General features: G+C 49.1%; 1 protein-coding gene across 3 annotated transcripts; it reads right to left on the reverse strand.

The window, feature by feature from the left end:
- Nucleotides 1-2,150: 2,150 nt before the first annotated feature.
- On the reverse strand, nucleotides 2,151-55,705 carry RAB40C (RAB40C, member RAS oncogene family). Of its 3 annotated transcripts, none has more exons than XM_075010920.1 (8): nucleotides 55,622-55,705; nucleotides 54,802-55,066; nucleotides 54,086-54,514; nucleotides 22,957-23,017; nucleotides 20,684-20,744; nucleotides 8,190-8,267; nucleotides 6,892-7,114; nucleotides 2,151-5,350 (listed from the first exon to the last, which is right to left on the reverse strand). In XM_075010920.1, exons 3-8 carry the CDS (start codon nucleotides 54,237-54,239, stop codon nucleotides 5,070-5,072), a joined length of 858 nt encoding a protein of 285 aa, XP_074867021.1. In that variant the 5' UTR covers nucleotides 54,240-54,514; nucleotides 54,802-55,066; nucleotides 55,622-55,705; the 3' UTR covers nucleotides 2,151-5,069. The 3 variants fall into 3 exon arrangements, with proteins under 3 accessions (XP_074867021.1, XP_074867022.1, XP_074867024.1); XM_075010921.1 differs by having other exon boundaries at nucleotides 54,802-55,083; nucleotides 55,622-55,646; XM_075010923.1 differs by lacking the exon at nucleotides 54,802-55,066 and having other exon boundaries at nucleotides 55,622-55,652.
- Between the last annotated feature and the right edge of the window lie 3,747 nt (nucleotides 55,706-59,452).

A 59,452-nucleotide genomic window follows, 5' to 3' on the forward strand; every position in this document is an offset into this window, starting at 1 on the left:
ACAGAATACCAAACCAAAACCAAAAATCACGCTGGGCTTCTCCGACAGTCCTTCTGCAAAATATCGCTTAAACAGGGCCACCCTCTGTCCCCGACAGAGCCACAGGGAATCATTTGCAGGCCTCATAAACCACAGTGAGGATGTTGCTGTTTTGTTGTTTAAAAGCACACCCTTTCCAAGCCCCCAGTAAAGTGCTCTCTCTTCACCACTGCCTCAGGTGTTCTAAGACTGCATGAGGCATCAAAGCCTCTGGCTCGCTAAAGTTACCTGTACCTGCTTGGAAGTCACAGCTGACTTACAGCTGGAGTCTGGACTCTCAGGGCATCATTTTCACATGACTGGCTTCCTCGGTGGGGTCAGTTTTTTCAGGGCAGGCATGCTGGGCACCTTTAAAGAGCTGCTTTCGCAGGTCCTGGGAAGCTGTTCTGCAGTTTCACGCCAGAACCGCATCATCTCAGGGATGCTTAAAGTCATAGCACTGACCACAGCATTCAAACCCCACAAGGAGCCAGGCTCCCCGACCTTTTTTTTTTTAGCCCAACTAATTTATTTGGGATTTTTTTTAACTTGGTTTTGAGCCTTTCAGGTGTACTCAAATGACACGAGCCAGCACCTCTCTGCAATTCAGAGGGTGAGTTTGTTTGTTAAAATGAACTCCAAGTGTTATCTAGTGACATGACTCCAGGAGATGGGGCTTTCCAAAGACCACCAGCTCTCAGTAACGGGATCCCAGTGCAACGTGCTCCCTGCCTACTTCTCTGAGAGGGAGACTCAAGGACCTCTGAGAGCTCGGGCAGAAAGTGGCTACAGGGGCACAGCCTTAATCAATTTGCTCCGGGCGTTTTCGCCTGCCTTGCTCTTTCCGAACAAGAAAACAGGCAAGTCACTGGCTCCTGCAGCTCCTTCCCCACCTGAAATCACACAAGTCCTTTGTTCAGGCTCCTGTGGGGAAGATGGCCCAGGGCACTTCCAGAACCTGCCTGGAAAACAAGAGGCGTGTTTGCTCACTCTTCCCTGACCAGGCTTTTACCCCAGGATGGGCTTTCTCCATGCTCCAGCAACGATCGCTCTCCCTCCCCCATCCCCAGCAAGCTGCTCCAAGCTGCTAAAACAAGCCCAGCCAGCTGGTTCAGAGAGGAAATATGATCCTAGAGAAGTGGGGGGCAGAGGGAGAGAAAAGAGGAAGGTCACAGGGAGGGCCAGGGTCCCTGCTCCCTTGGGGGTGACTGAGGAGAGAAGCTGCCCCCCTCCCCCTGCGTGACTGCTTCTCCAGGTGCCCTGTCCCAGGATGACCAGACAAGGGACCCTGGGCCACCTCGGCAACTCCATATTGGATCACCCTATTCGCTCTGCAGTGTAGCGAGTCCAATATTTGCAGCTCTCAGAAACTGCAGAAAGTGGAGCAAGCTATCAGGCCACTGACCAGCACCTCCCCTTCCTCTACAGCTTCCTATGGAAATTCACTTGGACTCCACATTGAGACATGGTTTTGCTACCAGCTTACTCCAATTTGGATAGGACGGGGCCAAACCCCGCTCTCCTGCACAGCTGTAATAAAGCCACAGTTATCAGAGGAGTTATCCCAGAGCCAGTCAGATGTAACAAAGCGGAAGTAGCTCCTACTGTGATTCAAACACTGGTGGCCTACAACTGATGGAGCTGCAGCGCTGCTGGCTGTGGGTGCTCTGCCATTCAGCTGGGTGGCTGCCCCAGTGCTCAGCTTAGAGGGAACGTGAGCCAGAGTTTACGCGGGCTTGAGAGGTTTACAGAGGTACGATGTTGCCCATTGCTGGGGTTCTCTCTCAAATCTAAGGAGTGTCAATGTCTTTCTTTAAGCACCAGCCCTTGGAATCATGTGATTCTGGGAGAATTTCAGCTGCCACTAGAAGCCAGCAGTTCTGGAGACAAGACAAATTTGAACATGACCCCTACAGGGTCAACGCACAAAAGAACAAAGAACAGAACCAAATGAGAATTGAAATCCCCTTCGTAAGCCAAATCTTGGGATGTCTGAATGGCTGGTAAGGGCTCCCCAGCGGCAGGTTCCCGAACACCACGAGCCCTGCCGCACGTTCCCCTGCTCTTGAGCAACCCCAGAACAACCCCCTAAAACCCCACTTGACACCAATTGTCCACATCCAGCCTTGTAGTTTAAAACAACAGAAGACTTTAATTTATATAAAACAAACCATGAATATCAGTTGAACAACATCGACTGTACAAAGGAGTAAGAGTCCAAAGTAACGTTGGAATGGTCCGAGTGTCAGACAGCAGCTAAGGACTAGTGTTGAGATCAGATGCCAGAACGGCTTTCGTTTCAGATGAAGAAACCAAGAGGAGTTCAGTTTTTATCAGCAGACATTCCAGAGCCATGAGGTGTTCCTTTCGGACAGGGTTTGCTAAAATCAGTGAGGGAAAATGTCCGGCGGGAGAAGAGATGGGAGAGGGTTTATTCATAGGGGACAACCATCCACAGGTACACCAAGTGTTTCTAGACATGCAGCATTTTCTCTTCCCCAGAAGGAAGTCCTCCATCTAGTCGCCCTCCCTCCCCAAAGGTGCGTACCAGACATTACATACTGAAGAGGGAACGGAGGCGCATTACAGGCATGAGAGGGGCTTCCTCAATTAAATGTCTAAGGGCACCACACTCGCTTGAGGGCTGCTCACCAAGAAGGCTGGTTTACAGTGGCAGACGGTGGTGCGGCCTGCCTCTGTCACCTGTTTGCCATATGGCCCAGGCTGCCTGTGCTCACTGGGCAGACGCACAGAGCAGAGCCTGGAGCACTACTGACAGGCCCCGGCTGCCCTGCCATGGCACCGAAACCGACTACAAGTTCGGTTCTTAGCCTGAATCTCGGCTACAAAGGAACCCTCCTGCCCTGGGTTTAGGTTTTGCTTCCCCTCATTGGCGCTCCGGCAGCAGCACAGTTTAATGCGCAGCAGCTGGCCTAGCTGTGAAATCTGTTCTCAGGGGCCTGAGTGAGAGCACAGACTCCTGCATCTCCCAGCCCAGGAAGGAAGGAAGGGGAAAGCAAAGCAGGGAGGGCGGCTGGGGGAGAAGGTTGTGCCAGTTCCCTGCCACCCACCCAGTCGTTGCTGCTGGAACTGAGTGGGTGGTCAGCTATGCAGCAGCTTCATCCTGCCCACATCAACAGTTGCTTCGGGGTGACAGCCTAGGCCTGGCTGCGAAGAGCTGCCGTTAAGGGGAGACAGTCCAGAAGAGCATCGGCGCTGCGGAGTGGACGTGCCAGCTCTTTCCCAATAAAGGCGGCTGTACAACGGAGGCAGCCCAGACCAACCCAAAGCAGTTCCTATAGGCAGATGAGCCTGAAAGCCACTGAAAAACTGCACACGCTGGTGGCCTACGAGAACCTGCCACCTAGGGCTGAGCTCTCCCCAGACCGCCACCAGCTGCTCTAGCTCAACGAGGACTGGGCACTACTTCTGCTGGGAGCCCTAGCAGGAGGTTAGAAGTCCTGGGGCTGTGGGCCCAAGTCAGGGAAGCTGGTGCTAGATGGGATAGCTCTGCCCTGCATGCCGAGCCCAAGAATGTTGCCAGCCAGAGGGACTGCTTGCTCTAGAAGACGTGAACAGCTCAGGGACAATAAAAACCAGCCAATGCCTTCGCCTGGCCAGGAGCCGCCATGGCTGTCCGAGGGCTTTGCTTGGTAATCAGTGCAGGCCAGCTCCAGACTACCGAGCTGTGTGTGGAATGGCAACCAGTGCTCCAGGCCTGTCGGTTCTAACCTGCCCCCGCAGCGCAGAAAGCGTGCTCCCTTCTCCTGCCCATGCCTAGAAGGGGCCGGGGCATGACTAGACGAGTCAGTGTTTCCGCGTGTTTATAGGTGGAGGACTGCCGCCCCTGGATTCAGGGCCTGCCTTTTGGAGGGTTGGCCACGGCCCAGAAGAGCCAGGGGGCAGGTGGAGGGAATAAGTAGCCGTGCTGGGGAAGGAAGTGACCGTAGGAGGGTAGCACTGACCACGTCGAGCCCAGCAGAAGTGTTTCACTCCGAGGCCTGCAGACCCTCAAGGCCAGCACCGAAGTCGCCTGCCATGGGAAAACCAGCCTGGCACCAGCGGACTTTGGGGTCTCTAATATTTGGCGTCACTGAACCTTTGTCTTGAGGCTCCTCCAGGGCAGGGCAGCCTCACAGCCACCACTAGCTGGGTTTTGGTTTCAGAGTTCAATCAGCCTCTGCTCCCCTCTTTACGTCTCCATCCCCAGCCCCTCCGAGGCCCACCCCTGCTACCGGCAGTGGGTGGAAAAGGAAGGGTCTGGTGTGCCACGCCTCCTGTCGCACACCCCGTACTGAAACCGACCCAAACCCCGGAGCAATCCCGTGCAGCCCTTTGCATCACCCCACAAAGCGCCTGTAGACGTGTACCTCGACTCCCCACTCCCCTGCTCCCACTCGGCTGGTGCCTGCAAGCAGAGCTCCGTGCTTCTAGTCACACGGCCGCATAACGTCTTCCCTGGCTGCCTCTTAAAAAACCCCCAGCTCTAAACAAGAGCAGCGAGCTCCTGGTCTCTAATGCTGACACACGTAAGCGAAAAGGGCAAGCCGGGCTGCTTCCTTCAGACTCCCCATCAGCAGCTCGCGCCTCTTTTCTGGCACCGGCAGGTTGAAGCCCAGATGGATTTGCCCTCATCTCATGCCCCCTTCGTTCTTGAAAGGCCCCTGTTCGCTCTAGCACTAGCAACCCCTCGGGGAGCGCAAGAGTTACTGCTGCGGCACAGCCTCTCCCTCGCTCGCCCACCCCCCAAGCCTCTGATCTGCTGCTAAATCCCTTCGTCGGCCAAGGCTGGATGAGCTGTGCCCTCCCCCAAGCCAGCGGCAGCTGCTGAGCTTTCCAGCCAGGCTGAGGAAAATCCCAAAGCATTCCTGAAGGCTGGCTCGGCCCTGCCCCCTTTGCCAGCCATGTGGGATCCAGGTGGTGGGATGGTCTCACCGGGAAGCTGTGCACACCCTCCAAAAAGTGACCCCGGTGCATTGGAACGGGCGGCGTGTGCAAACATCTGTACATCGGCGGGCGGGCGGGCGGGCGCTCCTGGCAGCACAGTCTTGCTAAGAGATCTTGCAGTTGCTGCGCGAGCAGTTCTGGGGAGGGCTCTGGGGTGGGCGGATCGACTTGGATCTCTTCAAGCTGTTCCCTTTGCTGCTGCTCCCCCCGCCGCTGCTTGCCAAGGAGTACGACCGGCCGTGCATCATCACCGCATTCATGCCGTTGGCCATGGAGAAGGACTTCAGGTGGCTCTTGATGGTGACGGGCAGCGGCAGCTTGTCGATGAGGTGCACCGGGGTGCAGGAGACGATCGCGCGGCAGCAGAGGTCCTGCAAGCTGAACACTGCGGGGAGAGAAAGCAGCAAGCAGTGTCGGGGCGAGCGTCTCCGAGGTGCAGGCACCCCTGCTGCACAGCTCACTGGCCTGCCGGGGCACAGCGCACCCCTGCCTTGCAGGGCTTCCCGCTAGATACCGAGCACACAGCCTGGGTCAGTGTCCCCGCTGTACCAACTGCTCCAGCCCGTCCCGGGGAGAGACGAGCAGTGACAACCCGGCACCTTCAGGAGACGGGAGTCCCCGTTCTCCTCAGAGCTCTGCCACCCAGCCTCAGCTTAACCCTGGGGACAGGAATTAACCCGCCTCCTTCTAGCCCGTATTTGCAAAGGGTCGCACAGCCCCGGCTGCGAGCTAAGAGCAGGCCTGGTCTGGTGCACAGCAGAGCACGCTCCAGCTGGCGACATGTTCAAGCTGTCCCAGCCCGGGGCAGGCTTGTCTGATCTCGGAGCCCTCACCCGGCAGGGCTGCCAGACCCAGGCAGCCAAGGTGAGACGCAGCCTGTCCTGGAGAGGGTCTTCCCGTCCTCCTGTGAGGAAGCCCAGCTGGGCCGGGATTTCCTTGCAGCTGGCCACACGGGGGAACACTCCCATCTGCGGTCTGCTCCCGGCAGAGCCAGCACAGCCCTGCAGCAGCGCTGGGCAGGGGCACATGCGGGCCAGGACTGCCGACCCTGCCCCGGAAGGGAGGCGTTCAGGAGACCTGCAGCACGCAGAAGAATCCAGCTTTGAACGCTCCCCACTGGCCTGCAGGCAAAAGCACCAGGCAGGCTCCATCTTTAAATCCTGCCAGCTGGGAATGCTGGTGCTCGACACAGGGCAAGCTTTCAGCGCAGGGTGAGGTGTCCCGCTGCAGAGATGGCATCACTGCTGTCTGCCTCCAGCGAGACCGGGCTTGGATCCCTTCCAGTATGTCACTGACCTGCCATCTGCACCAAAGGGCAGTGCGCCAGCAGGGCCTGGGTCGCTGTCTGGCAGAGAAGGCCTCTGCCATCACTTCTGGCTGATGCAGCAGTGCCCAGGAGCGGGGGACTGGGGGTGGGGGTGTCTGTGATAACGGGACCCGGCCCACGTGTGGCTACCTAGGGTCATTGACCCCCAGCCTCCCGCCTGCAGGAGGAAACGGGTCACCGTAAACCGGGAAGACGGCCTGACATATTTCTTCCTCCCCAGGACCGGTGTCCCAACAACCCCGGCCACCTCTAGCACAGGGAGAGGCTCGAACAAGTCCCCCCCGGGGTCTGGCCAGCAGCCACATGGCCCTCCTCCTCCCAGCCTGATAACCACGGACTGAGCTCAGGGACGCACAACCCTGCCCCACAGGCAGCGGAGGAGCCTCCTCCCTGGAGCAGAGCGCCTCCCGTCCCGGGCATTCAGGGGTGGTCCTAGCGGCTGCCACAGCCCTCGAAGCGACAGAGATGGCTGAGCTCCTGGAGGTGGGCGGGGACTGAGGCACTGGTGTCTGGGAAGAGGGTGGAGTGCCCCAGACAGGGAAGCAAACCCCACCTGCCCACAGAGCACAGCCCAGCGCAGCGAGAGCAGGCCCCACTACCTCGGTTAGGCCGCCAGATCTTCTCCATGCCGTGCCTCATGAGCACGATGCGCGACAGCTCGGTGAAGGACTCGGTCACGTTGAAGTTGCACAGCGGGCTGACCTCGAAGAACGTCATGCAGTTCTTCTCTGCATAGGAGCGGGCCTGCTCCGTGGGCACCTGCCGTTTGAAGGCCAGGTGAAGCCTGTTGCCAACCAAAATCCGGGGGACACCTGGAGCGTGCTGCAAAAGAACACAGGCCAGCTTCAGAGCAGAGTCGCAGACCACGGGCCCACCAGGGAACACAGACTGCACTCAGTGCGCTGCTCAGCTGGCGGTAGCAAGGGACGGCCACGGAAGGGCCACTGCCCCTGCTGAGTGAGTGCTCTGAGCTGAACAGTGGTGTCTGGGCAGGGACCCCCCCACAACCAATTAGTCCCCGTCAGACCCTTCCACTCTTCATTTTACAGGGCAGCACCCCAGACTGCTGGGCCAACAGGCCCACATCTCTGCTGCACTGACCCCGTCCCCTCGCCTGCACAGTTACAGCCCAGCAAGACCAAGGCATTTCATTCCTTCCTGACTAGGGAATTCCAAGTACAGGTTGACCCTCCCTGCTCCAGCACTCCAGGAGCTGACTGGTTCCAAACCAGGGAAGCTGCTAGGCCAATGGAGGTGAATGCCAGCCCTCTGCTGCCACCCCCGTCCTCCCAGCCACAGGGCACTGCAGCCACCCCTCCTCTTCCCCTGGGCAGGCCCTATCCCCGCTCCTCCCCAGCCTTCCCTGAGCTCGAATGCTGCCAATCAGCTATCGGTGGCGCTCGCTCTGGAAGCTCTGGCAGGGCCAGGAAGGCGTTAAATGGAGAATTCTCACTCTGTGCCACAACCCCTTGTGCGTTGGCTTACCTAGGCCAAGGCGAGAACCCCTCCCAGCCGCGTGCGCCCCCTCCTTCCTCAAGCCCTGGAGCTGTACCGCCGCAGTGCGTCAGTACAGACCAGCCCACAGACACTGTCTGACGTTCCCAGACCTGAACAGGGGCTTTGTGAATCTCTACTGTGTCCCTTACCCCAGCAGACACAGGTCCCGTAAAGCTCTTAAGTCGCCTGACTCCTCTCTCTGCTTTCCAGCAAGTGCCTTGCCTTGCGCTGGGTCCAGTAAGATCACAGAAACCAGTATCAACAGGCTAATCAGCCTCCCAGGAGATGTGCCATTTTTACAGCATGAGGCGACCAGAAGCTGCAGTATTTACATTACTGTAATCCCACCACGGCCTGTTGTGATAGGCACTGGACAAGCAAGCTGAAGTGTAACGCTTACCTCGTCTATTTCCTTTATCCAGCGGTCTATCCCATCGAAGGACCAGCGGTTAGTGATGTCATACACCAAGAGAATTCCCTGCATGGAAACAAATGTGAGCCTGGTGAACTTTGTGCCATGCAAACAGAAAGGGAGCTGCAGCTGGAAAATCCCTCTTCCTGAAGTTTTGCAACTGAAATAAATGGACACTCAGCACACAGGGCTAACGACCGTTTACCTTGTTCCCCTGAGTCTAACCAAGAGAATCAGTTCTATTCTGGCTTGTACATCAGAAATGCTAACGACAGCAGTCTTTGTTAAGCCTGAGGATGGATGAGCACAGAAGAACACCGCTGGTTGGACACTTGGGTGACCAGATGTCCTGATTTTACAGGAAGAGTCCTGATATTCAGGGCTTTTGTTATCTGTTACCCCTTCACTGGCATCCCACCTTCTCACTGCCTAACCAGTCACCCTGTCACATCAACCCTGTAGCGCATTTAAAGGGAATATATGAGGCACAAACCAAGTCATTTTCTCATAGAATAACTGCACTTGAAGGTACGCTGGCAAGGCAGCTGAGAGGGTTAAACCAGCACCGCCCTCCAGCCTGCTGTCTGCACTATTCTGCCAAGAATGAGGTCTGCTTCCACTCGGGGCAGGGGCGGGGGGAAGTGTGCAAATCAGGCACCTGGCCACTGCCCCAGTTGCTATTTAGGGTTCTATGAACAAGCTCTCCCCCCTTGATCTTTCGGTTGCTGATGGCACTTGGAACCAGTCAGGCCCGCCAACGGGAGAGCAGGGGGGCAGCTGTCCCCAAGCCCGGCGTTTCAAAGGGGCCCAGAGCTCCAGCTGCTGTTGCTGCCAAAGAACAGCTGCAGCAGCTGGCGCCCCGGGCCCCTTTGAAATGCCATGGAGCACCGTCCCAGCACTCCACGCACGGCTCAGAGGCAGCGTGTGGTGGGGGAGCAGAAGGGCTGACTGCCCTAAGCCTCGTCCTTGGCCAAGCTGGGCCCCACTCCCACCTTGCCCCTGCCAGCCCCGCTGGCTATGACAGCTCTCGGGCGACTAGACATGCTCAGGACAGGCAGACATTGCTTTGCCAGACTGCTGTCCGAGAGCACGTACAAGCAGTCACCCGACGGTGAGCCACCAGGAGTCAGAGAATGCTCTTCCCACACAGCGCTAGCTCTTAGCTTTGAGCATGGGGCTGATGCGTAATCTGCTTCCTCTAGACAAGTTTCACAGCTCGGTTTCATTTCGGATAGTTCACCAGAAAGCTTCCTCGGTCCTGCAGTCACAGCAGAGCAGCCTTCAGTAAACGGACCGTTGGTTTCTAACAGGAAGACAATTATTAAGCCCCCTTTCCTGCAGCTACCTAGGTCATGCGATAGGCGATATAAACGTGACTGCATGGGACAGGGAGAAGGCGAGTTTGTTGACAATCCTCCTGAGTGTTTACCCTGAGTAATCTCTAACTATTTCTGAAGATTCAAAGGACCATGCCACATGCCCGGGCCACTGAGTACGCTGTGCAAGCCATCCTGTTTATGTTGCAGTAGCGATAACGCCGTCCTGGGGGTGGGAGACAGCAGATGTGCAAAGCCAGCAGCCGTGGAAGAGGCCTCCTCAAAAGGAAAAAAGCACTAGAGCCAAACCAGAGACTGTAACTCTCCTGAGGAAGCCCAGAGGGAAGACATGCAGGTTAACCGCAGGCAAGGCACCGCAGTCAAGAGCCATTTCCTGTCCTGTACTTTCAGCTGGAAGCAGGAATGGCCGTGGTGTGGTAACTGTTGGGCAAACGCTGCCTTTTTAATGGCAACTACTATACAAGGAACCCACAGGAACCTTGGCAGCCAAAGGTATTAAAGGAACCGTCGATTCGTGTTTCTTACCGAATCCCTCCAGTTCCAGATGGCACATCTGCCCCAAGCAACACGCGTTTGACTACCTCTGCTCTCCAAGCATTTAGCAGAAAGGGAGAAGCCCTGGAAATGAGGCATGGCTTCTTCTTAAAGTGCAGCTCCTGCCCACTGCTAAAGCCTCCTAACACTCCTACCTCATTTGCCCTCTCTCGTCCCTTTCTCACCATGGGCACTGGGCTCAACGCAGAAAGTGACAACGGTAACATCTCCTACAGCCCCACTGCTACTGTTATGGCAACTAGGTTGCATAGGAAGGCTCACCATGGAAGTACGGATTGGAACAAAAGCAGGAACAGATGAACCAACATTGTTCAGACACAGAGGCTCAGCTGGAAATAACTACGTCACACGGAGAAACCCAGCCCTGAAACAAGTGGTTGGAGGCCAACCCAGTAAGTGCAGAACAAGCCGTCCCAGTCTACCTAACTCAGACGGGTGGAAATCTCGGGGGGGGGGGGGGGGCCAGGCTGACGCCCCGGAAGGAAAGGCCGCTCTGGGGTTAGCACTGAAGAGCAAATTAAAGCGACTTGGCCGTTAGTGAGAAAAAAGTCCTGCTCAGCCTCCACACTGGATTGGTCAGCTACGGGGTGAGGTCTGGAACACTGCACTGACCTTTCAGCAACATACAATACCAAACCTACCAGGTACTGCAACAGCTCAGGGGCTTACTGGTGTTGCAGCACAAAGTGAGCGCGTCGTTCAGGCAGAAGCAATGGATTTATTGCAGCAGATGAGATCGCTCCTCCACCTAATCTCCCTTGTGCTCTGTCCAATACTTGAAACAAAATCCCATAAAGCACCAGGTCAACTGCACAACGATGTATTGGGTGGGGGGGAATTTTCCTTCTGGTTCTCCCAAGGCAGGAGCAGAGTATGTGGTTTGAATTACACTGGAGTTGAGTTATTGGTTGTTCACAGTCCTGCTGGAAAGGCACAGCAAGCGGGGGGTTCTGCCAGGGTCAGTTCTGTTCAATACCTTCATAAACGATTTGGATAATGGCAGAGAGTCCCCTGCTAAAGTTTGCAGATGACATCAAGCTGGAAGGGCTTCCAAGTGCTTTTTAGGACCGCGCATAATTCAAAATGATCGAGACAAAGTGGAGAAATAGTCCGATGTAAACAGGATGACGTTCAATAAGAACAAATGCGAAGTCCGGCACTTAGGAAGGAACAAATCAGTTTCAGGCATACAAAATGGGAAGTGTCTAGGAAGGAGCACCGCAGAAAGAGATCCAGGAGTCAGAATGGACCACAAGCTAAATGTGAATCAACAGGGTGACAGTGTTGCAAAAAGAGTAAACATAAGTCTACGATGCATTAACAGAAATGTTGTGAGCAAGACACAAGTAGTAATTCTTCCACTCTGCTCTGAGCTGGGTAGGCCTCAGCTGGGATATAGTGTCCAGTTCTGGGCACCAATTTCAAGAAAGATGTGGCAAAGTTGGAGAAAGTCCAAAGAAGAGCAACAAAAATGATTAAAGTTCTAAAAAACATGGCCCCTGAGAGACAACTGAAAGAATTAGGTTTGCTTAGTTTGGAAGAGAGAAGAGTGAGGGGACATGGTAAAAGGTTGTTACAAGGAGGAAGGGGACAAATTATTCTCTTGAACCTGTGGTGACAGGAAAAGGAGCAATGGGTTTAAATTGCAGGAAGGGAGGCCGAGGTTAGACACTAAGAAAAAGATCATTAACTGTCCAGGTGGTGAAACACTGGAGTAAATTGCCTGGGGAGGGATGAGGTAGATGGCGCTCAGCCCTGCCGTGAGGGCAGGGGACTGGACTCGAGGACCCCGCAAGGTCTCTTCCTGTTCCAGTGTTCCACGACTCTGCGCCTGCACAGACATTCTACCTATGCCACTACCTGTGGCGTGCACCACTGTCACTGCCCAGTTTAGTTACAGTTCCCCAGCTCTTCGCTGAAGCAGTGGCAGTACTGCCCTCTCCTCCGTAGCAGTGGCTAGCACAAGGCAAGCATACGCCAGGTGCTGCAGAGTGCCTGGGTTTTTACAATGGACCTCCCCGTACACAGCAAGGAAGGAGAAGGAAGCCAGGGCCTGGTCAATTTTTATTATATTCTTTCAATACCTCTCCAAGCAAGTCTAACTTCCTCTTTTTAGTCCAGAACCCACACCCCAAGCCCACTCCCACACCAGCCCCAGAGCCTGGAGGGGCCCATAAAATGTACTTGCCCTGCTCCCCTCGCCAGGCCCTGGGGCTGGTGTGGGAGGGGACAGGGGGGAGCACTGTTTTTCAGTCAGAGACCGCATAAGTGAGGCTCTGGGATTTTTGTTTGGGGTGGGGGGGGAAGGTGGAGGGGGGCTTCCCACTTGTGGGGCCCCTGACTGATTTGTCCCTGGGCCAGTGGCCCCTGACCCAAAAAAGGTTCCCCACCCCGGGCTACAGTAATCACACACACGCTTGCTTGCTTCCTGAACAGGACGGATGGTACTGTCTGTATGAGACACCTGGCTTTTTAAAAAGAAGCTGAAAACACGTTTGTTCAGAACAGTGTCTGACGCCCTACAGACCATGTGATGAGTTTGGGAGGTGTGCTTTGAAAATGAGCTTTCTTCAGAGCCATGTTATTATGCACACACATCTTAACTGGGGCTGGGATAGAGACAATCCCGACCTAGGCACAACTTCACTGAGCACTTCCTTTTTCCAACCACACTAAATGAATGTGTGTATGGGAGCTTCGGTTACTCTAAAGCCCAGAGGAATATCATAGTTTGCAACTATTTGCTAATCAAAAGTAGTGCCTTGGCACTCGAGTTACATGGTTCTTATTACAGTAGCACCTGCACACCTCACAAAAATGCAGGTGCCCTCGCAGTGCTTTGGAGCCATATGAGTTTTCTTAGCCCCATTTTGCAGTTGGGCAAACTGAGGCATAGAGAAATTGAGTGACTTGTCCAAGGTCATACATGAATTGGTGGGAAATGGATCCTGCTCTCCTGATTCCCAAGGCAGTGGCTACTAGATCATACTTCCTACCTGTCCTGCACACCCCATCTCAGGCAGCAAGAGGCTGGACTCTTTCCTAAGCTTGTCTCACTGCACAACATTTGATGCATTTGGAAAATGAAGTTCTGCTCGGCTTTTCTGGCCTACATATGCACCACCAGCACGACGCAGAGAAAGAACTAATGTGCGCTTGTCTCACTCCCTCTCTCTATGAGACGGCACACACCATGTCACCTATATGTGCGGACACAGGCAGAGGAAAGGGAATGCTCATTTCTTATCGTATAACACAGCAGAGCGCTTAGACACAGGTTTGAAAGCGTTTTCAACTGTGCTGAAGTTAAAGCGGATTTTTCACTTGCCCATCAAAAGGCATTTCTGCATACCCCAGAGGAGGCAACAGGAAAGCCCTGTGATGGCAGAGAATCTAAGTCGTCGGGAGAGCGGCTGCCTCTGCATTAGCCAGACATGACTAGATTTGGCCTGGTGAAGTGAAGATTTATGAAGACTTGACAGAGTGTTTGTTCCAGTTACCGATACAATGCCTACTATTTCTGCTATGACATTTCGACTATTTAATCAATGAGCAAATTGTGGCTTGGAAAATGAGCTTTTGAGACAGAGAGGGAGAGAGAGAAAAACCACCAGAGAACAAAGAGGAAAACAAGGCATGGGAATTTACGTGGGTGCAAAAGACCACAGCTTAACTCGGGGCATGCTATTTGGTAGCCTGACTGTCTGGGGCTTGATATTCACGAGCAACCCTATCCCCAGAAGGCTGCTGGGAAGGACGGCTTGGTCAAGCACCTCCCCACATCTCGGGCACAGGGCAAGCTGCACACAACTGGGTATTACACACAACTGAACCGGAGGGCTGAAAGCGCTCACTGCATCCAGAGCAGTTACATTTCGTCCTTTGCCCCCTGCTCTCCCCTGGGCTTGAGTTGAGTGATTGATCACAGCAGACACACAGATTGTGTCAAACCAGCTGCGAGAGAGAGGCCAGCCAGCCAGCAGAGAAAGAGCGAAAGGTGCCAAAAATTCCAGTATCCCACCAAATACTGCTAACCCATCAACTGGCTAAGCAGGCAACCGATCAGAAATGTAGTTACTAGGCAGAGCTCAGCAATATTTTTATTGTGTTATGGCTGCAGCTTGGAGACTCCGACCCAGGCTGCCCATGGAATTATCTTAGAATGCGTATTAAAAATGAACCGCGGACAGCTGTCTGGAACAATGGAGCGGCACATTCTTTGAACCTCTGTGTATTACAGCCAGTTGGAGTGGTAGCTAATCAAGTCTCTCCAGTGTCTGTGGAAACAAGTTTAGTTATTGTCATCTGCACAGGTGCTGAAAAGAACGGCTCCTCCCCAGACTAGCAACTGTCCAACACTAGAAAATGCCACCCGTCCGGGAGCATAGTTTACCCCCTACTGCTCAGATAACTATATTCTTAGGAGAACTAGTTGTGAGCATCAGACTACACTGATTTACAACAGAGGTGGGCAAAAGACTAGAAGCCAAAAAGGGGCAGAGATTTCCGTACCACTTTAAACACAATCACATATGCTGTGTGTGTTGTCTGAAGCACTGCAACCGCTAATTAAACAACAGCAGCAGCTTTGTTGTACTAAGTCATCCCTCTGAGCGTGGGGCAGAACTTGTAATACATACACATGCAAACAAAAACTTCAAAACCAAGATTTGCATTTCTAAAAGGTCTGGTGATTTCCTAACAGGCTGCAGTTTCTACTCATTAGTGTAATTGGAATCAGAGGGTCCCAGGTGAGTGTCACACAAGCTGGGCCCAGAACAAAGCTGCAGGTTAGAGTGCCTGGCTGCAGAAAGGAGGGAAAGACTGGCACCCTATTGATGGTTGTCGGACCACAGATGATCAGAATTCTGAAAACTGAGCTAAGGTAGCTGGTTTGATTGTTGCGCTCAGTGGCCAGTTAAGGTGCCACAAAAGCCACTGCTGCCCCAATGCTTCCTGGGTCACACTGACCTGACAGAGTAGGTTGTATTTGCCCTACTGTCACAGACAGGAGAGCTTAGGAAGCTCGCAGGCCCTTGCTCATGTGGCCTGCTTTAAGTCCCTAGAAATGCTATTACACACACTAGACTGCAAACCATTTAAAAAAAAAATCAAATAGTAATTTGCTGGCCCCCTACAATTACAATTGCAATGTAGCTACCACCACATACTCTACAACTATTCACAATATGGTTAAACCATGGCAGTGTTTGCTAATTGCACCACAGCAGAGTTCACATGGAACAGTCCAGAGGCAGGGACATGCTTCAGGGTATATTACTCCAGGCTACTTCTCTTCTGGACAAAGCCCATTTGCTTGAGTATGTAGTCTAGCAGTTGGAATACAGGATGAGGCACATCCTGATCCCTGGATTCTGTCCTTGACTTTGTGACATTTTGCTAATCAGACACCTTGCTCTAGTCACCAGTCTCCTGCAAATTTACTTGTCTATGGGTACGTCTGCACTAGGAACTAACTTCAAAGTTAATTTCGAAGTTAAGCCCTACATCGAAGTAGCCAGCAGAGAGTCTACACACATTTTCCCTTACTTTAAAGTTAACTGCGACGTCCTTACTCCATTCCCAGGAATGGAATAGTGCCCTACTTCAAAGTTAAACTTGATTTTGAAGCTGCTCATTTAGACGTTGTACTTCGAAGTAAGCAACTTAGTTTATTTTTGTAGTGTAGACACAGCCTATAAGATGCAAATAAACGTCCATCTTGGTGAGGGCAGAAAGAAGGTGTCTGAGGCATGGCTGATGTTAATTTGCAGAGGTGCTTTGAGATCCTTGGATAAGAGGTTCTACTGAAGATCAAGCCAGAAATTGCAGAACTGACACCCCAGTCAAGAACAAGAAGTCAGATTAATTTGGCAGAGAGAGTAAGAGAGATCCTAATTCACAATCAACCATTTAATGTTGGGAGCATCTTTGCATGAGGTACAAATGTCAACTAGTAAGAGCCCAATAGTGGCATTTCAGGTCTATTGTGGGTTTTTGCAAGTTGCTTACACTTCTGATTAAAACACAACATTCTTCAAAATCCTACATCCACTGACAGGCCAGGCTCTCAAGCCCCAAGGTGATAAATCAGTGTGGTGGGTCTGAGTAGATGAAGGCCTTACCCTCATTGAAGAAGGTGCCATTTGGGGCTTGCCTGTACTTACAGCTACAATGACCGCTACAATTGATGCAATGGTGTTGATAAAGGCGGTCTGGCGAAGACCTGCTAAGTCAATGGGAGAGCGTAACTCCCTGCCACAGCACAGTGTAGTCACTGCTGTAAGTCAACCTACCTAATAGAGTTAGGTTACGTAATTTACATTGATTTATAGCCTAGTGTTGTCCAGCCCTTAATTACATGACTGGCAGATGAAGTTGCTGTAAAAAAGACATGAGAAAAAAGGGTGAACTGGAGGCGCTATCAAGTGCGAAGAGCTAATACCCTCATCACCTTCCCCTTTCAATCAGAAAGTGTATGCAAGAGCATGGAGGGAAAGCAGCAAGCAAACCTCAGTTTTCTTGTGCAGATGTCTCAGCCTGTCTCTTTGGGGCAGTCCTCTCCCAGGACAGCCAGGGAGTCAGCCATCTATGCCCTTGCCTTCCTATTTACTTTCCCTTGCCGGAACTCCTGAAGCCTGAGCTGCATTGGCAGCCTCTGCCAGGAGGCAGTGATGCATTCCCATTCTCCCCTACCTCAAGATTTCCATTCATGTAATGAGACCAGAGGCCAGAGCTACAGAGCGGCTACTCTGAAGACCTTGCTGCAGCAGACACAGAAATTCAAGCTGGAGAGAAGTCAGAAAGATTAGAGCTCTGAACCCTCCGTGGACAATTATTCCAAGGGGTGAGCTGTTGGCAGAGTTTCAATGTGAATGGCAGTCCTGACTTACTACACAGATGCAGTGTCGCAGGCTGTAATTTACACGTGTTGGCTCTTTCTTATCCCAAATACAGGGAGGAGCAGTAGGGAAGGGGTTGTTCAAGTCAGGACACCAACATTTCATCTGAACCATTTGTAACTACTACTTGTAGCACTCAAGGTCACAGGGTAAGGTTAGAGACGAGAGTATTTTTTTCCAGTTAGATTCCTGACAGTGTGTTTGACAGCTCTGGGTAAAATTTACAAGGGTACTTAAATCTCCAACTTTCACAATGCTCAAATCACTTTGAAAATGGGACTTAGATGCTCTTGAAAATGTGACCTTTTGTGACTATTCTGCTTTTCTGTTGCCTTGTAGTCAGTTTCCCTGGCTGTACTCACCTTTTGCCCAACAGCAAAGAGGACAAATGACCTTCTACCACCTCAACAAACTGGCAGGGGACTCAGATAGGTGTAGGGACAGAAGTTACTTTAAAATAAAGGGAGTGGGGAAGAGAGAAACAGGGGCTGGAGAGGGGGAGCACACAGCAATTCTGTGAGGCTTTCACAGAGATGAGAAAATGCCCAGAGAGGCTGAAGTGTCTTACAGACCTCCCCATTCAGGAACACGAGTAGGACCAGAATCCCAGAAAGCAAAATGTCCCAAGAGTCACCTCGCCAAAAGGCGATGCTGCCTAAAAGAGCCTATTGCTGCTCTGATGAAGAGCCAGCTGGGGAGAAATGCACGATTCTCACCTAACGAGCACTAGATGACAAACCCAGCATCTTGAAACACAGCTTAAAGAACTTAGCCTAGTGTTCTACGGGCCTACACCTGTCACTGCCTTGTAAAGGCCTTTTGGTTAGGCTCTTAAACCTGCAACTTGGTACTGCTTTTCCTTTAGCTTTTCAACACCGTACGTAACACAGTGAGTTAAATCACCCCTCCTTCGTCAAGAAACATGGCATGGCTCTGTCACTGGCCCTACCGTATACCACTCATTTGTCCATAGCTCCAAGTGCCACAGAGTCAGGAGGGGCCCAAGTGAGGTGACCCACAACAGTCTGTAATGTTTACCAAGTCCAGTGACTCAGACACACCGATAGTGTGCCATCTGCAGCCACAGAAAAGTGTTCAAAACACACATTGCCTCCTCCTTCCTGCAGGATGCTCTCCACTCATGGCCCAGAGCTTGGGCTGAATGAGCAGACGCATGGTATGAAAAAGGGAATCAAGGAAGAGTCTCTTCCCATTCTCAGACTGCTTCCCAGTCCATCCTAATTAGTAGAGCCCTGCCAATCTGCTGAAACCCATGGATAGAAAAGCGTGTATCTGCTCCGCAGGTATGGATGGTGGTAAATTATAGCATGCGCTTTCAGCTGCTAGTATGGAGGCTCTAGCATAAGCCTCATAATGGAACAATTCCCGGGCTTCCTGTCCTTAGTCTCCAAAAAGCGTCCAAGTCTCTCACACACTTATTTCATGAGAACATTATGAGGTTGCAGTGGAAATTGCATTCACACGCTGTAAAGCTGTTTTCATGTCACATCCTTTTGCTTCTCTAATAGGTCAGCTCACTCACTATTCCCACTCGACATTTAGGGTCACTTAAGCAAGCACAAGAGGTGCATCTGTGAAAAGGGAAGTTGCAAGTTGGGCAGACTCCAGAGGTTTTGAGGAAGACAGAGGTTGTACCTTGAAACATAAGCTCCCTACTGACGGGCAGCTCTGTTCACATCTCTGCAGACAGTCCTTTGTTTACATTAAAAGTAGGGCTGTTGATTAATTGCGGTTAGCTCAAGCAATTAACTCAAAAAATTAATTGTGATTAATCATAGTTTTAATTGCACTCAAACAGAAAACCAACTGAAATTTATTTCAATTCACCTCATACACATACCACAGTTTCTTTATTTTGAAAGTGCAAGTTACAACTACAGATTACTACATAACTGCCTCATAACCAAAACAATGTAAAACTTCAGCACCTACAATCCAGTCATTCAGTTCTACTCTTGGTCAGCCAATCCCTAAGACAAACCAAGTTTGTTACATTTACAGTAGATATATTAAATAAGAAGCAGATGGCTTTATCCCCTGAAAGTGACAAACGGTGCTTGCATGGCACTTTGCAAGGGATTCACATGCCATACATGTTAAAGATTCCTATGCCCCTGCACGCTTCATCCACCTTTCCCAGGGCTATGCTTCCACTCGGGTAATGCTCATTTAAAAAAAACCAAAACCAGAATGCTTTAGCTAAATTTGTGACTGAACTCTTTGGTGGGGAACTGCCCATCTGCTCTGTTTGCTTTGGGCATTTGACACTAGTGAGACTTCAGTAACAGGAAAAGATTGGTCTTGGCCAGTTTTGGGACTAGTTCTATTCAATACTTCAACAACAATTTGGATAATGGCATAGATTATATACTTATACAAGTATGCAGATGACAGCAACCTGGGAGGTGTTGCATGTGCTTTGGACGATAGGGTCATAATTCAAAGTGATCCAGAGAGATGGTCTGAGGTAAACAGGATGAAGTTTAATAAGGATAAATGCAAAGTACTCCGCTTAGGAACAATCAGTTTCACATACACAAAATGGGAAGTGATTCCCTAGAAAGAGTACTGCAGAAAGGGATCCAGGAGTCATAGTGAACCACAAGCTAAATATGAGGAAACAGTGTGACAGTGTCGCAAAAAAAAAAAAAAAAAAAGCTAACAGTTTTTGGATGCATCAAGAGGAGTGCTGTGAGCAAGAGGCGAGAAGTCATTCTTCTGCTCTACTCTGCATTGATTAGGCCTCAACTGAAGTATTGCATCCCGTTTGGGGCACCACATTTGCAGAAGGATGTGGAGAAACTGAAGAGGAACCAGAGAAGAGCAACAAGAATGACTAAAGGTCTAGAAAACATGACCTATCACGGAAGACAGAAAGAACTGGGCTTGTTTAGTGTGATAAAGAGAAGGCTGAGAAGGGACATGATAGCAGCTTTCACGTAACTAAAAAAGCGTTACAAAGAGGGAAAAAGAGGACTTTATTCTGTAGAGCTCATCATCTTACCAGAGAGGTTTAGTTACTGATGCCATACTGCGGTCATAACTAGGGGCACCTATTCAGAGAGCTGGGCAGAGTGAGTTGTGAGATCTTGGACAGCCTCTAGAGATGCTGGATTACGGTCCTTGCTCGGCAGCTGGGCCCGAATCAGAGGCTCACCTTCTATACCTTCCCCGCTGCATTTTTAAGACTGGGTTATCAGCTCTCAACCAGCCCCTTCTGGCTTAAGGTCTGTGGCAAGTACATAAACAGAGGGTTCATTTCCTGGAACTGGCCCAGACTAGGGAAAGTTGACCTCATGAATCTGCTGTCATTTGAGGGCTCCCAAGTCAGCTCTCAGCCCAAAATCAGAACTCCAATCTAACTCTAACCCAGATCCAGTGCAAACACTGCCCACCATGACCCTCACTAGTAACCATGCCTCCTCAGTTCACCTCCAGGGAGCTAACCAGCTAACTGTGTGCGCGCCACTGCAGTTGCATAAGTCAGCCCCTTGGAGAAAGCTCCTCCAGTTGTGTCTACACTCATCACGTGGGCAAGGGCCGGCCACTTGGAGCAAAACATGAGGTGCTGGATGGTACTGTTGGGCATTAACTTGATTCCCATTTGTCTGGGGAACTTTGAAGGTGAGCAGGCCCAGTCCACGGTAGCAACAGTGGCAGCACTTACCTGAGCACCTCTGGAGTAGGATCTAAAAATGGTGCAGAACCTCCCCTGGCCAGATGTGTCCCTGAAACAGAAAATCCAATCAATTGAGAAGAGAGACAAGACAAGTCTGGAGCACACCCCACTGACCCTGCTAACGAGAGACTACCGTATGAATGAGTCTGTCATCCAGTCACACAAGCTCTCTTTGCAGACACACAGTACCTGGAGTCTGGAGAGTAGACCAGCTGCTCTGCAAGATGCTCTGATAGGACTTTACAAAGTACTTGCCCCCAGGTGGAGGCCCCCTTACAAAGCATTACAAAGCAGTCCAGGTCAATGTAGAAACAATCATGGATTGTGTGACGTGTGCTGGAGGAGGGGTCCCAGCGAGAGGGCTGGAGAGCAAGCCCATCTTGCAGCCGCAGCTCCCCACTCTGGGCATGGGGACTTGGCACACAGAGTTGCAGCGTAGCCACTGCTGCAAGGGTGAGTCCCAGACACAAAGACCAGTCATGGATCAAGCAGGAAAATCAGTGTACCCAAGACAAACCTGCAGCCCTCTCCCCTGATGATCCCAGAGGCAAACCAAGTCACCGTTCACAAGGGAAGGCATCTTGTCTTTAATTTTTCCCAGCTCCGAGTGAGACTAGGGCTAGGAATCCCTTTTCCTGGCAGCGGCACAGACCTAGGCTATCTTCTTAACACTTGTACTTAAACTTAAACAAAACCTGGAAGTGAGGAAGTCCTCCTTGATCTCATCCCTTTGGAAGGCCTTACAAAGGGAAGCTCTATCAGTGACCCCTTCCGGCTGCAGGAAAGACCTCCACACCCCCACCCCGACCCCTCTTGGCCACCACATGTGCAGATACTTCACAACCCACCATGCCTGGGAACAACACAGAGCAGAACAGTGTGTTCCCCAGGACATAGGCACAACAGGGTGCATGGCAGACACTAAACACCTCAGCTCTATTTGTAGGGTTAAGTCATTTTCAAAGTTTATTTAAACTTCACATTCACACAGCCTTTCACTGAACATCTGCGGACACCTGGGAGATGATGCTGGAGCACACCGCAGGGATCTAAGCAGTGTCTACTGAAGTGCAATCCGAGGTCAGGCTAAGCAGACAGCGCACTGGGATGTCTTCTGCCCCTTGTGTGTCCATTTTGTACTGACCTGGGAGGGGCACGTCAACACGCACCGGGAGGTCTGATTACTCTGGATCAAGTTCCCAGAGACTCCCTTTCAGACCCATCAGCTGCCTGACGGAGTCAGAGGTTTTTCAGTTTCAACCTACTACTGCACTGGGTTTTAAGCTTTCACTGTCGCACTGGCACCTGGGTATTGTTGTGACAATCCAACGTCGACCTCTGCTTACAACGCAGCCGCGGGCACAAAAAGGCACATGCAACACTGGGCTGCGTAAGGTGCAGGAAGGAGCCTAGTGAAATGCCATTCTATAAATCAAAAGGCGTGGCCTCACCTGGGTGCTGTACGGATCCCTGCATCCATCTCCGAAAAGATGTTCCAGCAGTAGAGGGGCTCAGGCACCTAAGACACTTCACGCAAAACGCTGCACACCACTCTCACTGTTCTCTGCAACAGAGTCCTAGTCCTGCAGGAAACCCTGTTCCCAGGAAACTGTAGACAGCCCGGGCCCTTTTCATTTGGGAGTCTGGTCCCTGTTCTGTAGGCAGAGGTGGAGCCCCACCACCTGGTTCCCTTCCCTCTTTCTACTCACGGTCCCTTCCCTGTGTGATCAAAGAAGCCCAGCAGTGTGGCTGAAAAAAGATTTTTTGTAAAGAGCGCTACAGGACTGCTGTTTTGTTTTATGATGTTACTGTGGCAATTCAGCTAATAAAACAATTTGGTTAAATATCCCAAATGCCCATGGGCCACTCACTGAAAAGAGGGTCTGGATGAATGCTGTGTCACCATGGGGAAGAGGGCCATTAATTGCACCAAAGCAGCTTACATAAGCTGTATCTTGAGGCTAACCAGATCACTTTTATGGTGCACAAACCGTGGGTACAAAGCTCTCAGGCGGACCACAGCAGAGCAGTGCATCATATCTGCAACCCTTCAGTTCTCCATGCAGGTGTGCTACGTACTGAGCAAACAAAGGGCTGCTCATCACCAGGTTATGCGAACAGAAAGGGGAAAGAGCAGCACACTAGCAGCGTGCGATGGAATTACAAGTCAATCAAAACCTGTTTTCAAGAGCTATCGATATTCTCTCACCAGCCACGCAGAAACTTGCCCATGTTTGGAGATTTCTTAGAAAGAAACTTACCAGAGTTCCAACTTGACCCTTCTGCCATCCAGCAAGATAGTGGTGGTCTTGTAGTCAATTCCTGCAAGGAAATCATCAAAAGCTGAACAAACACTGAGCCTGTTTGTACAATCTGCGTTCCCCAGCTGCTCCCAGCTCTACAGTTCCCAGGTTCACAGAATATGCTGCTTCATCTCTGAAATACTATCAAGTATACATAGGAGTGCTTGGAAGCAGTGATCAACTAAAGCAGCCCCACTGGAAAACACTTTGCTTTGATACCAGAATTACCCCTCCTTCACCCACGATGTTTAACCCTTTTTATCGTATCCATCACTTCATCCAGAAATGGTCATATGGAATTCACTGACTTCTGCGACTCTCCTACATGACAGTGCAGAGTATTAAGATCAACCTTTTCCACTGACTGACTGGAGAGCTGACAGTTTTACATCACAGGAGCTCTTAATTCATACAGCCTGAAAAGCAAGAATAATTCTTTCAGTGAAAGACTATCATCTTCGGCAACTCCCACTAGCTCTTGTAACTCTGTTCTACACCACCACCATGGACACGGACTGACTTGTCAGAAATAAGAGACTAGTGCATGCAGCAGAACTGAATACTCTTAGAGAAACAGCTGCAGACTAACACAGCGACCCCTCTGAAACTACAGCAAATGTACTTATAAGAAAAATGAGTTTGTATCTCACTAAAAAATAAGCCTGAGATTCAGGTCGTGCCTCCCCTGCGCCGTGGATCGATGCTGCAGCGATCAATCCACCAGCCAATTTAGCATACCTGGTTAGATGCCATAAATTGATTTCCGAGTGCCCTCCCATCAACTATGGTATTCCACTGGGATGGGAAGAGTAGCCGAGCTGAGAGGAGAGGAGCCCTGGCTGACCTGCCCTTGTGGCAGACACCATACAGGGAGTATGTTAATTTCAGCTATGCTATTTGCATGGGGAGGGGTGTTAGCGTAGACAAAGCTAGTGTAGAACCAGGCGCCAAACCACAAATGGGGGAGTCCAGAGACTCCTGAGGCTAAATTGGCTGAGAGCTCAGAAATGTATTGCAGCACCCCGCAGCTTCTTTGTTTCTGAAGAAAGGATCCAAGTCTTGTAAACGAGGTATCGTCAAGGTCTGGTGGTGGCTAATGCAACTAGGAACTGAGTTTCTGTTGCATTTGTCTAATGACAAAGGTTTAAATCTCTTCTGTTCAAGGACTCTTTACGATGGGGAGCTCAGTGATTTTCCCAGGTCGTAATACCATTTCACTGTGCTTGCTCCGTAAGTTTGAAGAACTCACTAGAAGGAGGTGTTTGCAATACTTAGACTGCAAGGCAAAACACTGATTGAACTCTTCATGGGTTTGTCACTTGGAAGGGACAGATCTTAGTCTAAGATGAACCATGCAAACTGTATACTATGTGGGTCAAGTAGGGCAATGAGTGCCCTGCCTCTATAACCATCTGGGAAAGGTTCAGTCTGAAGTAGGACATCGTTGAGAAGTTTTGCTAAAAATCCGAACCAGAATTCTACTGAGCTGTAGGCTCCACAACACAAACACCCAATGAGATCCTGACTGCACTGGGCCAGGGTAATAATTAAGCCCCATTTATCTGAAAGTGCTCGAAAACTTCTGGATGAACAAGAATTTTTGTTAAAAATCAAGAGCCAACCTGCTTGCCACCTCCCACAGTTTCAGAGGGAGCTGTATTTCCTTCAAGTGATTGGATGGAAAAGGTTACAACCCTGCCAGCTATCGCACCACTTTTTAAAACTACCCAACGTGCTGGCCACTACATCACATGCATCCGGGGAACAGAGTGCACCCCATGGAGCCAGCTGCCTCAGGTGTGAAGGGAGCCAACTTACTGCTTCCCAGTGCTTTGGCTTTAGGGAACGACATGCCCAGATGCATGTCTGTGAAAAGCGTGTAGGCTACAGTCCAGTCCTGTTTAACCAAGCATCTTCACAGACAGAACCTGCCAAGTTAGGGCTCAAGCTTTATTCCTCTCCAGCTAGATTCTTCAAATCTGGAAAGAAGAAATAGCCAGCTGTCAAGTTACCAAGGGCATTTCCTCTCCCCTGTACGAGCAGTCCTTCCCCAATAACCTATTCATAGCCACAAGTTTGGTCAACAAAGCAAGCAGCCTCCTCCTTGCTCCCAGCCATCAGCTTTCTGCTGACGAAAAGTTAGATTTGAGCTCTGACTGGGGAGCTATAAAGAGCCATAAAGATAATTATCTAGAATTCCAACGGTTTCAAGTCCTTAATCACATAGGGTGGACAGTTCACATTTGATCTTCACAGGCAGACAAGCTACAGATCTGGATTTACTTCAATAGATAAAGATCTCGAGAGTTCCAACCCACAAGGTACTTGAGCACAGCCCATCCAGTCCCACTGCTCTAATGCTGGTGAACACGTGGTTCTCCCCCGCCCCCACCTCACTAAAGGAAAGACGCTGCATGAAGGAACATCTAACCACATAGCCCTTAATGGAACACTGACCACCCCAGACCAGCATTCCTCAGAGGGGGTTCTGTCAGGGGACAGAACTAAGCAAGAATGCTGCCTTATTAGAGATGCAATGGCCCTGGAGGCTCTGCTCCGCACAGGGGTACCCTGCTGTTTTTCATATGCCACAGCTCTCTCTGCATGTGGAAAGCACTCAGCCGGAAAGCTCCCCATGCCAGCATTCAACTGCATTAATGGAACACTTGTCAGAGTGCTAAGCCGAGATGACTACAGGGAACAGCAGCACATTCGCATGGGTGCAAAGGCCACGTGCTCCCAAAATACTTCTGCCAGGGTGAAACCAATCATTTGGCTATTGTTTCTTTTAAAAGCCAGCAGCGCTGGATTGGCTCCATCCCAAACTGCAAAAACACAAGCCCATTAAAGGAAGATAAAAAGCTGTACGCAGCCTCCACTTCCATTAGCCGCCTACTCTGCACGTGAAAAAAATTCCTAGTACATCCTGAACAGGCAGCAACTACCCTGTTGTGAATTTATGCTGGTTAGTCATAGCTGCAGTGCTTTATGCAGTTCTGTGCAGGAACCCTCTGCGTCCTTGGGCATGGGCACAGCTACGATAAAATCATGAAGCAACGGGCAAACATCTACAAAGTGGTTACCTAGCAGCCTCATGAACTCCTACGTCAGACTGGGGTGTTTTAGACAGCGGCAGAGGGCAGAGTAGCCATTCGCTTTTGTTCAAAGGAGCGAGATTGGAGGTTTCATTTCAGCGCAGCTCCCCTGTTCCTTGCAGGCCTCTTACCACCCAGCTAACTCAGATACTGCTGGCAGTCTGGGCCTCTCTCAAGCAGAGAACTGAAAGAGTGGGTCTGATAGAGGTGCATTGGCAAAGCTGTGTCTCAGAAGCTTACAGCACCTGCTCCCACTAAGCCGGATTCTAGACAAAAGGCAGTCTCGCTCACTAAAACACACACAACCGAAAAACCCAGGGCAGAAGAGGGTAGGCAGGTCTCTAGGTGGTAAACAAGTATGCAGACGAGCCCCTATAGTGACTCAGAAAGTCAGAAAGAAACTTTCTGAGTCACTATAGGGGCTCGTCTGCATACTTGGCTCAGTCTAATTCTTGACCTTCCCCCCAACCCCTCCACCCTCTGATTTGCTCACCTTGATTGTCTTTTTCTGATTTGTCCTCCTTGCTTGCTGTTTTTGGTTCTCTGTGTCTTAAATATTGAGTCTATTCTGGTCTGGCTATGGTCTGAAGAAGTGGGTCTGTCCCACGAAAGCTCACCTAATAAACTATTTTGCTAGTCTTTAAAGTGCTACTTGACTGCTTTTTCCTCTCCTTGGTGTGGAGTCCCATTTCCTGCCAAGAGAGGAAGGGTCCTTAGAGTGTTTTCTAGCACTCTGCTCAGTGTAATATTAAATGTGTTATTCAAAAGGAGGACAGCAAGGAAAGTCCCTCTAAAGTAACTAAGGTTCAGGCAGCAGCCCAGCCCTTTCTTTTACAACAGTTTAGATAACTCCGAAAGGAAGTCCATATATTTTGCTGTGATGTGTATTCCTTGGTGTTTAAGTGCTGGAAAGGACAACTGGCACACTCATTGACCACTACCACAGCACCCGACAGGTGTGCGAAGCCAGGAATTTGTATTAGATCCAGTTAAAAACAAGACCCGTCTACATCTGTTAGGTTTAGTGTCTAAACATTCACCGGTAACTCAAGTCTTGGTAAAGGACACCACCACTACAGCTTGTGCAGACGACAGCTCTTTCTGACCTTACCACTAATCAGGACCAGCAGTCATGAGATTTTTCTCACCCTGTGTCAACACCTCTGTAAAAGGTACCTACCTGGATATTGTTAAGAGGCGGCAGGGGAAAGACGTGTTATAGAACAGTAACATTTCAGAGATGCCCTCTGGAAAAAAACACATACACACAGTGTGCAGATCTCACCTCTAGGACTCAACAAAGACCTTTCAGCAGTGTTAGCCTGTGAGACTGTGACTTTCATGCTCTTGCTGTCCGTAGGTCAGTCTGTCTGAGCAGTATGCTGCATATGCCTGCAGCTGCCTGCTGGGAGGGTAATGCTCATACAACCTTGTCTCTTTAAACCCATGGCCCCCCTCATACTGCTCCTGGCAGTCAGTCACGACAGAGGCACCTGAAGCCATGTGACTCGAAACACTTGGCACAGCCACAGCTAGTTAGGTACAGGACCCATGCACATTTACCTTATTGTTCTTTTAGGGAGCCCACCAATCAGTGGCAGCAGATGAGGCACATATGCAGCCCACATGTGAGCCACTGTAGCAAGGGGCAATTGTTAGACTGGTACTGACAGCCTTGCAACAGAGCCCAAAGCCTCGCTGCCGTATGCTGGAGCACAGCCTGCCTTTCCGGGTTTGGCACCTGCAGCCCGGTGCAGCACGTTTACCTGCATGCACGACAGCAGGGTTTCCCAAACTTTACGTAGTTGGGACCTGGTTTTTTTCAGTACCTTTTCTGCAGCCCAAAAATATAAACACATAAGAAAAAATGAATAAAATTTTCACTGTTTATTATTTATTCACAATAATAATAGTACGTAGCGATAATTTGTATATTTTCTAAGGACCAGGGGTCTCCCCCGCAAGGATGGGTGCTGGGCCATGGACCACACTTTGGGAAACGGCGTGCTACAACGCTCCCTTCTGAAACAGAGGCACATCACAATCACTCACAACTCAAGTGAATCACAGGTTTTACTCCTATTAGAGCAGACATGGTCCCTTAGGCTGTAGCCAGGAGTTTGCTCCTCACCACCCACCCAAAAGCACCCGGCTAGCCTGCACAAATGAACAAGGTGGAGTCACACTTGATTCGCCTGCACATTTGCTACAACAGCTCCACAGTGTGAGTGTGCAGGGTTATGCTTTTCTCTGTCCCACTGGCCTTGCAACACAGATGAGTCAGGACACAGTATTTCACGTTCACCTGCCACTAGATGCCACTGTCGCACACAAACTCGTGGCAGCGTGATAGCCTATTGCTCAGCCATGCCAGTGTTTCTGGCAGCCGAGAGGGGGCTGATCTCCTTGCAGTGTGTCAGCTTCTAAAGGAAGTTTGAAACTGATTTCTGAGAGAGTTTACAACTGTGGTTACAGAGTTTGCCTCCCAGTAAGCGTACAATCTACCAGCAGCAAAGGACAGCTGATTTTGACAGACACACCTCATAGGTTAGTCAGCCTCAGGGGTGTGCAGTGCTAAGAAAACATTCTGATATAAGGTTTGTCTCTATCAATTGGCCGAGGGTGAGATCACGTAACATCTTGTTGGAAATATCTTGGAGATATTGCAAGGGTTAAAGCCCGGAAAACAAGTCTGAGTGGTTGTCCCTAGGCTAGAGTGCAAGCTATCGCTTCTATCTTACCAGCCCAACCGGAGATTTTGCAAGTAACTAAGGCTATTAAGATGCCATAACTGAAGCTGAAATAGACCAACCGTCCTGTCAGACATATTTCTCCCCTTTGGGGAGAAAGGGTCCATCCCAGGTGGACCAGGAAGTAACAGTACTAGTGGGGGCTTCCACAGCCTGTTCCTGAAGGATTCTGAAGCTCTGTAATTCCCTTTGATTGTCTGTGATAGGAATAGCCGTCTACTGTAGATCTGAGAGAGTCTCCCTGCCTGTTCAAGAACTCCTCCTAAACAGTAAGAGCTGGGACCACCAAATTCAGTCTTCAGCTTCCTCTTGTAACTTAGAGAAGGCCAGGGTTTGGTTGTGCCAGAAACGGAATCGTGTCTCATAAGACCATGAGGAAAAAAAGGGACAGTGACCAGACAGACAAAAGAAGTGTTGGCTACGGGCATGCATCCCACCCACCAGGTACCAGGATGGGGGTGACTTTGCTGACTGCTTCCCTTTGTCAGGGAGACAGAGGAAAGTGTGCAATTTGCTGCATTCTTCACTCTGGCTGGGAAATTAATCTGAACCTGGACCTGCTCCAGCCAGGAAATATGCCCTTCTCCCTTGGTAGTACCCACAAGAGCCGCAGTGACCCTGGAGAGGTGTTTGTCACCTGGCCCCAAGCCTGTTTTGAGAGAGGCCTGGGACAGTCCCCCGTCCTTGGGGCAGCCTGCATAGTGAACCCTGCATCCCCAGGCCCCGCCCCAGAGCAACAATTTAAATGACGAAAAACAAAAACTGAGTTAAGGGCCCAAGGAACACCAGGTAAATCATCTGGTTAGCGGTAAGGAAAGTTAAAGCCAGCATTTCTCACAGGAAAATGCATCCACCCTCGGGCTGAGATAAGGATGGCGGAAAGGAAATCAGTCCTACATTGAAGGATCTGCTAACCAGCCTACCCAGACTGAACACAGGACCTATGACAGTACAAAGGGACATCAACTTTTAAAGAATCACACTTCTCATATAATTGTGTACCTGACAGTGTTAACCACAGCACTTAAAATGACTTCTGTTTGGCAACACTGGGATGTCACTGCTTTTGACTGCCAGTTTGATAACTGTTATTGGCCCACATTTCTGTAGAGAAGCTCACCTGGGTACGTTTACCAGGCTCTCCCAAAGAGTTTGCTAACAGCAACAAGGCAAACTGGAAACCAAAGAGGCAGCAGGCATGTGCACATAGCAAGATGGTGGGGGAGGTGACAAAGTGGGGGCACACTTGGTGGTATTGCTCTCGGATCCGGGCTCTCTCTCTTGTTCAAAATACTTGGAAATAGAAAAGTGGGGAAGCACACACGCACCTTAAAAACAAACTCCAGCCAGGACCCCAAATAGGTGCACTATCAAATCAGAGTCTCTTATGTCAGTTAAAAATATTCAAAGGTGACTGTCTCTGTAAATACTCACTGCTCAGAGTCTGGTAGTTGCTCAGAACAGCAGAAAGTTTTGTTTGTGTTTTTAAACCTCTGGATACTTTAAAAGCTGAATGTCAAACAAAAACTGTTGTTTATTGGGCTTGTACCTTTCACTACTTCTTAGGAGAGGGACAAACCCAGCAAGGATCCTTTCCTCCCGCAAAAGTATCAGATTAAAAACCTTTTTGGATTCCTTCCTTTTTAGTCAAGGTCTACAGCCAGAGCACTAGGGGAGATAAAAAGGACAATAATATTCTCTCCTTTGCAGATCACCCTGTAAGTCCTATTCCCAATGCCATCAGAATGACACCGCATCCCTGTTTAAACATGATTGCAGCAGAGCGCTTTTTTTGGATCATTGCGAACAGACTGCTCTTCCCTCCTTCCCCGGCTGTGCTAAGGGAGCCCCTGAAGGCTGAAAGCTCTAGGTAATACTTCCCACTTCTACCTACCACTGCTTGTTTACAGAGGAGGATAAAGATAATTTTACAGGTGGGGAAACAATGCAGAGAGATACAGTGACTCAGACAAGCTCACAGAAGGCTCTACATGGCATCTACTGGACAGCAAGGCCTAGAAGTCATCTACAAAAACACCAGAATAAACAGTTCTAGCACAAAACTCCAGCTGTGATCTGCTGCAACTCTGGTATCCACAGTGTTTGCATGCTGCCATTGCCTGGAGTTTCTTTGAGCAGAATGGAAAAGGCTTCATCGGCAATCTCTTCAGAACCTGACTTGGACTTTTTGAGGGGATCGTAGTCATGGGTGACATTCTGGCCCAAGGAAGATAATCTCCAAACTCCCATGTCAAAAAACACAACAAGCAGCCCTCCTTGTACTATGTTATTTATTAAACAAACAAAAAAACACAAATAAGCAGTCCTGAAGCACCTTAAAGACCATCCATTTTATTTATTAGTTAATGAGCTTTCATGAGTAAGGAAATCTGATGAAGTGGGTCTTATCCCTGAAAGCTCATTACCTAATAAATAAAACTGCTAGTCTTTAAGGTGCTACAGGACTGGCTTTGTTTTTTTTTGTTTGTTTGTTTGGGGGTGGGTGGGGGTGTATTTTGGTGAAGCTACAGACCAACACGGCTACCCCTCTGAGTTTATAGCTTTCACAGATGCTTGCTTTCTTCACAGAAATGCTTCCTTACCGCTGTTCCTATGTATGCTTTTTACCACTCAGGGGCTGGTGAATCTTGTCTTCATAGTAGCTTATTAAATAAACATGTTTGCACTAGCAAAAAATCCAAAACCAAAGCATCTCAGCTAAAATTCATTGAAAATAAAAAGCCTAGCTCTATCCCAGCACTTCTCACCAGTAGACTTCAACGTGTTGTACAAAGACACAATCTGCAAAAGAGAACAGTTCAGCTCCATAAATAGGCTATGAACTATTATTATTTTTGGCTCAGTCACAAATCAGGAAGGAGAAAGAGAGCAATTGGCCCATTTGACTTTATGCTATACAGGGGTCAACATTTTAAAGCTTCATTGTTCTACCCTCCACAGAAGAGCAAAGGACGGCTCCTTTCAGTGCATCAGAGAGCAGATGGGAAGTAAGGGAAGTGAAGTAGAATTCTGTATCTTAGGCCTGCTCAGATGGCTCTCCAGAACTGGCAGATTGCTGTTTAAACAGCAGACATAATTAGAGCAGACTGTGCATGACTGCAGGACTCTGGAGACAGCTACTGAAATGGATTTGGACTCTCAGCTGGCGAAGACTAATGAACAACGTGGCTGGCCCATGCAGTCTCTGGAGAAGGAATCAGATGCATGGAGATATATTATCCTTGCCTCACAATCCATCTAGTAGTCTCAGGTCACATACGAGATGCTGTGCCAGTGCTCTGCTGCAAGGGAGGAAGACTGGATAAGACGACAATAGGTGAGCGAACATTGCTCATGAAGTGTTTGCTGTACCCATGTCTGTCCCAGGATATTAGAGACAAGGTGGGTGAGGCAACATCTTTTACTGGCCCAACTTCTGATGGCGAGAGAGAGACAAGGATTTGAGACAAGCTCTTACCAACTGACATTAATCCAATAGAAATATTACCTCCCTGACCATGTCTCTCTGAGCGTTGCTTGGAAAGGACCGTTAATATCCACAATACCAGTGAACTACCATTTTGCAGTTGAGAATATGGAAAAAAGATTTTCAGGAATGTATGAAAAGAAAAAAAAGAGTGAGTCTGGGTGCCTTCTACAGACCTTTCACACTCAAAAATAAAGGATTTCTAGACCAAACTCTCTAGGGAGCTTCGTTAAGTTTTATTTCCTGTGTTTTGTTTTAGACCTACTTGGCTACCCAACCATGAAAACACAACTTTGGGTTCCATACGTTCCAGATTGGAAAGGATAAGCTATCTTGGCTTGTTCCTTTCTTACAAGCATTCCGAACCACCACCAAAGTTGCTACCAGTGACCACACGTTATTTTAATTTATAACTACAAAAGAATAAGTTCATAAAATACATCTATATGAGGGCAAACTCTTTGAGGCATGCACCATATAAAGAAAAAAACCGGGAAAGAGTCTCTGAACAACTAGTTAATGGACTTGTGATCAGAAACAAGTTTCTAGTCAGTATGCCTTGACAGGATGAGCCTGGACAGAGTCCTCCCCTCAGCCTCTCCCACCCAGAACAGATTTAGAGGTAAAAAGGAACATTATACAGTAAACTCTTTCACAGCCAACAGCCCCGGGACTGGGAAGTTGCTGGATATTCAAATATTCTGGATAACAGAGAGGTGTACCGAGCTATGCATAACAGAAAAGACAAACAAGATTAGCTATTAAGAAACAAAAATGTATGTGGAGTACTTTATTCATCTACGGCAGTAGTATGTACACTGTAAACTTCTACTGTATTTGTATTTATTTTCACTACACTGTACTTATGGAAAACATAACTAACCTGCACTTAGGGTTACAATGCCAGTTATCTGAGAGTTCCAGATGATAGAATGTCAGATACGAAAGAGTTTACTGTATTGATTTTACAATGTAAGTAACATTTCTTTATAGAGTCAAAACTTCCAGTACAACTGTAAATAAACGAGACATCAAATTGGGGGGAGTGCCAAATGGGGTGCAAACAGGGACTGGAGTTTGATCTCTACCATAATCTTCATGAAAATCTAAAAATGTTACTAAAATTCAGATCCTTAACTGGGAAATACCATGAGTCACAGAGAGGGACAGATACAAGAGGGCTGCTGAGAAATCAGAAATATGAACAGAAGACAGAAGTTTTGTTTCTGGAAGAGAGATTTTCCATGTGGCATGGCTTGCAATGTCAGATTTTATGAGAGAGAAAGGCCAAAGTTCTGGCCTGAGCGCCCACTAAGAAGAACAAGCACGTGGCAGCAAGAAAGAAGCCAATGCAATTTTGCAGGGAGTTAAGATAGAGTTTCCTAAACTGTGGCCTGCGGACAACTGGTGAGCCATGGAAAATGGGCTGGTCACATGGCACAAGATCCCTTTATTTCAAGTACAAATAGAGCACACATGGGAAACTATAGATGGGACACACTGCACTAAAGCAGCTACACATGTACTCTCCTGATGCAACTTTTCCCTGTAAACAGTTTTTGTCATTGGTCACAGATGCTACAGGATTGGATAATGAACGGGGAAAGTGGCAGCCCATTTCACTGCAAATGGGAGTGGAAGCAACCACTAACCAGACGACAATCTAGCCAAAGAAAGGCTTTGGCAAATCCTGTTTCTATAACATATGGCTGTGGAGCACCAGCATCTAGAATACTGCATTCAGCTCTCTGCACCAACATGCCAAAATGATTTATTAGGTGCTGAGCTTTCGTGGGACAGACCCACTTCTTCAGACCATAGCCACACCAGAACAGACTCAATATTTAAGGCACAGAGAACCAAAAAAGTAATCAAGGTTGACAAATCAGAAAAAAAATAATCAAGGTGAGCAAATCAGAGTAGAGGGGCAGAAGGTTAAGAAAATAAGAATGGCCATACTGGGTCAGACCAAAGGTCCATCCAGCCCAGCATCCCATCTGCCGACAGTGGCCAATGCCAGGTGCCCCAGAGAAGGAGAACAGAAGACAATGATCAAGTGATTTATCTCCTGCCATCCATCTCCTGCTCTTGTTCTGAAGGCTAGGGCACCATACTTTATCCCTGGCTAATAGCCATTTATGGACCTAACCTGCAAAAATTTATCAAGCTCTTTTTTAAACCCTAATAGAGTCCTGGCCTTCACAGCCTCCTCGGGCAAGGAGTTCCACAGGTTGACTGTGCGCTGGGTGAAGAAAAATTTCCTTTTATTAGTTTTGAACCTACTACCCATCAATTTCATTTGGTGTCCCCTAGTTCTTGTATTATGGGAAAAGGTAAATAATTTTTCTATATTCACTTTCTCCACACCATTCATGATTTTATATACCTCTATCATATCGCCCCTCAATCGCCTCTTTTCCAAACTGAAAAGTCCCAGTCTCTCTAGCCTGGAGGCTGGGGGGGAAGGTCAAGAATTAGATTAAGCCAAGTATGCAAAAGAGCCCTTATAGTGACCCAGAAAGTTCACATCTCGGTTCAAACCACGTGTTAATGTTTTGAATTTGAATATAAAAGAGAGAGTTCAGAAGCTGCTCTTTGCAGACTGTTGTGAAAATTCCTCTTAATTAAAACGCAAACTTTTAAAATGGTTGGCGAATTTAAAAGAATTCAGATAATTTAAAAAAAAAAACAGGAAACTGGGTTGATGAGACTAGATTAGAAGAAATAATGATACACACTTTGGCTCCTGGCCAATTTGGGAGTTTGGAGGAAAGGAGGAGAAAAGACTGACACAGGACTACAACTATTTGAACCATGCAAACATGGAGGGAAAAGGAACTGAGGTGATCTAATGGGAAGTTATTAGGAATAATTGGATGAAATTAATAAAAACAGGAATTCAGGTTAGGAGGCTTTTTACAACCATCCAACAATGAAATTGATTAGACTGCACTTAAGGTAAAGACTGAAAGACCATTCTCTTGAGACATTTAAACAATGGACTGGACAATATATTAGTAAGTGTACAGGAGGGAACAATTTTGCATTGTCTGAGAGTTATGGACTAAATCTTTTCCTTCAGATTTCTGAAAATAACTTTTACTAATGGGCATAAATCACTTGAACAAGGAAATTGGTGCAGCTCAAGCAACTGATGGAGCAAGAGGCATATGCTCCCAGCTGAGAGGTGTGCACTGCCTCAGCAGAATCCTTTGGGAAATGTATGTTTAACTGCATGCATTAGATTCAAGTAACTGAAAAATCCCTCTCCTCCTCTCCCACAAGAGTACTTATTAAAAACAAACACTTCATCTAAATTAGTCAGCGTAACCACGATTGCTTCTCCTGCATACCTAAAGGACTACAGAATTCACTTGTTCTTGGTTTCAGATTTCTGTTTTAATGTAGGCTAACTATTTTCTGGTCAATGCAAATTATAGAGGAGAGCACAAATCCACAAATCCAACTCTGCTTTTTATTCATATTCCAAGCACTAGAGTATTAGTTGTAGCACGATTGTGTAGCACTTAGAGAGGCAACTGTCAAGCAAAGCATAATCGAGTAAGGCCCAGAAAAAGCTGTGCCCTTCCCTCTCCATGAGCTGTGAAGAAGCTACCTTTGAGAAAGCAACTGCTTTATTAATATAGAGCATGCTGAGTGTTTCTTGCAAGTGCAGCTCCATTGTGAAGGCCTGTTACGAGAATGTGTCAGATGCAGGAGATGCCCTCTGTTCAGAGCTTGCAAAGAATGTTAGGTTCAGTCAAGCAAGCCCAGCAGTCAGGTATATATTCCCAAGTGCTTTCCAAATTACTCCTTTTCAGAGGTCAAGCACGGAGTTTCAGAAGCATGGGTAAGAGCAGTAAGATTATTTGAAGGGCGGGCTTGTAGCCAACGATGATGTTTTGGACAGGTTTGCATAAGGCCAACAACTTTGCCTTGTTAACAAATGGACGGTATCTGCCCTCCAAGACAGTCATCTTCATAGGACTTGCAACTAACAAGATCCAGAAGCAAATTTAAATGTTTGATCCTCAATAGGAGCATTTAATTCGAATTAGTCCTAAGAAGCCAGTGATCTGGTCATAACCCACTCCAACTCAGTTGCTGACCACAAAACAGAGTGGATATAATAGATGGTATTTACACCCCTGTGAGCAAAAGGGCTTTTCTAACTTGAAAGGGTCATTTTAAAAAGTATTTTTGCAGACGACAGAATCTGAATGTTTGACATATAATCCTGTAAAATGGCTTTGCTTAGGGACATAGTCCATTGGTCTGATCCAATATAAAATTGTCCGTCTAGTCCTGTAACCTACAAGTGCCCAACAACCGGACATGACAGAGAGAAGAGCAAGAAAACTCCTAAAGGAACCTTTGTGAAATAGCCTGTCCACAGGGAAACGGGTTTCCTCAACTCACCACTCAATGGCAGGCTTGTGCTTCGAAGCATGAGTGCTCATATTCCTCATTTTTTATTCAAAGTGTCTAAACCTACCTAGAACTGTGCTAAAATCCAGGACTGTCTCAAGGCTATCAATTCCACAGGCTAATTATGCTTTGCACACAGTGACAATCATCATACCCACATGTTGACCCCCTTGCTGTATGACAGGGCAAGATTCAGATTGTTCATCCAAAACTTTAATTTGGGTTAATGACATATAGCAATAGCCTTTTGCTTCCAACCCCTCCTGCAGCTGCCCTGACAGCAGGATCGCACTGACAGTCAAGGGTTGCAATTTCTTCTTCCTCCGCCTCAGACAAATGTCACTTTCCTCGGACTGCACATTTGGCTTAGACCACCTCAACCTGTTTGGCCTTTTGTGGATGAGGATCTCAAACCCCTAGGACACCAACAACTCGGCTGGTTATAGTCTGAGTAGAGAACGATGGGTCACTGCATGTACAAGCCAGAAACCAAGACACGTGAAGAGTAATTCCAAATCTGTGCTATGATAAGGCACCACCCCACAGACTAACAAAAGCAACATTTCCACCTCTAGGTTTTACTTTTCAACAAAGCTTCTCTCATGAGATCATTTAAGGAGCTGGTGGCAGTAATTCCAACACCCAGGACCACAAATGCTAGCAACATGCAACTCAGCAAACAGCTTGGGAACTTACTTGTCAAATCACAATTACTTGTCTACTAAAAGGCACAGAGAGAGTGGCTTGAAGAATGATGTGCTGCAAAGTGAAGTATTTAAGGTAACAACCAGTTGATCCACTCTCAGCCATATCCGCATCTTCATCCACATCATTGTTCCACAATAAGCATGTTGAATAGTAACAGTAGATCTGCCCCACGAAAGCTCATCACTGAATAAATCATTGTGTTAGTCTTTAAAGTGCTACATTTCTACTGTTTTGTTTCGCCCCAACAAGCAGTTTTATTTTTGCAGCTAAGCCCTGCATCACCTTCTTGCACAGCTTACATGCGATACATTTTTTTCTTTTTCACCCAGAGAATGAATTTCTTCAAAATATTCCAATAGGGTCTCAGTCCCAGAAGCTTTTCTGTGGCAAAAGCATGATGGACTATAGGAAGCAGTATGTGTGCTGAATAATGTCTTCCCTTTTGTTTTCTATTCCACTTCACCTTTCCTTTCTCTGCTGCCTCTGCCCTTTCCTATATATTGTCTTTGTGTCTTTGAAACGTCTTAACTCCTCTGCTGTGCTTGACCTAGGTCCACCACCACATAAGCACAGAAAAAACCTCAATCCTGTTCAGCCTGTGTCTTTCTTTGAACAGTACTTTTTAATCTACCAAGAAACAGAAATTGAAAGGCCAGAACTTTCAAGAAGCAAGAACCAGTAGTTAGGCTGGACAGATTAGAGTCATTAATTCATATTTATGAGACTTGCAAGTGTATGCGTAACATGCTTGTAATGATATTTAATTGTAACCTTTTAAATGAGACATTTAGTATTTTATTTATTATTTAAAAAATAAAATTCAGATTTAAATAAAAATGATTTTTTTTAAAAAAAAACTCATTTTTATCCATCCTGTGAAGATGGGGCACAATATTATATATGCAATGAAAACAAGAATAGTGAATCAGTATTTCCTATGCCATCTATGTGGAACGATCACATTCCCCACAAGTCTCTTAATTTGAAACTCTCCAGCAGGCAGAAGCCACCTGGGACCCATTTTTGTGCATAATGACTGTATTCCACAAGGAAGTGGAAGCTGTAACAGAGGGCTGTTTTGAAAAGATGGCTGTTCCCCATGGAGTCTGGGACAGGCATGCAACGATCAACAGGAAATGAAGTCTGTTGTTAACAGGGACTTTCTGCACTGGCAGCAGGAAAAATTCTCTACCTTCTCTGCCATAGGACCATGGAGGCTTGAAAGTTTCTTTTAATTCTTATTTTTGGCATTGTTTTTGCAAAGTCTTCCTTTGCACTGATACAGACACCCACGCTGTAGTGTCACAGCCTGTAGGGACTCTAAATAAAGCATGAAGTCCAGTTCTAGAAATGGCCGCTCATTTACCATTCCTCTGCATACGAATTCTCACTCAGAGGAGCAATTTCAGCATGCGGACCTGGCGCACAGTACGGCCCATCTTCCTGGTTTGTACATTTTCACCTGACCTTTGTTTGTTCACAGAGCTGCACCCGGAAAGGTCCATGACAAGACTCACTCTGAAGTAAAACTGATGCACAAGAAACCTAAAAGACAGAGTGATTACTCAAAATTCTGAAACAACAAGAAGTTCTGTGGCACCTCATAGACTAACATATTTTGGAACATCAGCTTTCATGGACAAAGACCAGCTTCGTCAGATGCCTGAGTGGGGGTTCCAGAGGAGCCTAAATTTATAGGCTCATGAAAAGGAGGGAGTCCCAATCAAGAGGAGGGCCAGAGTTGACCAGGTCAGTTCAGTCAGGGAGGATGTGGTCCATCATCAGCAGCTAATGTGGAGATGTGAACGCCAACAGTGGAGAAACTGCTTTTGTAATTGGCCAGACACTCCCAGTCTCTGGTCAATCTTTGGTTGATGGTGTCAAATTTGCAAATGATTTGCAACTCTGCAGTTTCTCTTTGGAGTCTCTTTAAGTATGTTTGTTGCAGGATGGCTAAATTGAAATTTGTTACTGAGTGTCCAGGGATTTTAACATGTTCTACAGGTTTTCGTATGTCACCATTCCTGATATCCGATTTGTGTCCATTTATTCTTTTATGTAGACACTTTCCAGTTTGGCCAAATAGAGGGGCACTGCTGGCACACAGCAGCTAAGCTACACGAAGTGTGTAAGAGTGCAGAGTGCCTTCAGTTTAAAGGGTGTTGCAATGAGAGCTAATTACGCACCCAGAATGTTTTATCAGCTATGAAAACAGCCCATGGGAATGGTACAGATACACCCCGTGTACACACAGTATGCAGGTATTTGGGGTTCCTGACAATGTAGTAACAGTGCTATTGTTTAGAAAATTTTACCATGGCATAAATGCACAGCAAAAGAAAACATAGTTAACTTTGAGCACCTACTTTCCATCTATAGATCATGAACAGAGTGATGCCAAGTCTTCCAGGAAAAATGCACTACCTACAGGAAAACACACAGCTAAAAAAGAAATTGAAACTTTACTATTAAAACATCAGGCAAACATTGAAGATATTTGAACCTAGATTTACCAGTGGTAAGGAATTTAAATTTCTCAGCTCAGAATTATGAAGCCATGGATGGATGGGGTTCCCAATGGATGTAAAGAGTGACAGTCAAGATCAACAGCAATAAAGGATCCTGTGGCACCTTACAGACTAACAGAAAAGTTCTGAGCATGAGCTTGTGAGCACAGACTCACTTCATCAGATGCTGGTCTTGGAAATCTGCAGGGCCAGGCATAAATAAGCCAGAGACCACCCTTGCTTTGGCTTATACCTGGCCCTGCAGATTTCCAAGACCAGCATCTGATGAAGTGAGTCTGTGCTCACGAAAGCTCATGCTCAAAACTCTTCTGTTAGTCTGTAAGGTGCCACAGGACCCTTTGTTGCTGTTACAGATCCAAACTAACACAGCTACCCCTCCGATACTAGTCAAGATTAAGTGCAACAGAATCATGCTCATCCAGTGTATATACTCTTTAGCAGATAAAAGCATTGCTTTATCTTCACTGCCAAATAATAGAGTTCTTTTAAATAGAGTAAAGTTGTAGCTTAGTCAAGCCAAGGATATTAAAAGCACAAGGTGGGCGAGGGAAAATACCTTAGGAACTGAAGAAGAACTGCATGTGGCTCAAAAGCTTGCGTCCGTGACCAAAGGAAGATGGCCCAGTAAGAGATACTCCCTCTCCCACCTTGTGTCTTTTAAGCAGGTTAATTACTGCAGCCAGTCAATTCATGCCATGCTTTCTATGGTCAATACCTCAAAGGTTATAGTCAAGTTTTAAAAAGATACCGTAAAGTTCTTAGCTAGAGTAATATCAGAACAATCCCAGACAGTGCATGGAAGTGCTAGAACAGAAGCAGCAGTCAGATCAGAAGGAGTGGGAACTGTTTACCAATGATATCGTTACACTGGAAACAGTCAACAAAGCCTGGTTAATTTAAAAGCAGCAAGGGAAGGTCTCAGTTTACACTAAGCACCCTGAAAAAACTAGTGGCTATGAAAAGTGCAGTCTTCCAGTGCAGTGTGTTGTCTTCTGTCTCTTGCCTGGCTTATCCTGCAGCCATTTGGTCTAAAGTCGGTGACACTTCCTGCTCACCAGAGTGTCACCAAATACAGGGTAAATGATGGGCTGCAGCTGCAAGGATCTTAGGCTCTCAATACTTCATGTTTAAGTTCTTTGTTACTCCATGCAGCCCTTCGGAATTCCGACATCTTGAGTCTATGAAAGCTTCTTTGGGTCTAGCGAAGTAGTGACGTGTGTGTTTGGGAAGGGTCTGACAACACCTCACATCAGAGTGGCTTGGATTGCATTGCAGAAAGTGGGCCTGGGTCTGGGAAACTGGGCACCGTGGACAAACTGACCAGAGAAGATCCTAGAACTGGGGGCTAACAACTTACCTGCGTTGACTTGGAGTTACTACACTTATGAAAGATTTCAAAGAAAACATCTCTGAAGTCTACCCCTGCCCGTAGCTAACATTTTTTTTCCCACATTATACTTAAAATGTAAACACTGGGGCATAGTCTGTTTTCCAGCACGGTGGGGCTGTGGTTGACGGCAGAGGTTTCCAAGTACTACACAACACCAGTGTACTGTACTGCAAATTGCACTCTGCACACGGCCAGCAGCAGAACGCATGTTCCGATACCTGTCATTCTTCAGCTTCTTGCTCCACAAGAAATCTCAAGCAGCAACAGTTTCTACTCGCAGCAGAACTTTGTTCCAGGCCTCGTTTGAGGACTGCAACTGCATCTGCAAATTCAGAGCCAGAAGCCAATCTGATCTTAAGACTCCAGGCAGCTTCAGTGAATGCCCAGGAAGCCAGAGTAACACTCAAGATAGTATGTGCGTTGTTAGATTACAATACAGATGCAATTAGAGATCTGCTCAGAGACAAATTCAGTGGAGTCAAAATAATTTCTGGGCAACACCAATAGTGGTTAGAGCATTGGCCTTGTAACCCCCGGTTGCAAGTTCAATCCTTGAGGGGACCTTCCAAGAGACTGGGGCAGGTTAGAGTTAAAAAACAAAACAAAACAAAAACAAAAACCTGTCACCAGGGATGGCCATAAGTCCTGCTGTGAGTGCAGGGGACTTGACTAGATGACCTGTCAAGGTCCCTTCCAGTTCAACAGGACATGATGTATACATCTCCATATTATAGGTCTCATCATAACATCTTCAAGTGGTGCCCACAGATGAAGAGGGCCATGACCTCTAGGCTTAGGTTAGGTGAACGTGAGCGTGTGTGACAGCACTTCCCAAGGCCTCTGACCCTCCCAGCATGTCACTGCATGCTCCAAAATCCATTCTCCTCCCCACAGGAAGAACTGCAACAATTACCAAGGTATGCGCCTGTCTATTTTCCGATACGAATTCCGCAGTGTTCCAGCACTATTCCTCCAGGTCTGAGCCGCAGAGATTTGGCTTCCAAGCAAACTACTCTCTCCAGCACAGACTACACAGCTAATTAAAACTTCCATGAACCCTCCTTTTGTTGTACAGTGAGTGCGCAGCTCTGGCCAGTTCCATTTTTTCCAGTTAAAAGAATGTTGGAAAGTAAAAGAATCCTCGGGTTGCAGTAGTGTCCCGAAAGAATTGAGAGAATTAAGATGCACAGGGGCAAGCAGAGAGAAAGAGATGCTCATACTTGCAATCACCGAACTACTTCCCCAACTACTTCCCTCATTTGAGAGTCTAAACATTCGTTTGGCTGTACGCCTAGATGATGCCAGTATTCAGTTTTAAAGGGACACTGCACATTTTACAACCGCTCGACGTATGAGTTGAACCTAATGTTAAAAACCAGCACCTATAAAGGACAGAGACTAATGCTTTACTACCATGAAAAGTGCATTTTACAGTACGAAAAGTAACAGGCAAGCTATCGCACTATCAAATCCTCGGGAAACAAGGCTCTTATTTTTACCAGGAAGAAGCTATGCAAGGTTATCTGCATCTAGGAGTGGGGAAGTGATGACCTCACCCAGCTACATCATGGTAAAAACTACCTGTGTACTGTTTCCTCTGGACTTTCCAGCAAGGTAACAAATGTACATTAGTTCTCTCAGATATTTACAAAAAAAAACAAAAAAAAACCAAAACAAAACCCCTCCTTTGGGGCAGTGGAAACAGTATGAGATGAAACAAGCTGGAAAGAGAGGAGGAAACCAATTGCATTGCTATTAAATAGGTCTTCATATTTCATCAGTTTCCCCATGCACCTCGGGTGTAGAATGCATCTCCTGTTAGTATATTGTCTAGAACAAAACAGTCCTGATCCCAGCTGGAGTCTCTGGACTTCTGTAAATGAAAAAACTTTGTAGCTTCTCCTGTGGGGCCATCTCAAACAGCAAAAGTGGGGGGAGGGGGGAAATCAAGAGAGTGAAGTGGGATTGTAAAACCACAAGTGCTGGCAGGTCATTTAAAGGTAGTGTAGAACCCGAAAAACTGTTTCACTTTTAAACTAGAGTCTGTTGAGGTCCCCTTAGGGTTAGGAACACAGACGTCCGAAGGGTCAGACAGAGTAACTAAGCACAAACCCAGAACTGCTCTGCTGCCTTCCAGTTAAATGTCGTCATTTGTTCAATTTATCTTTACCAACTCTTCGCATGTCTCCTTCCCGAGGAGGGTGTAACAATAAATACCATGCTGGAGCTTGAGGGGAAAGAGGTCAATGTTGGTTTTTTTTGTCTGTTTTTGTTTTCCCCTTCTGCTTCTCAGTTGGTCACCACATCTCTGACTTTTTTTCTCTTCCCCCCCGCTTCACTAACGTTGGGAGCTGTGACACTGTACTGCTGGGAGCTGATGTTCCCAATTTAGATGGATCATGAAATTATTTGTCACTCTTATTGTATGATGTGGTGATCACCTCAACGTAAGGGCCCCACAGACAGGTGGGGATGGGAAGAGGCACTGAGGCTCGTGGCTTACCACCAGGGCCCGAGTAACTTGTCTACAGGACTGGGATTAGTAGATTTTGGGGGCTCTGCTAGGCTCTGGGGTGGAGCCAAGAATGAGGGGTTCAGTGTGCAGGAGCGGGCTGCCGGGGAGGGAGTGTGGGATCTGAAAGAGCAATAGGGTGCAAGGAGCTGGGTGTTCAGGGTCTGGGGGGCAGGAGAGGTAAGGTGCAGGCATGGGGTCCAGGCAGAAGGGAGAATGCCAGAGTGGGGTGAGCATGCAGGACAGGGCAGGGGATTGGGATGCCCACCTACAGCAGCTCTTGTGGGGTGCAGGTGGCTCTGAACACCGCCCCCTCGTCACTCCCATTGGTTGAGCACCTCCCTGCAGTGTGCAGAGCCACTTCCTTCCCCGTCCCAGCAGAGCCTGCAGGCTGAATTTGGCCCATGGCTTGCCCGAATCCGGTTCCTGAGGCTCAGAGTCCCATCCTCACTGCCTGCAGTGGGGAACTGTTGCTGGTCCTCCAGCCACAATTCCCCCTGCATGGTTGGTGTGCCAGCACCGACTGGCCTTGCTGCGGGGGGAGTCCTAAACGTCGCAGGCTGGACCAACACCCCTGCTGTAGACACAGGCCAGAGTAAAAATTAACTCAGACTTGAAGCATTTACCTCAGATAAGAGCAAGTGTTTTATGGTAAGAATCTGCAGGCAGCAAGTTTCTCAGTGTATTAGGCTTAGCTGGTGTGTTGTGTGATTTTGGCTTTAGCAACTTACTTTCTCACTCACAATCACTTCAACCCTACTTCTCATATTCAATAAAACCACTTTAGTTTACTATCAAGCCTGCTGTAAATAACTCACCCAGTAGGGGAAAAACCTGTGCCTCTGTCTCTTCTATTAAAAGAGAGGGCAAACAGCTTCATGGGCTTTCTGCGTGTAAAATTCACACAGGGCAAGACAGACTTACGTGGGGTTTGGTCCCATTTGGTGGTTGGTTTCTTTGGTGCCATCAGTGACCTTGGAGCCGAGTTGCTCTGCAAGGGGCCAGTAACCCCAACTCTGTGTCCTGGCTGGGGGAGACCAGAGCTTCTGGCCCAATGCAACAGGATGTGGGGAGTCCCAGATGGCAGGAAAGTGGGCACCAGTGGCTTGATCAGCCCACGGCTGAAACCCCAAGGGGATTTCTGTGTTCCAGCCCAACACAAAGATGTAAGAGGTCTTTAAGAGTCATGTGCACTTTGGCATTATATCTTAATCCCATAATTAAACAGGGGGCAGATTTGCAAAAAATAAAATAAAACAAAAATGAACCTCCCACCACACAGGATTTTGTCCCAAATGCAAGTCGCCAGACTTCAGACTCAGACCTCTGGCCCCTAAGAAAGTCCCTGCATGCACCAGAGTATCTACGGGAAGCGGAAGGCACACCAGTGCCAATGCTTTCCAAGTCACCCAGCTTCTTCCTACTCACTCAATGCTTAGAATAGACTAGTAATAATGCTGCTGCTAAGGAAACAGTTAAGCAACAGAAAGCAGTGACTGCAGAGAAGCTGCTGCCGCCCCAAACCAGTACCGTACCCCCGCTACCGGGATAATCCCTGACTCCTCCATTGTCACAGGACTGCATTGTAGAATTGCTCTGTGCAAAGATAGCCCACAGCCCGAGTATGAAACCCCTGGTTCTTCGAACAAACTCTCCTAGCTCAATAAGACTGTTGAGAGAGCAAGACAGCAAAACCCAACACAAAAGAGCAGCATTTTCCCCGTTATCAAATGTACACCTCTGCCTTCAGCTTCATAAGCAACCAATCCCTAGTGAGATGAGGCAGGAATCTTAACCACACAAACAGCCATATAAAAGAAGCTGTGTTATAAACATCCATGGCTCACTGTGTTCATATTGCCAAGCATCCACCAAGCATTTTGAAGAGCTCTTCCCATTCCTTGCATTGTAAATCTGTTCCGTACTGCCGGAGCCTACTTCCAGCCAACCCCTCCCAAAGAGGTCACCTCAGCTCGGTCCCATAAGGTGCTGAGCACACCCTCAGTTGTTCAGGGTCTCACAAGACATTCAGCTCCTTGTCGGATCACATGCCTAACCCTGCGCCAACTTCAGTTATTGCCGCTGAGCTCCATTAGGCTTAGCTCCAACTGATTCACTTCAAACAGAGACGAGACCTTCCGAACACGAGAAGCGCAAACCTGAGGAACTGCTGCTCATCACAAGAACTGGAAAAAGGAGAGGAAGAAAAAGTAGAGTTGCTGGCTGGAAGTTGCTGGATCCAGTGCTCACTCTTATTAGCTCAGAGCTCCGTCCCTCTGCCAGAGTGGAGAGAAACTTTCCCAGAAGGGGCCTGGAGCAGACAGAAGAGATTACTGATAACAATCACTCTCTGCTTAGATTGTATGTCCAGCCATTGTGAAAGCTGGAGATTTCTAGCAGAACGGCCAGTGTAATGGCAATGAAGAGTTAGTTCCCTGACTATTAATTCTGCAGCCACCGAGGAAACTTCATGGGCTGGCTTCATTTACAAGATTCTGTCCCAATCCCCTCTCACCAGGATGTGGAAACCTCACTGTGAAAGACTGCCTCAATGAACACAAATCAGGCCTGTGAAGGACCAGTCATTTCTACTGGTGTGTGGTGCCTGCGGCTGGTCAGCCCAAACTGACAGCTGATCTCTGGATTGATATTGAAATTACTGGTCTGGCAAGATACCAAGACAGACACCCAATTTCATGCAGCCAAGGAAGAACAACTGAGGGGGAGCAGAGAATGAATGCAAAACCCCAGGCCCTGCATATACAAGCCTGCCCAAGCAAGACAACACAGGAGCATGATGTATGCCTGGAGAACTGGTGCTGGTCAGAATTGAGGGCAATACATCCCGATTGCCTCATTCCAAATTTCAGTCAACACGGGGTGTCAAGAAGACAGGTGCTTCCTGCGGAGCCCAGAAGGGGACGGTTCAACTGACCGCATGTTGATCAGAAAAAGGGAGACAAAGGCCTTGTCCTGAAAGAGCTAGCAGTCCGGGCAGCAAGGAGGAAGGGGTAAGGGAGAGAGAGCGTGAGGGTGTGTGTAAAAAAGAATCCATGCAACTGGAGGATGTGGCTGCTGCCTGTCCCCTGTGGAGCTCAGAAGCTTGGCAGAAAGTTCTTCTGTTCTTACTGAGAAGAGGGTACGCAGACAATCTTTCCCTCGTCTCCACTCCGGCCGGCACTGACTGGAAAAAGGATGTATATGCCTTTTGACTAGCGACCTCCGGGACAACGTGAAGATTATCTAGGTTGCAATAAAGATATGCGGCAGATGGACCGAGTGAAGACAAGGTGGAGAGATACTGGGGCATTGCAGGGTAAACTGTCTGCTGAGAGGGCTGAAAGGGCATTTTGAAGGTGGATCTGAAGCAGCGCATGGAAGCCCATGAGATGTAGTTAAGAGGGTAGTTTCAGGAGCAGGGCACTACAGGGTGATGGATCAGAGAGGGTGACAAAAGGAACACATGGCAGAAGACAAGATCTACTCTAGAGAACAACCAAAATGGATTACTGCTGATTAATCCTAGTGAAGTACACTAACGCCTCCTGGGGACTCACCAGCACATCCATCTATTCTTTACCATACTGCTACTTCCCTGCCCTCTTACCCAGAGAAAGCACATCAGGGTAACCGTGGCCTTGGGCTCCTTGTCAAGTCCAAAAGCTCCAGCCCAGGGCATTTGTGTCCACTTTGTGCCAAGTTTCATTATTTCTGTAACTGGCAAGTCCACTCTCCTGCTTTGCTCTTACCTCAGCCCTGCCCAGCTGTGCATGCAGTTGTCTAGAACTACGACCAGACCCTCAACTGGATCTCTCGTGAGGAGTGGAGAGAGGAGCATGGGATGGAAAGAGGGAAATCTCATTTAAAACCCTCTGCCCTCGTTTAGAGGAGATTTACTAGCAAACCACTGCAAGTGGAAAGCCTGCGCAGAGGGGGGAAGAGGAGAGGGGTATTAGCAGCCCCTGAGTGCAATTAACTCTCTCATTTACCTGAGGAGACCTCATAAGAGACTGAACAGTTTCTCAGAGCAGTGGGGCCCAGGAACAACTATTGTGAAAAGTCAGAATCTGACTTGGGTTTATTTTAGTTTTCCCCTGCACCCCCCCTTTGGCTGTTTTATAACAGGACCCTGCTGGAAAGCTCCCAACAGGACACCTCTGAATAAATGAGAGGTGCAGTACGGGCTCCTTGAGCACTTGGACATGGTGTTTCTCTCTGTACTGTGGCCATGACTAAGGAAGACTGTGTTTGGCGGACAACCCTCTCCCGGAACCTGCTCATCTGGGTGGTCCCTGCTCTCACCCAGCAGGGAAAGAAAGCTCCTTTTCCCACTCCAGACCCCTCTGCTTAGGAAAGGGTGTGCCTGGGACAGGCGGCACAGAGTGCCCTCCGGGGGCGAGCAGCAGGGAGGAGGAGGAGGGTCCTTTCCTGTGGAAGTGTGCGAAGCGTCTTGATGCACACACCTTCCAGGCAGCCAGGCCAGCCCTCACCAACGTTAAGACAATCTGGTTCCCATGCATGCCGGCTGCCTGGGGGCACTGGCACTTGCACACACTGTCAAGCCTTCCCGAGAGAGGAATTCACAAGACTCGTGTGGTTGTGACGCAGCACACAACCGAGATTTCTCAGCCAAGGGAACAGGCTGGACAAGATTATTTAAGTGCAGGTGTATGAGCAGCTTGAGCTTCAGTAAGAGGGCTGCTCTGTGACACAGCATGTCTCAGGGACACGCCTGCCTGCAGGGAGAAGATGCTTGTTTCTCTGAGCAGATGCCTTTCACGCCCTGGCTTGGAGCCACGCTCATCCTGCACGCACTTGCCCAGTTGCACGACAGCTCTGAATCGCCAAGGGTGGCAATCGGGAAACTTCCATTCCAACCTGTACTCCGGATTGCTGCAGCAACTGGGGGGAGGGAAAGGACAGGAGGCAAGTGGCCCATGCAAGTAATGCAAACAACGTAACTGGTTTTAAAGGGAGCTGCACAAATTTACACCCGTGACTGTGTATGACAAGGATGCTTGTGATGACAGGAGCAGGACTCACTTCCCCCCAGTTGTGGGGCATGCTACGTCAGGAAGGCACGGAGGAACATCCAGAGGGGTGCACAGCAGGGCCGTGGGGAGCAGGAAGGAAACACTGCCACACCCCAGCTCCAGGCCTTCCTCACTTCTGCCCTAAGTCCTCTCTCCCCCCCAGGCCAGCTCTGCCTCTAGCCCGGGGTGGGCAAGCAGCCTTGATGAGGAGCTACTCTAAGAATTTGGGAAGTGGTCAAGGACTGCACTCTTCTATGGCAGTAATAGAGGAGGTCCGGCATCTGGCAGGGAGGGTGGGAGCTTGGGGTAGGAGTTTGAGCTGCAAGAGGGGTGCGGGTCTGGGAAGGACTATGGGCTCGGGAGGGGATTCTGATCTGGAGGAAGGATGTAAGGGGGGTGCAGGGTCTGGAAGAAACTGTGACCACAGGCAGGGGCACAGGAGGTGTGCAGAGTGTTTGGGTCGTGATCGGGAGCAGAGAAGTGGAGTGCCAGGCAGTGCTCCCTGTAAGGTAAGTGCATGGGAGGCCACCCAGGAAAGATTCAAATACCGCCTGGGCGATTAGCAGAGCGACCACAGCCGGCAGTGTGTGCTTCTGCCAGCACGCACATCTGCACGTGCCTTGGTGCACATAATAAAAATTATTCCACGCATGGATGGAAAAACTTGGAACACTGGTCTGGGAGGCAGGCTCCAGCTAGAATGCACTTACTGCAGTAGGCGGCTCCTAGCCAGCAGCCCAGAAGGACCCTCGGACAGTCTCGTTGCCTGCTGTGCTCAGACACGCCTCTCAAAGCGCTCAGTGGCTGGACCCAGTGCGTGTCTGTACGCTGCGCCCCTTTGCGAGGAGAGGGCTCCATTTGCGGCAGGCACAGCCCAGGCAGCTCCCAGAGACAGGCTGGCTCACAGGCTCAAGCCAGTCACCCTGTGTGACGTCAGAAAGGAGTCTGCCCCCAGGTCAGATTGGCCAGGACCTGGGCCTTTCTCTGCGGTGTGAGTGTACAGGTCATTTCCAGGATCACCTGCATGTCTTCCACTGAATCACTTCCCTGCGGCTTCAGGAGCACCGGCACTGAGGGCCTGAGCGTGCAGGAACAGAGGCCCTGCACTATGGAGGAGGTTAGACTAAACGATCGTGTGGCCTCTTCCGATCTCAGCTCAATGAAGTGACAGATGCTCGGGGCACAAATTAGTCCCGCAGGACAAGGCACACAGCCGGTCTGGCTGCAGCAGACACTGCTGAGTGGGGCTCGGAGCGCAGGTGTCAAGCTAAACCCTCTCTGCCCAAGGCAGCAGGAGCAGACAGCAGAGAGGAAGGAGCAAGCCCAGCCTCGAGGGAGCAGATAGGCTTGTACCACTCTCGCCAGGTCACAGGAGCTGAAAGGACACAGCACAGGCAAGCTCCCAGGGCACCCAGCATTTCAAGTGGCTAACGTGGGGCTCCCCTATGGGAAGGGAGACTCGGGGAAGAGGAAGAACAGAGCTGCAACTAAGCACACCCTGTGCTAGCAGAGCTTGTTCTTTGGAGCCATCTGGGCTCTGCATCTCAGCCTGGCCCCTCGAGGGTTGAGCGAAACCTGAGTGGCACTGTGACCCTCACACATCAGGGACCAGGGAGCTGAGCCCAGCCAGCCCCACAGGACAAGGGTCACTTCAGCTGCTATAATGGGTTGGGGGTCAGAGTGGTTCAGTCTCCCGAAACTCAGGCCTGTTGAGGCACACAGCATGCACCCTTCCCAGTCCAAACGCTGCCGGGAGGAGGTCGCTGCAGAACCTTTGGGAGGAGAGCCTTGCAGGGACTGGACCACGCAGCCTGCCTGAATGCAATCCAAGCCCACAGAAGACAAGCTCAGTGCCAGTTCCCAGCAATGACCTGCTCTGGGCCACTGGTCCAGAGCAAGAATCTGCCCCACCAGTGCACTTCACAGAGACCAGCCTCCAAAGGGCAACAACTACATCATGGCATAGATGAGCACGTTGTCAGTGTGACTGTAAGGTACTGAAGCAGAGGCGTTACTGAGCTAGTCTAGGCCTGCTAGGCAATGGAAATAATAAAAAGAGTCAGTCAGAATAAAACTACCACACTTGATAAGAGGTTCCCAGCTACAGACCTATACCCAGGAGTGACCTTACGATGCTGATTCCTGGGACCAGAGAAGTCTGAGACACCTCACACTAGCCATGCTCTCAGGAAGGGTGCAGTGCATTCGACACACCATAGGTCTTCTTTGCAACGGCACATCAGCAGGAACTGCCGTTTGCGGCTCTCTGCCTCTCTTCTGGCCTGCACAGTCAATGGCAATGAAAGCAGATCCCGCCGCAACCTGTGCAGCTGGGCCCCACCACAACTCAACCCCAGAGACGGCCCAGAATTCTCTTATTGCATGCCAGCTAGGCTGAGGACAAGGGCTAGCCAAAGCTCAGTGGCACAGAAGGCCCTGGTCCCAGGGCTCAAAAAGAAGTCCTCAGCTATAGCTTTTGTGAAAGTTCTGTGAATTTCTCCCTCAATAGCTGAGAGTCCACCTTCCTCCCCACAGCTTCTCCTTCCTACCTCAGAGCCCTGCATCACAGCAAGCATCCCTGGCAAAGGACACGGAGCTCCCTTCACATCACCTCGTTGCTCCTTGCTCATGACCACGAAGGCCACTCCATACCAGAGGCCACTGCAGAACCACGCCCCCACAAGAGCCAGGCAGGGATAGCGGGGGGGGGAAAAAAAAAAAAAAAATCAAGCTTGAGAAACGAGTTGCTGCACTAACCGCAAGGCCAGCTCAAAGCATATTCTTTTTTATCAGATAATGGTAAGAGCCAATTGCTGGACAATTAGAAATGGATGGCACAATATGAACATCTGTTTGTAGGAAAAAGAGGATGTGGATAGAAATCTTTTGGTTTTACACAAGAGCCTCTGCACAACATTTCAGCTGGATGGGGTTTGGGCAGCATTAGAAACGCGTGCCAAGTTTATGACAGACAAAATCAGACAGTTTGAGAGGCTGGTAATGGAATACGCAGCCTTTCACCTACAGATCACTAGTTTGAATCTTCACCAGATTTGACCAAAGTGGCTTGGTCCTCAAGGAGCATATATGGAGTATTAAATGGTCTGGAGTCCAGTTCTTAGTGGACAAGCACTAATACCACAAACACACAAAATGAACAACCTTAGCTGACAGTTTCAGCTGAGAAGCCAAGCCCTGAATGCACATGGCAGCTTAACTTTCTTTACAGCTAGATATAGTTCCTGCCCCTTCCCCGTTAAGACAAGGTAGCAGGGTTTTGTGGGTGCATCCTAGCTGGGGGAATTTGACTGCCAGGACGGCAGAGATTTTCCACGACTGTTAAATTCAATCAAAACCCGAGGCTATCCAACCCCATTCCCCACAGGGCATGCAATTTAGCAAGATCAGCCACTAAGTAGTGGAAATACCAAAACACACAAAAGCACTGAGTAAGAGTCAAAATACGACAGTAAAATTAGTTTAAAAAAATATAAGCTCAGGAGTACACAGAGCAGCAAAAGGAACATTAACACTATCAGAGGTCTTTTGGGTTTTGTTTGAAATAAAAGAGCTGTGGTATTTTCTGGGGTACACAGTTTCCTGCAGAAGGCACAGTGCCCATTGATCATTTCCTGATATGCTGGCTTCATTTACAGGTCTACTGTTAGGATCACAAGGTAAACGTCAGTCCAAGTTACTGAGTCACTTGTTCTTTTCCTACATCACTTGTTTTCAAGTGATTTGAATTGCCTTATGAAATAAAGGCTATTCATGGTATTTTTTTCAGACCCTAGAAACACCTACTAAAATAGTATCAACAACAATTCCTGCTGTGTCCTTCACTTATTTTGCATCAGTCAAGACTAGGTGTAAAGTACACAGTTCTCGATTAACACAGCACTCTCACTTACAGGTGGGTGCTGAGCCCTTCTTGCAGGTACCCAGTACCTCACAGGAGCAGGCCCTGAATATACAAATGCTGGCACTCATGTCACGTCCGGTTTACAGCCCCTTAAACTGCGACAGTGAGTCTCGATTGCACAGCTACTCTGCCCTCCCCAAGCCATCTTGTACAGTTTTTGCATGTATTCTGCAGCATCCCCTGCAAAACACTATGCCTAATGAGAACTCAGCACTGTCAGGAGTCCAGCTATCCAGACCCTTCACGTTCTGAATTCAATCTGTCTCACCCCAAACGTTAACAAGCACCTGTCAAGACCTCGGGGGTCACATTTTGCATGGAAGATGGCCAGAACTACAACAGATTGCAAGTCACCCCAGGAGCTGCACCTTGTCAGGCAGTGTTAATTTTAACTACTGCACAGGGGTGCAGGAGAGGGAGCAGCACCACTCGACTCTTACTTATAATCTTGTGACATAGTTAATGGACTATCTGGGCTTCCATTAGGAAGCCTGATTTTGCAGGAGGCAGAGAGATCTAGGGCGGGACTACATTTCAAAAGAAAGTTGAATTAAGGTTCACAATTCCAGCTAGAGTCCATGTACCTTGATTTGAGCTTCCGCACTGTCTCCACTATGGAACACAGTCACAACACCTCTGCATTAGCACCAAAGAAAGTCCTATTACGCTGAACTGATAAACCACCAAGCTGAAGAGTAGCAAAGTACATGTTGAACCTCTCTCCTCCAGCACCCTCGGGACCTGACCGGTGCCAGACAAGAGAATTTGCCAGACCATGGAGGTCAGTATTTTCTAGCACATTACGAACACTTCCACTGCTTACTGGGCTCTTAGAAGACATCTGGGGTAAATTACAGCTAAAAAACAGCACACAACACTGCGAGCCAGGACTGGTGGCTGTAGACAAACTTTATGGGATCACCAGAAACTTGGCTACACCCATGATAAACGGTCATCCAGCTCACTAAAATCACGCCGGTTTCCGGAGAAGAGAGAGCTCGACATTAGAGAGGTTCAACCTGTACAGTCGAAAACATGGGCTACCATCCATTCAGCATTACACGCCTGTACAATCCTTTTCTCAATAAAGCGAAGGCAACCTGTTTTTAAGGAAAACTAAAGCTGCGGCTCAGTAACAATTGGAAAAAAAGATCTCCCAATAGCTTCTTATAGTGATGGCTGCAGTTGTTCTGAACAGAGCATCCTCCCGCCCACCCCCGTCCAACAGCCTTACCGTTGCTGTAGGCGTAAGGGGATTCGGATGCTCCATCTTGAAGGCTCTCCAGGATTTCTCCTTTCCCGACATCGCTGTCTCCTACCAACAGGAACTTGAGCAGATAATCATAGCTCTTCACAGGGCTTCCCTGGGTTCCCATTCTGCCTCTCATTAGTGAAGAGGCACAAACTGCATACTAAACATACATCCAGACTGAAAGGATCACTGATGCCAGCTTCCTTGCTTTTAAGGAGGATCTTACCAGCCCAGGTTTGTGTCTCTCTGATGCCACCTTCCTTGCTTTTAAGGAGGATCTCACCAGCTCAGGTTTGTGTCTCCCCTTCACAGAGGAGCAGGCAGGGTAAGGAAGAACGAGTCAAGCTCAGAATGAATCTTCCATCCCTCGCACCTTATACCTGACCTTCTGTACCAAGATACTCTGGCAGCCTGAAAGAAAAGACAAGGAGAGTCTTCATTTCTTCACTCACCCTTAGCACTTTTCCAATATCCAGACAAAAATTATGGTTAAATTCTCACAGCAGCCATCAAAGAACCCCCACTTTTTTTTTTTTTTTTTTTTTTTAAAAGGCAGAGCTGATTTCAAATGCCAGGTTCTAGCACAAAGGCTGTTTTCCCTCCAGACTGCTACAGCCCTTTGGGGGAAGGTACAATTATTGGTACAATGTTCGCACAAGCAGCTAATGCTGCTCAAAGTCTCCGAGTCAGAGGTTTACCTAGTCTGCAAGAGGCAGAAAAGCTGCGATACAGAGAAAACAGTCAGGCCCATGGGGAGCAAGCGTGGCCACTCTGTAGCGTGGAAAGAGACGTCTCTTGGACCACTGGGGCTGAACTACGTCAGCAAAATAAAACTGCAGTCTACAGAGGCAGAAATACGCGGGCAGATGGCCAACTTCTTCAGCTCTCCTCCAAACCCCGCTGACGACCTCCTTCTCCGGCCCAGACCCACCTCTGCAACCCTGGCGAGGCCGCTCTCAAACGCTGCGGGGGAATCGGACCTGTCAAGATTTATCTGCCCAGATCAGTCAAGTGGCTAATTTAAATTCACGCCCGTCTCCCAGCAGCTGTGCCACCCTCCTTCATTGTCCCCTCCCCCCCCCAAGTTCAAGGTGCCCTAATCCCCCCACCCCGCAAATCCCGGGGAGTGCGGGAGCCCGAGCCCAGCACTCGGGCAGCTGAAATGAAGTGGCAGCGCCGACCCAGCGCCCACGCGGGTGGCCGAGGGGGGCCGCGGCCCGACAGGGGGCCAGGGAGGAGGGCACCCCGGAGAGCAGAGCCGGGGGGGGGCAGGAGAGCGGGGGGCGGGGGGCAGGGAGCCAGGCCCGGCGATGCCAGAGGGTGGGGGGTGCAGGGGCCGGGCCCCAGGAGGGGGGGTGTCGATGGGGCACGGGGGGCTGAGGCGGTCGGGGGGGGGGGGGGAGGGGAGACAGGACGGTGGGGGCGGGGCGGAGAAATGGGGGGGGTCGGAGGAGGAAGGGGGCGGATGCGGCCGAGCCCGTGGGGGGTCCCCAGCCCGGGTTTCCCGGCGCGACTCACCGAGCGGCCGGGCCGCCGCGCTGCCACGGGCCGGGGGAGGCGGCTGCAGACTCCGCCAGCCCCGCTGCTCCTCCTCGGCGCCGCCGCGCCGCGCCGCGCCCGCCCCCTGCCGCCAGGCCATAGGCCAACGTCGCCGCCACTCCACAGCGCGCCCGCCCCTTTCCGAACTTCCTCCGCCCCTGCCAGCACCACCCTATCAGAAGCCGGAGGAACGCGCCTCATTGGCGGAAATTTGAGCCCATCATGGATTTAGAACAGGACTACCGACCCCGGCGTGCAATGCGCCGACCTGACCGGGTCGCGTGGCGCGCAGCATGCTGGGATTTGTAGTCTCAGTTAGTGGAACATTTCAGCAGAGGGCAAATGTCCATCGTGCTGGAGTCTGACCTCTGCTGGGAAGTTGCAAGGCGGGGGGAGGGGGGGTGACCTAAGGCGGGGGGAGGGGGGGTGACCTAGGACTCTCCCCCCGCAACACCCTTCCCCGCAACACCCTCCTTAGCCTGGTTCCCTCCCTTGCAATGAGGGGAACGTGAAACTGACCAGCCCTAGTGGTTCCTGGCTCCACTCCCCTTGCAGGAAAATTCAAGTTATACAGGGACTGCAGGAACAAAGTGTGGGTAACTCCAGGGTTTACTGGATTAGACCCTCTGCCTGCCCAGCGGACCTCACCCTCGGCCAGGTTTTAACTGCCACCCCCACGGTCCCAAACTGCCTCCAGCCTTAGACACCCCCCCGCACCAGCATCCCCAAAGCGCCCCCAGCATTAGACTCTCCCTGCAGCCCCAAACTCCCCCAGTCTTAGAACCCCCCCCCCCCGCATCCCACAACAGCCCCAGCCTTAGACACTCCTCCTCCTCCCACAGCCTCTTCACCAGGGCTGCTAGGCTGGGTGGCTTCCCCAGCCCTCCTGCTCCCAGCAATTAACTCCAGTATTAAGGTTTCAGCACCTAGGCATAAGGTAATTGCTATCCCTCGTGCTAGAGAGAGCTGCCTTCTCCAGCAGTTATGGCTATTGATAGATGTCTACCTGAGGCAGCAGTATTAAGAAACTGCAAATGGCTTCTTTAACAGCCATATGCAGCTGGGAACTGCCCAGCTGGCGACCTTTAACAAGTATAATGGAACCCATGTTTAGGTCCTGACCCATAGGCTGGGAATCGGGGCTCTACACACATACACTACATCCTATTTCTGGTGCCAAACTATTCAAATACATCAGAAAAGTACCTAAACTCAACCGGCTTATGTCAAGTTACAAGCCCTTGGAACAAACTGGAGACTTTTACATGTATTTTAATGGGAATTTAGTGTCGCTGTCATGCATTTTTGCCTACGAGCAGAAATTTGGGAACCAACTGTGCTCATATAGCGAGGGATGAGTGTATTTGTATTTGAACACCTGGACACTTTTGCAGTTCAGATTTGCAATGCGCAGTCAAGCTGTGGAACTCTTTGCCAATGGATGGATGGTGTGAAGGAGGAGACTTTGACCAGGCTCAGAAAAGAACTAGCTAAATTCAAGGCAAATAGGTCCATCGTTAGCCATTGGCCAGGCAGGGCAGGGTTGATGTCCCTAGCCTGTGTGTGCCAGAAGCTGGGAATGGGCAACAGTGGACGGAGCACTCAATGATTACCTCCCAGGTATTCAAGCTCCCAACTCCTATTGATTTCAATAGCCGTTGAATCGGGCACCTAAATACTTTTGAGGCTCTGGGCCCACATGTTAATCAGTCGCAGTCTTTGATCACAGCCCCACAATCCTACTGATATGGAGGACAGGGGAAGGACACAGGCAGCAGGAAGTGGAAATTGTTCCAAATTAAATGCTGTAACCTTACTCCTGCCCATGAATGCAATGACGCTTTGTATACGCTGTTATTAAATGATGATTAATTATTACTGTTGAAGCAGAGGTATGCGACTTGTATATTATGGATATGGGCTGGAAACACAGGTAATGTGGCAGAACCTGGTTAAAAAGCAACAACGCAGCTTATTGTCAACATATTTGGTATTTTCCTTAAAGCCTCAGATCCTGGAGCCTAGCGATTATATGAGTTCCTAGCCCTAATGGCTGCAGATGGAAAAGTATTTTTTTTGTCTTGTGATTTTTAATATAATTTCATGGGGCCTAACTCATGATTTTTTGGATCCTTGTGAGTGGCACTATTACGTTCCAAAAAAACAAGGGCAGGGCGGGGCATATGTTCAGGACAAAGACATTACAGAATGGCATTAAGAAATCACAGTCAAGCAAATAAGGACAGTATGAGAAAGTACAGAAGTAGTTGTACATGGTGGTTTTTGTAGGAAAAAAAAAAAAGATGAGCTGGTACTCAGCTGGCTCTCTTCTCCCCTCTGCCCCAGCCATCCTGCAGCTGGGGCTGCCAAGGTGCCCGACCTCAGTATCGGCAAGTACGGGCACAAAAACAAGCACCATGGTTGTATATATACCAAATATTGTAATGGAGCAAATGCCACAGCCCTCGTTAATGTATCTGCAGCGTTTGTGTCACACACAGTTCCTTCTGTGAGAAAGGCACTCACCGCCTAGCAATCAATCACATAATCAATCATCATCATAATCATATTCCAAACACGGTTGCCAGGCACAAGCACCAAAAAATCAAGGCAGGTGACAGTCAGGCTGCTGCTTTTGATATCTGGAGGGGAAATTATTGGCTGAAGTGACAGGTAGGTTTAAAAAAAAACAAAACTAATTCTGCATGTTCGGCTGGATCCAGCCCAGGGCCTTAGGAGATGTGTAAAGTGAAGCATAGGTCAAGGTGTTCTGTTGATTTAAGGCCCTGGTTTGCACAAGAGAGAGCAGAGAAACGAGGGCAGGAAAGACATGAAACAAACACGCATTTTGCACGGTAAAACCGAGGGCTGTTGCTGGACAGCAGCACAAGGTGGTCTGATGCCTGATCCAAAACCCCCCACAGCCAGGAGAGTCTGTCTGCTGATTACAGCCGTCTTGGGCTCAGGCACATAATGCTCAGCACTGTTGTGAACAGTGATTCCATACAAACGGCATTGATTACAAGGTTTTGTGTCCATTGTGCCTCAATGTCTCCAGGTTAAATACACATCACTTACAAGCAAACAGCTGTTTCCTCATCGCGTTGCCTCTGCTTGCTCCTGTCTGGGCTTTGAAAGCCAAGCCTGGTCCATGGGAGGCAGCCTGCAGCCCCAGCCTGGATTGCACTGAAGGGTTAAGCCCAGAATTTATACTGGGCAAGCCAAAGCCCTTCCACTCCCCGCTGAACATGGAAACTTTCCTCCCTTAACTGCCCAATCATGTGCCCTAGCAGCCTTCTGCCTGTCCTCGTCCCTGGCTGAGCTAATTTGCATGTCAATGCCCAGAATGCTCCCTAGCTCCCAGCAACTGCACAGCCAGGCTGCTGTCTAGGCTCTGGGAACGCACAGGGAGGGCCTGGCATGGCCATCGCTTCCGGGCTGCATTCCACCTGCTTGGCCGAGCAGAGGCGTGGGGGCCTGAGCCCTGGCTTGTCTGGCTCGGGAGGGTGGGTAGCTAGCCCTAGGGCTGCCAGTATCCCCAGGCACGTGGCCCATGGGGACAGGCTGCCTCAGGAGGGGTGTTGTGCCTACCTGAGAGCCGGATGCCCAGGCTGTTCAGCTGATCCCCTAATAGGAACTACACTGGTTCCTGGGAGAAGTCTGTGGAGATGCTGCAGGCAGCAGCTGCCTAAGCAGCAGAGGTCTCCCAGCCTGGGGGCGTTGTGCCCCTTTGTAAGATTGCACCCTCCTGTGGTGACGGAGTGTCTCCACTCAACGCCAATGGGAGTAGTGGGTGCTCGGCCTTTTCTG

This window comes from Carettochelys insculpta, chromosome 16 (assembly GCF_033958435.1).
Source record: "Carettochelys insculpta isolate YL-2023 chromosome 16, ASM3395843v1, whole genome shotgun sequence".
In the NCBI taxonomy this organism is placed as follows: Eukaryota; Metazoa; Chordata; order Testudines; family Carettochelyidae; genus Carettochelys; species Carettochelys insculpta.

Excerpts from the sequence above, each read along its gene's own strand:
- RAB40C (XM_075010920.1), bottom strand. The coding sequence starts at position 54,239 with ATGAGAGGCAGAATGGGAACCCAGGGAAGCCCTGTGAAGAGCTATGAT. Across the intron at positions 20,745-22,956 it reads AGGGTCAAGTTGGAACTCTG|GGACACATCTGGCCAGGGGA; the intron begins GTAAGTTTCTTT and ends TTTCTGTTTCAG. Across the intron at positions 7,115-8,189 it reads GGATAAAGGAAATAGACGAG|CACGCTCCAGGTGTCCCCCG; the intron begins GTAAGCGTTACA and ends GTTCTTTTGCAG.